This window comes from Homo sapiens, chromosome X (assembly GCF_000001405.40).
Source record: "Homo sapiens chromosome X, GRCh38.p14 Primary Assembly".
Lineage (NCBI taxonomy): Eukaryota > Metazoa > Chordata > Mammalia > Primates > Hominidae > Homo > Homo sapiens.
Window position 1 is genome coordinate 45,470,543 of NC_000023.11, and position 72,089 is coordinate 45,542,631.

The window sequence follows — 72,089 nt, forward strand, 5'->3', positions numbered from 1 at the left end:
CTGGGAATCTCACCCACATCTCCCTCAGCAGCCACAACAGGGCCTGCCCAAGGAGAGTCTGAGCTCAGACATGCCTAGCCCCATACCCACCTGATGGTCCTTCCCTAGCCACCCTGGTAGTGGAAGACAAAGGGCATATAATAAATTAGGTAAATCAGGGATTTATTCTTGGTTTGGATCCATTGCTGGTGAACTAGTGTGATTTTTTTGTGAGTGTTGAAGAGCCTTGTTTTGTCATATTACCAGGGTTGGTTTTCTGGTTCCTTCTTGTTTGGGAAGTTGGTTTTCTGTTTTTTTCTCATTCTCTCTGTCAGAGGGAAGGTCTAGGGTTGAAAGCTATTGTTCAGATTCTTTTGTCCCATGGAGTGTTCCAATGATGTAGCACTCTCCCCTTTTCCTGTGAGCTGAACTCTAGTGATTGTTGTCTCTCTTCTGGGTTTAGCCACCCAGTGAATCTAGTCAGCTCTGGGCTTGTACTGGGAGTTGTCTGCACAGAGTCCTGTGATGTGAATTGTCTGTGGGTCTCTCAGCTGTGGATACCAGTGCCTATTCCAGTGGAGGGGTGGTGGTGGGGGTGGGGGAGTGTGCAATGGACTTCGTGAGGGTTCTTAGCTTTGGTGGTTTAATGCTCTATTTTTGTGCTGGTTGGCCTGCCAGGAGGTGGTGCTTTCCAGAGAGCATCAGCTGTGGTAGTATGAGAGGAACCAGCAGTGGCTGGGGCCCTAGAACTCCCAAGATTATATGCCCTTTGTCTTCCACTTCCAGGGTGGGTAGGGAAGGACCATCAGGTGGGGGTGGGGGTAGGAATGTCTGAGCTCAGAATCTCCTTTGACAGGTCTTTCTGTGGCTGCTGTGGGGGATGTGGGTGAGATTCCCAGGTCACTGGATTTGTGTACCTAGGAGGATTATGGCTGCCTCTGCTGAGTCATGCAGGTTGTCAGGGAAGTGGGGGAAAGCTGGCAGTCACAGGCCTCAACCAGCTCCCATACAAACTGAAGGGCCAGTCTCACTCTCACCATGCCTCACCAACAGCCCCCAGTCCATTTCCAGGTGGAGAGTTACATGGACTTGAAAACCTGCCCCAGGCTACCTGCTTCCCAGCTGTGAAAGAGAAAGGCTTGGTTCTTCCCCTACTTGTACAGTCTGCACACCAGATTTGTGCCCTCCTGTGAGTTCTGGCCAGGAGGCTTCTCACCCCATTCAAATTATTACAAAGTTCAGCTAGAGATTTCCTTCTCCCGTGGAGTTTTACCCCCGACTCCTCTCCTGTTGGATCCCTGTGGTGCCAAGCAGGAATGGCCTGCTAGGGGACCCAACGAGTTCCCAGGGCCTTTCTACTGCTTCCTCTAGCCCTGTATTTCACTTGGCTCTCCAAACTGACTCAGCTTCAGGTAAAGTCAGAAGCTTCTCCCACAAACAGACCTACAACTTTTCCACTGGGGGTGAGTTTGGGAGAGGAGGGTCTCCCTTTTCCACTTCCGCAGTTGGGGCACTCACAGTTTTGTGGGGGTCTCCCAGGTCCTGCAGGAGCAGTCTGCTTCCTTCAGAGGGTCTGTGGGTCCTCTTGGGATTGCTGGTTTGTTTTTGCAGTCAATCTAGAGCTAAAACTCACAGTGTGAGCCCCTGCGTGCTTCTCTGTCCGGAGCTGCAATCTAGTTCTGCCTCCCATCTGCCATGACGATCCTGTTCCCTGGAATGGTGTATCTCTGCTCTGTTCCACTCTTATTAGTGTAAGAAAACCAAGCTCATAAGGTAGGAACTGTGGCAAAACAGGGACAAGCCAATATCTTGGTTAAGGAGAAGAGGCTACCCTTCAGAACTATTTCTTGATTAAATATTTGGTAGAATTCACCAGTGAAGCTATCTGGGCCGAGAGTCTCTTCTACGGGAAGGTTTATAAATACAAATTCAATTTTTAAAATAGATAAGACAATTACCATTATCTATATCTTCTTGAGTAAACTTTCATACTTTGTGTCTTTCAATAAATTTTTCAATTTCATTAAATGAAATTTTGAAAATTTTTATATTTTAATGTTTCAATTTCAAGTTGTTTAATAAATGGAATAAAATTATTTATAAATGTCCTTATTATCTTTTTAATATCTGTAGAACCACTAGTGATACCACTATTTTATTCCACATATTGGTAATTTGTGTCTCTGATCCCAGATCAGTATGGCTAGAGTTTTGTCAATTTTTTTGATCCACTCAAAGAACTAGGTTTGGCTTCATTGATTTTCCTGCATTATTTTTCTGTCTCATTGATTTCATCTCTGATATTTATTATTTACTTTATTCTGCTTAATTTAGGTTTAATTTACTCTTTCTTTTTAGTTGTTTAAGGTGAAAGCTAAGGCCATTGATTTAAAGAAGAAAGCCTTTCTTCTTTCCTAATATTGGTAGTAGTGCTATAAATTTCCACCTAATTATTGCCGCAAATTTTGATATGTTGTGGCAGTTCAAAATACTTTTTACTTTCTCTTTTGATTTCTTCTTTGACCCATGCCTTATCCAGATGTTTGTTATTCAGTTTCCAAAATTTTAGGGATTTTCCAGAGTTCTTTTTAGTATTGATTTTAAAGGAAATACCACTGTGGTCAGAAAACATACTTTTTATGACTCTCATCCTTTAAAATTTACTGAGGCTTGTTTTATGGCCCAGGATATGATCTCTCTTTGTAAATATTCCATGTGTTCATTTTGCTATTGTTTGGTGGAGTGTTCCATAAATGCCAATTATGTCAAGATGACTGAATGTGATGTTCAAATCTGTATCCTTGCTAATTTTCTGCCTACTTGTTCTAGCATTTATGGGTGGAGTATTTAAATCTCCAAATATGATTGTGAATTTGCCTCTTTTTTGCAATACTATTATGCAATGTTATAGTAAAATTTTGATAGTTTTCATTTCATGCATTTTAAAGCTCATTATTAGTGTATGAATGTTTAAGATGATCAAGTCCTCTTGATAAATTGACTTCTTAATCATTATTAAATGGCCTTCTTTATGTCTGGCAATATGTTTTGTTTAAAAATCTACTTTGTTTACTAGTAATATGGCTACTTCATCTTGCTTTTTAAAAAATTTGTATAGATTTAGGGGTTACAAGTGCCATTTGTTACATGGATATATTGCATAGTGGTGAAGTCTGAGCTCTTAGTGTAGCCATCACCCAAATAGTCTACATTGTATGCATTAATTTATTTCTAATCCCTCACCTCTCCCATCTTCTCACCCTTCTGAGTCTCCAGTGTCTATTAGTCCATGCCCTATGTCCATATGTACACATTATTTAGCTCCTTACTTACATGTGAGAACATACAGTATTTTAATTTCCGCTTATGAATTATTTCGCTTAAGATAATGACCTCTAGTTCCATCTATGTTGCTGCAAAAAGTATGACTTCATTTTTTTATGGCTGAGTAGTAGTCCCTGGTATAATATGCACATAGCACATTTTGTTTATCCAATCACCTGTTGATGGACGCAGGTTGATTCCATATTTGCTATTGTGAATAGTGCTGCAATAAACATACGGTTGCAGGTATCTTTTTGATATAATGATTTACTTTCTTTTGGGTATATACCCAGTAGTGGGATTGCTGAATCAAATAGTAGATCTATTATTAGTTGTTTGAAAAGTCTCCATACTGTTTTCCATAGAGGTCATACTAATTTACATTCCCACCAACAATGTATAAGCATTCATTTTTTTCCACATCTTCACCAACATCTGTAATTTTTTGACTTTTTAATAACAGCCATTATGACTCATGGAAGATGATATCTCATCGTTATTTTAATTTTCATTTTCCACTTCAGCTTTCTTTGTTTAGTGTTAGTATAGAATATCTTTTTTCATGGTTTTACTTTTAACCTACTTGCATCTTTATAGGAAGCATATAGTTGGATTTTTTTTTATTCAATCTGACAATCTCAGCCTTTTATTAGGGTATTCACATCTTTTATCTTTTACATGTCATCTAATTATTAATATGGTTAGATTTTAATCTACCATCTTACTATTTGTTTTCTATTTATCTCATCTGTGCTTTGTTTTTTATTTTCTTTTTAATTATTTGATTTTTAAAAAGTGATTCCATTTTATTTCCATTGTTGGCTTATTAACTATTAGTAGTTTCTTGGGTTTATAGTATATATCTTTAACTTATTACAGTCTGCCTTCAAGTGATATACCACTTCATATATATTATAAGGGTCTTACAATAATATACTTCCGTGTCTTTCCTCCTGACCATTGTGCTATTGTTTTCATACATTTTACCCATAAGCTCCATGACACTTTATTATTATTTTTGTTTAAATAGTCCATTATCTTTGATAGAAATTTAAATAGCATTATGTATGTACTCATGTAGTTACCATTTCATGTGCTCTTTATTCCATTTTGTAGATCCATATTTCCACCTAGTATTATTTTCATTTTCTTTTTGCCTTAAGGACTTCCTTCAACATTTCTTGTCAAGGAGGTCTCCTGGTGGATTATTTCAGCTTTTGTATGTCCAAAAATGTCTTTATTTCACATTTGTTTTTGAAAGATATTTTCAATAGTTATAGAAATCTAAGTTGGAAGTTTTGTTTTCTTTCAGTACTTTAACAATATTGCATTACTGTCTCCTTGCTTCTATTGCTTCCAAAAAGAAATTTGTTGTCATCTTTATCTTTGTTCCCTTGTATGTAATGCATCTTTTTTCTCTGGTAGCTTTAAAGATTTTCCTTTTATCACTGGTTTTGATAAAGCTTATTTTAATGTAACTCAGTATAGTTTTCCACACATTGATGATGTTGAGGTTCATTGAAATTCTTGGATTTGCAAGTTTGTAATTTTCATGAAATTTGTAAAAATTTTTGGCTATTGTTCCTTCAAACATTTTTTTTCTGCATCTCTTCCCCTTTGAAGGACTTCAACTGAAAATATATTAAGCTGCTTTAAGTTGCTTCACTTATCGTTGATTCTGAGTTCATTTTTCCCCTTGTTTGTCTGTTTTATTTGAATAGATTCTATTGCTATGTCAAGTTCAGCCTCACCAATCTTTTCTCCTGTGAGATATACTTTGCTATTATTTTCATTAAGTGTATTTTTTTTACCTCAGAAAATGTAGCTTTCATATCTAGAGGATTGTAGGTTTTCTATGTTTCTACTTTACTTTTTGAACATATGAAATATTGTTATAGCTTTTAAAATGTCCATGTGTAATTCTAACTTCTGTGTCAACTCTGGATTGGTTTCAGTTCATTGATTTTACCCTTTATTATAGGTCGTATTTTCCTTCTTCTTTGTCTGCTTTGTAAGATTTTTCACAGCTTTATTGAAATATAACTAACATACCACTGGATTTACTTGTATAAAGTGTGCACATTAACAATGCTTTTTTAGACTGCTAATTTTGATCAGATACCAGACATTGTGAATTTTACCTTGGATGTTGAATATATTTTATTCCTTTAAATATTACTGAGATTTTTTTTCTAGTATCAAGTTAAATTAATTGAAAATACTTTGATCTTTTGAGGTCTTGCTTTTAAGACTTTTTAGGCAGGACCAAAGTTGTATTCAGTCTAAGGCTGACTATTCCCCACTGTTGAGGCAAGTCACTTCTGTGCACTATTTTCAATGCCCTGTGAATTGTGAGGTTTTCCAGTCTGGCTGGTGGGAGCAGGAAAAATTCCCAACCCTTTAGAGAACCAAGTATTGTTCCTTTTTCTCTTCTTCTTATTTACTTTATTGTCAAATTAAAATTACATATTTTTATGGTGTACCACAGAAATTTTTGAAATATGTATACATTCTGGAATGACTTCATCAAGCTAATTAACATATGCATTACTTCACACATTTATCATTTATTTGTGGTGAGACCTGTGATCCTTTTAGATAATTCTTTTCCCAGCCTTAGGTGGTTTCCTTACATGTGTACAGTGATCAATGCATACCTAGCTGAATACTTGAATGGGCCCTTTTGCAAATCTCCAGGTTCTCTTTGTGTGTAGCACTCTTCTCTCTGGTACTCTGTCCTGTGAACCGTGAGTGTTTTGATCTCCCAGGAGACAGATTCTGACCTCTGTCTCCTTAAGTCTGCCAGGCTGTACTTGGGTTCCTGTTCCTGTGGCCTGGAATAGCTTAAGGCACTAAGCTGGACCCAATCAAGGGACTCACCTTGATTGTTTTCCTTCTTTTAGGGATCACTGTCTGTTATGGTTAATTTTATGTGTCAACTTGACTGGGCTAAGGAATGCCCAGATAGTTGGTAAAACATTATTTCTGGGTGTGTCTCTGAAGGTGTTTCTGGAAGAAATTAGCATTCAAATCAGTAGACTGAGTAAAGAAGATCACACTCACTAATGTAGGCAAGCATTGTCCAATCCCTTGAGGGTATGGGTAGAACAAAAGGTAGAGGAAGGGCAAATTTGATCTGCCTTGTTTGAGCTGGAACATCTGTCTTCTCCTGTTCTCAGACATCAGTGCTCTGTGTTCTCAAGCCTTCAGACTCCATCTGTGACTTACACCATCCCCACCCTCCCACTCTCCCCCACTGGCCACAATGCCAGTCCTCAGGCCTTTGGACTTAGACTGAGTTTCACCTCCAACTCTTTCTTGTTTCTTCAGCTCATAGACAGCCTATTATGGAACTTCTTGACCTCCACAATCATGTAAGCCAATTCTCATTTTTTTATATATCCCTGTTGGTGCTGTTTATTTGGAGAACCCTAATTAATATGCAATCTTTCATTCCCTGATGCTCATTGTATTGAAAATAATAGATTCATACATTTTGTCCACTATTTGCTTATTTTAGGTGAGAAATTAAGCCAGACCTTTTACTACATTTTGGCTGGAAGCAGAAGTGTTAAATACTTAAAATAAATAAATAAATAAATAAAAACTTTTTTTCTGTAATTCCAAGGAAGTTTACATATATCTTTTAAAAGAAATTATGATCTTAGAAAACAAGTTGAGTTTGTGTCCACCCCTAAACCTCTAAACCCTGATTAAGTGTAGCACTGGGTGGAAAAATAAACTCAGGAAACCTGAAAATACAACTTTATCTTTTATTTAATGAGCCAATCTACAATGGTATTTTAGGGTCCAAATGATTTCTTCCAGTCTTCTCATCAGGAACTGCTTTTTTCTTGCATTTTTGATTATACTATAGCCAGGGTCATTGGATCAGCCTCATTGGGTTTTGCTTTTATCCTTGTAATGGAAATATATAAAACCTGATGGAATGAGGTAAGGTTTGGTATCCATTGTATTCTTAAAGTTGCCTTCTGGATCTCTTGCCTGGATGCTGGTACCCATTATTCAGATCCTTTCTCCAGTCTGGACCTATTTTAATCTCTGATCATTCTTCCTGGCACATTTCTACCTAGCTTTAGATTTACTTGGAATCTATCAGTAATCTGAACATTTTTCTATCTTTAGTTTCTGGTCTTGTTTCAGCTCTCCTGAGGTCACCTCTCCTGATCCATTCTTACATCCTCTCACCTTAGGCCCTAATGGGATAGGGATAGTTACAATGCTTAGTCTTATAGCAAATTTGTGGCTCTTCAAAGGAAGTGCTTCAAAAATTTTGTTGCATCAATAATGGGGAGAGAAGAGACAAATAGTTATTGCAGTCCAACCAAGTGATAGTATCAAGTCTCTGTGCTTTATGTAAAGACTGGGTATCATTTATTTGCCTTTTGCGTTGTTAATGTGGGGATTTTCTTCCTGTGAGTGCATCCCTTGATTTAAAACTTTGACACTTTTTCTCCTTTAGATTCATAGTGCAGTGGGGATCTTAAGATGCCTTCAAAATGGTATTTCCTATTCTTAAGCTTCATTGGTAATTCCTTGGTGAATTATGAATCTCTGTTAATGAGTTCTGCTGTTTTCTCTTTTAATTCAGTGCTCGCCATGGGGGATAGGAGGACTTTACCTCAATTGTGATATGAAGTGTTCTCTACAAATACATTAAATTTAGTTTGTGTCAGTTGGAATCCTGGCAAGTAGCAGGATTCAACAAGATTAATCAAATACAATACATTAATGAAAGGACTAATTACAGGGGTGTGGGCTTGATTAAGAAAACCAACAAAGGATGTTGAGGCACTCAGAGACTGGTCTCAGTGGAAAACCATCATCACTCCCAATAGGAGAAAACCTGGAGCTGTGGAGGAAGGCAGAGGAGCTGTAGTCATACAGGAACACAGCCATGCCAGAAATGTGGCACTGATGTATAGAGAAAGCAGGTAAAGAAATACCCCAACCTCTCTTCCACCACTCTTTAATCCCCCATGAATATCTCTATAAGCATAGCACAACCAGAAGTCAAATGGAAAAGGAGCCTTGGGTAATGCAGTCCACAGGGCCCCCTGGAACACAACAGAGCAAAGAGGGACATGAAATATACATAATTGGGGTGCAAATGGAGAAAAAATACAGTAAAAAGTCTTTGCATCTTTCTGGATTCTAGCTGGTATATTAGATAATTACTTAAGTATTATAAGTTACCAACTACAGTAAGAATAATAATTGAGCTAAGCTATCATTATACTAATTTTTTTTATTATTTACAGATTTTTAAAATGTAAGCACCTACTAAATTATTTGGGATAATGTTTTAAAAACTATGTTAGAATTTTCAAAATTTTAATGGGCTCTAGCATTAAAGATTTTTCCAATGCAGGATATTTTAAAAGGGCTAATGAGCTAGTGTGGTATGAGTCTACACTCAGCAACCACTGCATTTTTAACTTTTTTTTAATGCTCAAAAATAAACAACAAGATCCCTGAGTGCTTTTGTTGGCTGGGCTGTGTATTTTAAAACACTTACTCAGAACACCGCAGTTATTTGAAGGATGTGTCATACAGTCTGCTGCTGGCTTAAGAAACTATGAGATGGGGGACGTTCAGTTGCCTTTTTAAACTTATTTATTTAATTTTAGAAATAAATGTGTAGCAAAAGGAGTTTTGATTCTATAAGCTGAGAGTCTGTGTACAAATTGCAAACTTTTGAGCTTTAAGTCTCCTCTGTGACTCTAGACTGAGTGGTTGTCTAGGCTGACCCCAACCAAGGCAAGCAACCTCAGCAGTATGTTTAATACTTCAACCCACTTGGTCCTCAGCTCCAAATGCAAGAGTTTCTGAGCAAGTTAATCTTTTCCTTGTACTACTGCTGTTCAGGTGCATTCAACATGAATTTATTAAACAACTATAATGTGCCAGGCGTTGTGTTCGATGTTGGGAGACTAAAGATAAGATGTAGAACCAACATAAGAGAAATGGACACATAAACACACTCTCTGATATCATGTGGTATATGTGGTTACAGACGTAGGTATGGGCATTTAGCCTACCTGAGTCATAGGAAAGCTTCCTGGTGACTAATAGATTTTTGAAGGTTTCTAAATTTCACCTCTAGCGTGGAAATGAAGGTGGGGAAATGAAGGTAGTCTAGGCAGGGAAAACATTACAACTAAAAGTAAAGAGGCATGAATCAGCATGATGAGTGCTAGAAACTATACCAAGCATGAATAGCAAAGAAGGGAGTGGTAAGGGATTAGGCTGGGGGAAATCAACAGAACAGTTGACGTCAAGGGGAGTAGACTTGTTCAAAAGCTTAGACAGTATCTATATGTTATGAGAATTTTTCAAAGAGACTGTCAGCAAATATAGGGGGAGAGGTTAAGCCTAGGGAAGGGGCAACACTGGAGCTCAGTAGTGTAGGGAGAATGAGTAATAGGCCAGCTATGTGTTGTTTCAGACTTCCAGGCATCCATAAGGATCAGGGATCAGACATCAGGAACAACTCACCCATGTGATCCATGTAGCTGTCAGAAAATTCATGAGGAGCTCTCGCCCAGAAATCTGATTGGCAGTGGGAAAAATCCAAAGTGATACATAAATTAAAAGTTGATTCTCTTTGTCTTTGCAATACTGAAATGAGAAAAAGACAAAACAATTGGCTTACATCTCTACAACCCAAGGAGATCAGAGCACTTTGTACCCAAAGGATTGTCAGTACCTTTCTCCTCAGAGGGTCATTTGCACAGCAAATACTCATTTGTCTAGGGGTAGACATAATTGTCTTCAGTTTTGGGGAGATTTAGGGGTATAACCATCAACAGAAGTTCGTTCATAACTATTCAGGTAGTTCATGGCATTGAGTGTGGTAATAATTACAATTTCAAGATTACTTCTCTGTTCTCCTTCCAGATGGGAGGGCTCATTAACAGTTCTAGGTAACAGAGGCTTTCTGCTGGAGTTTAGCCATAACACCTTGGTTTCAGGTTAAAATATACCATAAGAAATAATTTTGAATCCCAAGCCCAGAGTTTTATTCTCCTCTCCAATCCAGCATAATTACATTTTCATTTTGGTAGGCAAAAGATATTCTTATCAATAAATGGTGTTGGGTCAATTGGAAAATCACGTGGAAAGAAAGATGTATCTTAACCTCTACTTTATACCATAACCAAAAATTAATTCCAGATAAATTGTGGACCTCAATGTAAAAGAGAAAACAATAAAACTTCTGGAAGATAGTGGAGGAGAAGAGCTTCATTACCTTGGAAAAGATTTCTAAATAGGACACAAAAAGTGCCAACCATAAAGGAGAAGATCAATAAATTGGACCATATTGATCAATAAATTGGGCTATTTTAAGAATTTATATTCTTAAAGAACACCAATAAGAGAGTGAATGGGCAAGCCACAAAACTCAGATCTAGAATATTATAAGGAAAATTCAGATACCGCAATGGAAAAATGAGCAAAATATTTGAATAGGAATCCCACAAAAGAGTATAATCAAATGGCCATTAATTATCTAAAATGGTATTAACCTTATTTTTCATTGAGGAAATGGCAAGATGACAGTAAGAATGGCCAAATTTTAAAAGACTGACAATACTAAGTGCTGGTGAGAATATGAAGCAACTGGAACTCTCATACTCTGCTGGTGGAAGTGTAAATTTGTACAACCACATTGGAAAACTACATGGAAGTATCTACTAACACCAAACATGCACATACCCTATGACCCAGCAATTCCACTCCAATGTATATACTCAACAGAGATGCATACTTATGAATCCCAAAATACTTGTACAAGTATGTTCATAACAGCCTCAACCCAGAAGTGGGTTGAGCAGTCTATCAACTACAGAATGGATAAATTATATTAAATAAAAAAGTGAAATACAACAACAAAAATTAAGGATCATCTCCTACACACAGTAACTGGATGAATCTCCCATACATACTATCAAATGGAAAAATCCAGATACAAAAGCGTACTTTTTCTATGACTCCCTTTGCATACACTTCAGAACTAGGTTGAAACCAATATATAATGGTAGAAAGGATATTGAGAGGAGAGGTAGTACTAAATGAAAAGGAACGTAAAGTGGGGGAGCTCCTGGGATGTTGGTAATGTTTTATTTCCTAATCTGGATGGCGTTTTCATGGGCATATTCACTTTGTGGTAATTCACAAAACTAGATGCTAAGAATGTGTACACTTTTATTTATGTAAGTTTTGCTTTAATAAAAATGCTTATTAATTCTTTTTTCATTTTGAAAGGATTACTCTGGCTGTTAGGTGAAGAATGAATAGGGGAACAGGTAGGAGCAGATGCAGGATGACTAGTTAATTGACTATTGGATATTTCAGGCAAGAAATAATGGTGAATTGGGCTTGGATGGTGGTAGAAAAACAAAGGCCTGAACAGCCATATGTAGGAGAAGAGATTGGTAGGAATTGGTGGTAGACTAAAAAGGGAGTAGGAACAAAATCTGTCGAAGAAGGTTACTGGCTTATATAAATGGATGAAACATTTTGGCATTCACTAAAATAAGGAATATGGGAATATCGGCATAGATTTTTTAATAGCATCTTTATTAAGATATAATTTGCATACTATAAAATTTACCCTTTAAAGTGTACAGTTCAATATTTCACTTGTCATAGCATATTTGTAGACATAGAAAACCATTACCACTATCTTATTTGATAACATTTTCATCACCTGAAAAAGAAACCCCATATCCATTAGCAGTCCCTCACCATTGTGCTTTCCTCCTCAGCCTCTGACAAAAACTAATCTACTTTCTGTCTAATGATTTGCCTATTCTGGCATTTCATATGAATGGAATCATACAATATGTCAGTGGTCCCCAATGTTTTTGGCACCAGGGACCAGCTTCATGAAAGACAATTTTTCCATGGACCATGAGGGAGGTATGGTTTCAGGATGATTCAAGTGCATTACATTTATTGTGCACTTTATTTCTACTATTATTACATTGTAATATATAATGAAATAATTATACAACTCACTATAATGTGAATCAGTGGGCCCTAGCTTGTTTTCCTGCAACTAAACGGTTCCATCTGAGGGTGATGGAAGGCCATGACAGATCGTCAGGCATTACATTCTCATAAAGAGTGTGCAGCCTTGTTTGCATGCACAGTTCACAGTAGGGTTCATGCTCCTATGAAAATCTAATGCCACTGCTGATCTGACAGGAAGTGGAGCTCAGGTGGTTATGTAAGTGATGGGGAGCAGCTGTAAATACAGATGAAGCTTTGCTTGCTTGCCCGCCACTCACCTCCTGCTGTGCGGCCCGGTTCCTAACAGGCCACAAACTGGTACTGGTCTGTGGCCCAGGGGTTAGGGACTCCTGCAATATGTGATCTTTTGTGACTGGCTTCTTTTACTTATCATAATTTTTTCAATATCCACCCATGCTATACCATGTATCAATACTCTATTCTTTTTTTATAGCTGAATAATATTCCACAGAATGACTATACCATGTTTTGTTTGCCCATCAGCTGATGGACATTTGAGTTATTTCAACGTTTTGGCCATTATGAATAATCCTGCTGGGAACATGCGTGTGCAAATTTTTGTGTGGAAACATGTTTTCTTTTCTCTTGGGTATATACCTAAGAGTGGAATTACTGAGTTAGGTGGTAACTCTGTGTTTAACATTTTGAGAAGCTATATAACTGTTTTCCAAATTGGCTGTACCATTTTACAGTCCCATCAGCAATGAATGAGTGTTCCAGTTTCTCTACATCCTTTCCCACACTTGTGTTGCCTGACTTTTTTATTACAACCATTATTGTGGGTGCGAAGTGGTATCTCATTGTAGTTTTAATTTGCATTTCCCTAATGACCATTGATACTGAGCATCTTTTCATGAGTTTATTAGACATTTATATATCTTCTTTGGAGAAATGTCTATTCAAATACTTTGCTCATTATTTAAAATTGGGTTATTTGTCTTTTTATTGTTTGGTTATAGAAGTTCTTCATTGTAGATACAAGTCACTTAACAAATTTACGTATCTGTGAATGGTCCTTTTACTTTGTTGATAGTTTCCTTTGAAGAACAACTGTTTTTAATTTTTATGAAGTCCAATTTACCTATTTTTTTCCATGACTGCTTTTGCTTTTAATGTTGTAGCTAAGACTCCATTGCCAAATCCAAGGTCTAAGAGTTTTATAGTGTTAAGTCTTATGTTTAGGTCTATGATGTATTTTGAGTTAATGTTTGTGTATAGTATGAGAAAGAGGTCCAAACTTGTGATTTTACATGTGGATATCCAGTTGTTCCAGCACCAATCTTGCACCCCTGAAATCAATCTCACTTGGTTGTGATATATAAACTTTTAAATATATTGTCAGTTTCAACTTGCTAGTAATTTGTCAGGGATGTTTGCATCCATGATCGTAAAAGATATTGGTCTGTAGCTTTATGTTCTTATTTTTTTTTTGTTTGGTTTTGCTATTAGATTAATACTGGCCTTATATAATGAGTTTGAAAATGTTCTCTCCTCTTCTGTTTTTTGAAACAGTTTGTGTACAATTTATATTAATTCTTTTTTAAATGTTTGGTAGAATCCAGCAGTGAAGCCATCTGGGCCTAAGCTTTGCTTTGCAAGAATTTTTAGAATTATCAGTTTAATCTTTTTTCCTTTTATAAGTCCATTAAGATTGTACATTTCTTCTTGAGTCAGGATCAGTGGTTTGTGTATTTCTAGGAATGCGTCCATTTCATCTGTGCTATCTAATTTGTTTACAAACAGTTTTTCATAGTATTAACTTTTCTTTTTTTTCATTTGTATAAGGTTGGTGTAATATTCCCTTTATTTCCTGATTTTAGTAATTTGAGTCTTTTCTAGCTAGAAGTTTGTCAATTTTGTTGACTTTTAAAAGAACCAACTTTAGCTTTATTGATATTCTTACTGTTTTTCTACTCTCTATTTCATTTATTTCTGGTCTAATCTTTATCATTTCCTTTATTCTTCTTGCTTTGGGTTTAGTTAACTCTTTTTCTAGTTTAATACAGTGGAAGTTTAGGTTACTCACTTGAGGTCTTTCTTCTTTTTCTTCTTCTTTTTTTTTTTTTTTTGAGACAGAGTCTTGCTCTGTCACCCAGGATGGAGTGCAGTGGCGTGATCTTGGCTCACTGCAACCTCTGTCTCCCAGGTTCAAGCAATGCTTGTGTCTCAGCCTCCTGAGTAGCTGGGATTACAGGCGCATGCCACCATGCCCTTCTAATTTTTGTATTTTTAGGAGAGACGGGGTTTTGCCATGCTGGCCAGGCTGGTCTCGAACTCCTGGCCTCAAGTGATCCACCCACCTCGGCCTCCCAAAGCGCTGGGATTACGGGCATGAGCCACCACACCCAGCCTCTTTCTTCTTTTTTAATATAGATGTTTACAACCATAAATTTATTTCTAAAGCATGGCTTAACAACATAACAAAACTGTTATATATTGTATTTTTGTTTTTCATTCATTTCAAAGTATTTTTCAGTTTTCCTCATAATTTCTTTTTTGACCCACTTGTTATTTGGAAGTGTGTTGTTTAATTTTGACATATTTGTGAATTTCCCAAATTTCCTTCTGTTATTCATTTTAAATTTCATAACATTGAGGCTGAAGAACATACTTCGAATCATTTTAATCTTTCTAAATTTATTGAGGCTTGTGTGATGGTTTAACGGTGGTCTCTCCTGGAGAATGTTCCATTGAATTTGAAAAAAAAAATACATATTCTTCTGTTGTCAGGCAGTGCTATATGGTCTGAAGCTTTGTGTCCCCTCAAAATGTATATGTTGAAACTTAATACCCAATGCGATAGTATTAAGAGGTAGGGCCTTTGGGAGGTAATTATGTCATGAGAGCAGAGCCCTCATGAATGGGATTAGTGGCCTTATAAAATATACTTGAGAGAGCCTATTTGTCTCTTGCTCCATGTGAGGACAAGGCTAGAAAGTGCCATCTGTGAGTAATGAGCCCTTAACGGATACCATATCTGCCAGCACCTTGACCTTGGACTTCCAAGCCTCCAGAACTGTGAGTAATAAATTTTTATTGTTTCTAAATTACCCAATCTAAGGTATTTTGTTTTAGCAACCTTAATGGACTAAGACAGAAATTGATACTGAGATAGAGTGCTGCTGTGACAAATATCTAAAAATGTGGTAGTAGCTTTGAAACTAGGTAATGAGTAGAGGCTGGAAAAGTTTGGTGGTACATGCTGAAAAAAAAAGCTTCTATTGCCATGAATGGACCATAAAGGGTTATTCTGGTGGGGGCTCAAAAGAAATAGAGAGCTGTAGAGAAAGCCTCAATCCTCTTAGGGATTACCTAAGAGGTCATGAACAGAATGTTAGTAGAAATATGAGCAGTAAAAGCTATCCTGCTGAAGGCTTAGACAGAAATGAGGAACATGTTACTGAAACTGAAGGAAAGGCAACTATTGTTATAAAGTAGCAAATAACTTGGCTGAATTATGTCTGTGTCCTAGTGTTTTGTGTAAGGAAGAACTTCTGAGTTGATGAAATAGGATATTTGGTGGAAGAAATATCTAAGCAAAGTGCTGAGGATGCAGCGTGGTTTCTCTTGACTACTTATAGTAAAATATGAGAAGAGAGATTAAAGACAGAACTTATAATCAAAAAGGAAGCAGAACTTAAAGATTTGGAAAATTCTCAGCCTGGCCAAGTTGTAAGGAATAAAAAAGCATGTTCAGAAGAGACCACCAAGAGTGTGGCCAAGCAACCATTTGATAGGGAGATTAGTATGGATAGAAAAAAGCCATATGCTATTCATCAATACAATGGAAGAATGCTTCTGAAGGTATCTCAGAGAACTTCAGGGCTGCTCTACCCACCACAGACCCAGAATGCTAGGGTCTCGGGGGCCGAATGATTTCCAGGCTCTGCTCCCCCAATTCTGGTGTAGTACTCCTGGGCCACCCCTGCTGTGGTGCAAGTGAGACCAGGTGCAGCTCAAGTCACTCCTCTGGAAGGCACAGGCAGAAAATCATGGTAGCACCTACACAGTGCCATCTCCATGGATGCACAGAGTATATGAGCTACGGAGGCATGACTACCTCCATCTAGATTTCAAAGGATGCCCCAGAGAGCCTCAGGGCCCAGGCAGAAAACTGCCACAGAAGCAGGGCCACACAGGGCATCTTTGCTAGGGCAATGCCCAGCAGAACTGTGGAGTTAGAGTCACCACAAAGAGCCCCCATTAGGGCAATGTCCACAGGACTCATGCAGGAGGGGCTGCCCCTGAGACTCCAGAACTATAAAGCTACCAGTGTGCAACTCCAGCCTGGGAGAGCTGCAGGCAACCAACTTCAATCTATAAGAGTTTCTGTGTGGGCTGTGCCCAGCAAAGTGATGGGGGTGGGGCCGACTGGACCCTTGGAGGCCCAACCCTCACCTCACTATGTCTGGAAAGCAGGACATGGAGTCAAAGAAAATTATTCTCAAGCCTTAAGATTTAATGCATTTTTCCTGTTGTGTTTTAGACTTATTTGGGATCTATTACTCTTTTCTTTTTTCCTATGTCTCTCTTTTAGAATAGGAATATCTACCCCATGCCTGTCCCATCACTATATTTTGGAAACACTTAACTTGTTTGATTTCACAGGCTCAAAGTTGGAAGGGAATTTGCCTCAGGATATGTCCCACCTTAAGTCTCATTCATTTCAGATTTAGATCATATTTAGATGAGACTTTGGACTTCAGGCTTTTGAGTTGATGCTGGAAATATGTCATCTCATCCTAGTTAGAATGACAATTATCAAAAAAAACAAAAAATAAGAAATGCTGGTGAAGATGTGGACTTTGAGGCTAATAGAATGAATGTATTTTGCATGTGAGAAGTACAAAAATTGCGGGGTGCCAGGAGCAGAATGCTATGGTCTAAAGCTTTGTGTTCCCCCAAAATTCATATGTTAAAACCTAATACCCAATGTGATAGTATTAAGATGTGGGGCCTTTGGGATGTGATTAGGTCATGAAGGCAGAGCTCTTATGAATGGGATTAGTGCCCTTATAAAAGAAGCTTGAGGTAGCCCCTTTACCCCTACAGCTATGTGAGGATGCATCTAGAAGGCACCATCTAGGGGTAACAGGCCCTCACCTAACACCAAATCTGCCAGCACCTTGATCTTTGACTTTTAAGCTTCCAAATTTGTGAGCAATAAATTTTTACTGTTTCTAAAATACCCATTCTAAAGTATTAAAGTATTTTCTTATAGTAGCCCAAACAAGCTAAGACAAGAAGGACATTCTATAAATGTCTGTCAGGTCTGGTTGGTTTATAGTGTTATTCAAGTTTTCTATTTCCTTGTTGATCTTCTGTCTAGTTATTCTATCCATTATTGAAAGTGTGGTATTGGAGTCTCAACTATTACTTTTAAATTGTCTATTTCTGGCCAGGCACAGTGGCTTATGCCTGTAATCCCAGAACTTTGGGAGGCCAAGGCAGGTGGATCGCTTGAATTCAGGAGTTAGAGACCAGCCTGATTAACATGGTGAAACCCTGTCTCTACTAAACTTGGGAGGCAAAGGTTTCAGTGAGTCAAGATTGCACCACTGCACTCCAGCCTGAGTGATGGAGTGAGACTCTATCTCAACAACAACAACAACAAATTATCTATTTCTCCCTCCAATTATGTTAATTTTTGCTTAGTGTATTTTGAGCTCTATTGTTAGTTGCATGCATGTTTATGATTGTTATGTCTTCCTGATATAGTCACACTTTTATCTTTATAAAATGTCCTTCTTTATACAAATGGCCAACAGGTATATGAAAAAATGCTCAACACCACTAATCATCAGGGAAATACAAATTAAAACCTCAATGAGGCATCATCTCATCCCAGTTAGAATGGCTATTATAAAAAAGGCAAAAAGTAACTAATGCTGGTGAAGATGTGGAGAAGGGGGAACTCTTATACACTGTTAATGAGAATGAAAATTAGTGCAGTAATATAGAAATCAGTATGGAAATCCCTAAAGAAACTGAAAATAAAACTACCTTATGATGCAGCAATGCCACTTCTGGTTGTATATCCAAAGGAAAGGAAATTAGTATGTCAAAAAGATATCTACACTCCCATGTTTATTGTAACACTATTCACAATAGCCAAGATATGAAACAACCTAAGTGTCCATCAACTGATAAATGGATAAAGAAAAATGTGGTGTATATACACAAAAAAATATTTAGCCATATAACAGAACAAAATTCTGCAATTTGTGGCAACATGCGTGAGCTTACAGGACATTATGTTAAGTAAAATAAGCCTGGCACAGAAAGATAAATACCACATGTTCTCACTCACATGTGGAAGCTAAAAATGTTGATTTCATAGAAGTAGAGAGTACTATAGTGGTTACTAGAGGCAGGAAAATGTGGCGGGTCAGGGAGGGGATAGCCAAAGGTTGGTTAATCGATACAGAATTTCATCTAGTTAAGAGGAATAAGTTCTAGGGTTCTATAGCAATATAGAGTGACTATAATGAACAATTTATTGTATATTTTCAAACAGCTAGAAGAGTGGATTTGAAATGTTCCCAACACAAAGAAATAATAGGTGTTTGAGGTGATGGATATGCTAATTACTCTGATTTGATCATTTCATATTATATACATGTATTAAAATATCATACTTTACCCCATAAATATGTATAATTATTATGTGTTAATTAACAATAGTTCTAAAAGCAAAAATAGATTTGTTTATAAAGATGTCCTACATTTGCAATGAATCACAGAAATAATAACTAAATTTGTCTTCTATTTTATTGATTTTTTTGAGTGGCCAATGCTGATATTATTTGAAGTCATTTTAAACTTGTATATTTTCTCTGAACAATACTAAATCAAATAAAGTTACTGAGAGTGTTCCAAAAATTGTCCTCCTTTGTTGGTAGAAAAACTTTTGTCTTCAAGTCTATTTTGTTGGATATTAATACGACCACTTCAGGTCTCTTTTAGCTACCATTTTCACAGTGTATCTTTTTCCATCCTCTTACTTTCCTCTATTGGTGGCTTTTAATCTAGTGTGTCCTTTATGGACAGCATGTGGTTGGATCATGATTCTTTACTATACTTCCAGTTTGTGCCTTTGGCTTGGAATGTTTAAACTGTATACATTTTATATAATTACTGATAAAATAGGAAGTACTTTTTTGCTTTTTAAAAAAAATAAAATAATAATGGAAGCAATTTAGTATATATATACTTTAGAATTTCTGTTTGGTTCTTTTGTTATAATTTCTATCCCTTTTATTCGTATTCTCTATTTCATTAAATATCATTCTCACGCATTCCTGCTTTTTTGTATGTCTCATAATTTTTTGTTGAAAACTGGACATTTTAAATAATATAATGTTGAATCTCTGGCAATCAGATCCTTCCCTCCTCAAAGTGTGTTGTTGTTTTCACTGTTGGTTTAATGACTCTCCTGGATCAATTCTATAAAGTCTGTATTCTTTGTTGTGTACTGTGACTAAAGTTTCTGCTCATTTAGCTTAGCAGTCAGCTAATGTTTGAATGGAGATTTCCTTAAATACTTTGAATCACAAATCTTCCACACTTTGCCAAAGGGCTCTGAGTGAGTGTTGAGGAACACTTTCAATGCCTCAGCAGTTTGAAACTTTACCTGATCCTTAATTTCCTGCTTTCAGAGAGCATTAGTTTTAGCCAGAGGTGACAAATTAGGGCCTTGAAGTATTTCCTGGGCTTGCCCCTTCCAGTTGCTGCTAGATTGCTGGTTTTCACAGCTACTGTGATTTTGAGGGTGCTGGTTTTCAAAGACTGCTGCAGAACTGGAGCAGTGGGGATGAAAATAAGGCAAGTTACAATACCACAGAGCTTACCATTCTTACTGGGACTCAGCCAATTTTCTTTTTAAAAATTTTTTTAATTTTTAATTTTTGACGATACATACTAGGTATATCTACTTATGGGGCACATGAGATGTTTTGATACAGGCATGCAATGTGAAATAATCACAACATGAAGAATGGGGTATCCTTCCCCTCAAGCATTTATCCTTTGTGTTACAAACAATCCAATTAAACTCTTTTAGTTATTTTAAAATGTACAATTAAGTTATTATTGACTGTAGTCACCCTGTTGTGCTATCAAATACTAGGTCTTATTCATTCTTTCTATTTTTGTTGTAGCCATTAACCATCACACCTTCCCCCCACCAGCTCCACTGTCCTTCCCAGCCTGTGGTAACCATCCTTCTATTCTCTATGTCCGTAAGTTCAATTGCTTTGATTTTTAGATCCCAGAAATAGGTGAAAATGTGTGATGTTTGTCATTCTGTGCCTGGCTTATTTCACTTAACATAGTGATCTCCAGTTCCATCCATGTTGTTGCAAATGACAGGATCTCATTCTTTTTTTTTTTTTTTTTTTTTTTTTTGAGACAGAGTCTTGCTCTGTCACCCAGGCTGGAGTGCAGTGGCGCAATCTCGGCTCACTGCAACCTCCACCTCCCGAATTCAAGCGATTCTCCTGCCTCAGCCTCCTGAGTAGCAGGGATTACAGGTGCCCACCACCACACCCAGCTAATTTTTGTGTTTTTAGTAGAGATGGGGTTTCACCATATTTGCCAGGCTGGTCTGGAACTCCTGACCTCAGGTGATCCACCCACCTCAGCCTCCCGAAATGCTGGGATTACAAGCATGAGCCAACACGCCTGGCCAGATCTCATTCTTTTTTATGGCTGAATAGTACTCCTTTGTGTATATGTATCACATTTTTTCTATCCATTCATCTGTTGATGGACACTTAGGTTGCTTCCAAATCTTGGGATGGTGAACAGTGCTGCAATAAACATGAGAGTGCAGATGTTTCTTCAATATACAGATTTCCTTTATTTTGGGTATATTCCCAGCAGCGGGATATCTGGATCATATATGTTAGCTCTATTTCTAGTTTCTGAGGAACTTCAAACTGTTCTCCATACTGGTTGTACTAATTTACATTCCCACCAACAGTGTACTAGGGTTCCCTTTTCTCCACATTCTCACCAGCATTTATTATTGCCTGACTTTTGAATATAAGCCATTTTAACTGGTGTATTATATTAGTCCGTTCTGATCCTGCTAGTAAAGACATACTCAAGACTGAGTAATTTATAAAGGAAAGAGGTTTAATTGACTTACAGTTCAGCATGGCTGGGGAGGCCTCACAATCATGGCAGAAGGCAAAGGAGGAGCAAAGGTACATCTTACATGGTGGCAGGCAAGAGAGCATGTGCAGGGGAACTGCCCTTTATAAAACCATCAGATCTCATGAGACTTATTTACTATCACAAGAACAACATGGGAGAAACCTGCCCCATGATTCAATTACCTCCCACTGGGTCCTTCCCATGACACAGGTATCTTTACAGCAGCACTTCACTCTTGGTAACAATGTGCTATATTAGTCTGTTCTCATGCTGCTAATAAAGACTTACCCAAGACTAGGTAACTTATAAAGGAAAGAGATTTAATTGATTCACGGTTCAGCATGGCTGGGGAGGCCTCACAATCATGGCAGAAGACAAAGGAGGAGCAAAGGCACATCTTACATGGCAACAGGCCAGAGAGCATGTGCAGGGGGAACTGCCCTTCATAAAAAACCATCAGATCTTGTGAGACTTATTCACTATCATGATAACGGCACAGGAAAACCTGCCTCCATGATTCAGTTACCTCCCATCAGGTCTCTCCCACAACACATGTGGATTATGGGAGCTACAATTCAAGATGAGATTTGGGTGGGGGCACAGCCAAACCATATCAACTAAGGTGAGATGATATCTCACTGTAGTTTTTATTTGCATTTCTCTGATTATCAATGATGTTGAGCACTTTTATATATGCCTGTTTGCCATTTGTATGTCTTCTTTCAATAAATGTCTATAAAAATCTTTTGCCCATTTTTTGATCAGATTGTTTGACTTTTTTTTTTCCTGAAGAGTTGTTTGAGCTCCTTATATATTCTGGTTATTAATCCCTAGTCAGATGGGTAGTTTGCAAATATTTTCTCCCATTCTTCACTTTGTTGATTGTGTCCTTTGCTGTGGAGAGCTTTTAAATTTGATGCAATCCCATTTGTCCATTTTGCTTTGCTTGCCTGTACTTGTGGGGTATTGCTTAAGTAATCTTAGCCCAGATCAATGTCCTGGAGATTTTCCCAATATTTTCTTGTAGGAGTTTCAGTTTGAGGTCTTAGATTTAAGTCTTTAATCCATTTTGATTTGATTTTTATATATGGTGAGAGATAGGGGTCTAGTTACATTCTTCTGCATATGGATATCCAGGTTTCTCAGCACCATTTATTGAAAAGACTGCCTTTTCCCCAGTGTATGCTCTTGGCATCTTTGTCAAAAATGAGTTTACTGTAAGCGTGCGGATCTGTTTCTGGGTTCTCTATTCTGCTCCATAGGTCCATGTGTCTTTTTTTATGCCAGTATCATGCTGTTTTGATTACTATGGCTCTGTAGTATAATTTGAAGTCAGGTAATGCAATTCCTCCAGTTTTGTTCTTTTTGCTTAGAGCTATTCTGGATATTTTGTGGTACCATATACATTTTAGGATTCTGTTTTATATTTCTGTGAAGAATGTTATTGGTATTTTGATAGGGATTGCATTGAATCTACAGGTTGCTTTGGGTAATATGGACATTTTAACAATATTGATTCTTCCAATTCATGAACATGGATTATCTTTTTATTTTTTGGTGTCCTCTTCAATTTCTTTCATCAATGTTTCATAGTTTTCATTATAGAGATCTTTCATTTCTTTGGTTAATTCCTAGGTGTTTAATTTTATTTGTGGCTATTGTCAATGGGATTACTTTTTAATTTCTTTTTCAGATTACTTGCTGTTGGTATGTGAAAATGGCAGCTTGTGGGTCTGTCATATATGGCTTTTATTATGTTGAGGTATGCTCCTTCTATATGCAGTTTTTTGATGGTTTTTATCATGAAGGGGTGTTGAATTTTATCAAATTATTTTTCAGTATCAGTTGAAATGATCATATGGTTTTTGCCCTTCATTCTATTACAATGTATCATGCTGATTGATTTGCATATATTGAACCATCCTTGCATCCCAGGGATAAATTTCACTTGGTCATGATGGATGATCTTTCTAATGTATTGTTGAATTCTGTTTGCTAGTATTTTGTTGAGAATTTTTGCATAAATATTCATGAGAGATAGTGGCTTGTAGTTTTTTTTTTTTTTTTAATGTGCCTTTGTCCAGTTTTGGCATCAGAATAATGTTAGCCTCATAGAATAAGTTTGGAAGTATTCCCTCCTCCTCTATTTTTCAGTAGGGTTGATATTACTTCTTCTGTAAATGTTTGGTAGAATTGAGCAGTAAAGCCATTGGGGTCCTGGGCTTTTCTTTACCGGGAGGCTTTTTGTTATGGCTTTGATCTCATTACTTGTTATTGGTCTGTTAAGGTGTTGGATTTCTTCATGGTTCAATCTTGGTAGATTGTATGTATACAGGAATTTGTCTATTTCTCTAGATTTTCCAATTTATTGGCATATCATGGCTCATAGTAGCCATTAGTGATCTTTTGAATTTCTGCAGTATCAGATGTAATGTCTCTTTTTCATTTTATATATTTAGATCTTCTACCTTTTTCCCTAGTCTGGCTAAAGGTTTGTCTTTTTTGAAAAGTTAAACATAACTTTTTGACCTTTTGTTTCGTTGATCTTTTTTATTATTTTCTTCATTTCAAATTCACTTATTTCTTCTCTGATCTTTATTATTTCTTTTCTTCTACTAACTTTGTGTGAGTAGTTTGCTCTTGCTTTTTTACTTCTTTAAGATGCATAATTAGATTGTTTATTTGAAGTTTTTCCTCTTTTTTGATGTAGACACTTAGAGCTAGACGCCTCCCTCATAGTACTGCTTTTGCTGCATCCCATAGGTTTGGTATGTTGTGTTTCCATTATCATTCCCTTCAAGAATTTTTTAAATTTCCTTCTTAGTTTCTTCATTGACCACTGATCATTCAGGAACAGATTGTTTAATTTCCATGTCTTTGTATAGTTTCAAAAATTCCTCTTATTATTGATTTCTAGTTTTATTCTTTTGTGGTCAGAGAAGACACTTGATATTATTTCTATTTTATTGAGTGTTTTAAGACTTGTTTTGTGAGCTAATGTATAGTCCATCTTTGATAATGATACATGTGCTGAGGAAAAAAATGTGTATTCTGTGACCACTGGATGAAATGTTCTCTAAATATCTATTGGATCCATTTGATCTGTAGTGCATATTAAGTCTGTTTCTTTGTTGATTTTCTGTCTAAAAAATCTGTCCAATGCTGAAAGTGGGGTGTTGAAGTCTCCAGCTGTTATTGTATTGGGGCCTATCTCTCTCTTTAGTTCTAATGATATTTTCTTTATATATCTGTGGTGCTCATGTGTTGGGTGCATATATATTTATAGTCATTATCTCCTATTGTTGAATTGACCCCTTTATTATATAGTGACCTTCTTTGTCTCTTCTTATAGTTTTTATCTTGAAATCTATTTTGTCTGATATAAGTATAGCTACTTCTGCTCTTGTTTGGTTTCCATTTGTATGGCATATCTTTTTCCTCCCTTTATTTTAAGTCTATATGAGTCTTTATAGGTGAAGTCTGTTTCTTGTGGGCAACAGATCAATGGATCTTGTTTTTTCATCCATTCAGCCATTCTATGTCTTTGGATTGTAGAGTTTAGTTCATTTACATTCAATATTATTATTGGTAAGTAAGGACTTACTCTTGCCCTTTTGTTATTTGTTTTCTGATTGTTTTGCAGTCTTCTTTCTTTCTTTCCTTCCTGTCTTTTTTTAGTTAAGATGATTTTCTCTGGTGATATGATTTATTTTCTTGCTTTTTATTTTTTGTGTATCCATTGTATGTTTTTTGGTTTGAGGTTACCAGAAGGCTTGCAAATACTATCTTATAATCCATTACTTAACCTGACAAAAACTTAACACTGTTTGCTTAAACAAAGAAGCGAAAAGAAAATAATAAAAACTGTATGCCTTAACTTCATCTCCCTGCTTTTTAACTTTTTCGTTTTTCTATTTATGTCTTATTGTACAGTCTATGTCTTGAAAAGTTATTATAGTTATCTTTTTTGATTGGTTCATTGCTTAGTCTTTCTACTTAGGCTAAGAGTAGTTTATAACAACAGTTACTATGTTATAATAATCTGTGTTCTGTGTATTTACTACTACCAGTGAGTTTTGTACCTTCAGGTGATTACTTATTGCTAATTAACATCCTTTTCTTTCTGACTGAAGTACTCCCTTTGCATTTCTTGTAGGAGTGGTCTGGAGTTTAGGAAATCCCTTAGCTTTTCTTTGTCTGGGAAAGTCTTTATTTCTTCTTCATGTTTGAAAGATATTTTCACCAGATATACTGTTTTAGGGTAGAAGGTTTTTTCCTTCAGCACTTTAAATATGTCATGCCACTCTCTCCTGGTTCGTAAGGTTTCCACTGAAAAGTCTCCTGCCAAACGTATTACAGAGCTCCATTGTATGTTATTTGTTTATTTTATCTTGCTGCTTTTAGGGTCTTTTCTTTATTCTTGACCTTTGGGATTGATTATTTAATGCCATGAGGTGGTTTTCTTTGAGTTAAATCTGCTTGATGTTTTATAACTTTCTTGTATTTGGTTATTGATATCTTTCTCTAGGTTTGGGAAATTCTCCGTTACTATCCCTTTGAATTAACTTTCTACCCCTATCTCTTTCTCTACCTCCTCTTTAAGGCCAATAACTCTTAGATTTGCCCTTTTGAGGCTATTTTCTAGGTCTTGTAGGCATGCTTCATTTTTTTTTATTCCTTTTCTTTTGTCTCCTCTGTGTATTTTCAAATAACCTGTCTTCAGGCTTACTAATTCTTCCTTTTGCTCCATCAATTCTGCTATTAAAAGACCCTGGCACATTCTTCAGTATTCCAGTCAAATTTTTCAGCTCCAGAATTTCTGCTTGATTATTTTTTAATATTTCAATCTCTTTGTTAAATTTATCTGATAGAATTCTGAACTTCTTCTCTGTATCATCTTGATATTTTTTGAGTTTCCTCAACACAGCTATTTTGAATTCTCTATCTAAAAGGTCACATATTTCTGTTTCTCCAGGGTTGGTCCCTGGTAGCTTATTTAGTTTATTTGGTGAGGTCATGTTTTCCTGGATGGTGTTGATGCTAGTCAACAATCTTCAGTGCCTGTGTATTGGTGAGTTAGGTATTTATTGTAGTCTTCACTATCTGAGGTTGTTTGCACCCTTCCTTGTTGGGAAGGCTTTCTAGATACTTGAAAGGACTTAAGTGTTATTATCTAAGCCATATCTGCTTTAGGGGTCTCCCCCAGCCCCATAAGGCTATGGTTCTTGCAGACTCGTAGAGGTACCACCTTGGTGGTCTTGGACAGGATCTGGGAGAATTCTCTGGATTACCAGGCAGAAGTTCTTGCTCTCTTTCATTACTTTCTCCCTCCAAAATGGAGTCTCTCTGTTCTGACTCACCTAGAGCTGGAGGTGTTGTGACACAAGCACCTCTGTGGCCACCACCATTATGACTGTGCTGTAGAGCACTGGATCTCACCCAAGGCTTGCTGTAACCACTCCCTGGCTACTTCTTATGCTTTCTTAGGGCTGAGCTGGCACTCAAAACATAAGACAGTCCTTGCCACACTTCTTTCCCCTTTCTAAAGGCAGAGTAGCCTCACCCTGTAGCCACGGCCACTGTAGACCATGGGGAGTTCTGCAAGACTATTGCCGATTTTCCCTTAAGACCCAAGGGCTCTCAAGTCAGATTGTGGTAAATGCTGCCTGGCCTGGAACTCACCATTCAGGGCAGTGGGCACTCTTCTGGCCCATGGCAGAGCCAGAGATGCCATCTAAGCATCAAATCCTGGAATCAAAGACTCCAAGAGCTCACTTGGTGCTCTGCCCAACTGTGGCCAAGCTGGTACCTAACCTGAAAGACAAAGTCCCCTTTGCTTAGTTCTTAGAGAGTACTAAGTGCTCTCTGTACCACACTGCTGCTGCTAGGGAGAAACGGGGGGTGGTGAGGGAGGGGTGACACTGGCGATTCATATAGTTAAAACCAGGTACTATGAAGGCTCACCTGATCTTATGAGGGTGTTTTCTTTGTGTAGTTTTTTTTTTTTCTTTTTTGCTAACAATGTTTTTGCTTTTTGCTTGTTTTTAATTGAACTAATTGTTCACATTTATGGAACACTGTGTGATATTTTTAACTTTTATTTTAAGTTCAGGGGTACACGTGCAGGTTTGTTACATAGGTAAATGTGTGTCATGGGGGTTTGTTGTCCAGATTATTTCATCACCCAGGTATTAAACCTAGTATCCATTAGTTATTTTTCCTGATCCTCTCCCTCCTCCCACTCTCCACCTTCCAATCAACTCCAGTGTGTGTTGTTCCTCTCTTCGTTCCCATGTGTTCTCATCATTTAGCTCCCACTTAAAAGTGAGAACATGTAGTATTTGGTTTTCTGATCCCGTGTTAGTTTGCTAAGGATGATTGCTTCCAGCTCTATCCATGTCCCTGGAAAGGACATCATCTCATTCTTTTATATGGCTGATAGTATTCCATGGTGTATATCTACCGCATTTTCTTTATCCAGTCTATCATCGATGGCCATTTGGGTTGATTCCATGTCTTTGTTTTTGTGAATAGTGCTGCAATGAACATATGTGTGCATGTGTCTTTATAACAGATTGATTTATATTCCTTTGGGTATATACCCAGTAATGGGATTGCTGGGTTGATTGGTATTTCTATCTTTAGGTCTTTGAGGAATTGCCACACTGTCTTCCACAATGGTTGAACTAATTTACATTCCCACCAACAGTGTGTAAGCATTCCTTTTTCTCTGCAACCTCACCGGCATCTGTTATTTTTTGACTTTTTTATAGTACCCATTCTGACTGGTGTTAGATGGTATCTTATTGTGGTTTTGATTTGCATTTCTCTAATGATCAGTGATGTTGAGCTTTTTTTCATGTGACTATTGGCCACATGTATGTCTTCTTTTGAAAAGTCTCTGTTCATGTCATTTGCCCACTTTTTAATGGGGTTGTTTTTTTTTCTTGTAAATTTGTTTAAGTCCCATATAGATGCTAGATATTAGACCTTAGTTCAGATGCAGAGTTTGCAAAAAGTCTCTCCCATTCTGTAGGTTGTCTGTTTACTCTGTTGGTAGTTTCTTTTGCTGTGCAGAAGCTCTTTAGTTTAATTAGATACCATTTGTCAATTTTAGCTTTTGTTGCAATTGCTGTTGGTGTCTTCATCATGAAATCTTTGCCTGTGCCTACGTCCTGAATGGTATTGCCTAGGTTATCTTCCAGAGTTTTAATAGTTTTGGGTTTTACATTAAGTGTTTAATCCATCTTGAGTTAATTTTTGTATATTATATTAAAAAGGGGTCCAGTTTCAATCTTGTGCATATGGCTAGCCAGTTATCCCAGCACCATTTATTAAATAGAGAATCCTTTCCCCATTGCTTGTTTTTGTCAGGATTGTCAAAGATCATATAGTTGTAGGGTTGCAGTCTAATTTCTGGGTTCTCTGTTTCATTCCATTGATCTATGTGTCTGTTCTTGTACCAGTACCATGCAGTTTTGGTAACTGTAGCCCTGTAGTATAGTTTGAAGTTGGGTAGTGTGATGCCTCCAGCTTTTTGTTTTGTTTTGTTTTTGTAGACAATTGTTAAATTGATGTCGTTGCAGGGGCGATGATCAGTGGAACCTTCTACTCCACCACCTTGTTCCCAGCCACTTTTCTTAAATCAACAATTCTCAAATTGTTGAAAGCCTTCGGTTAATTTCCAGAGTTCTGAAAGAAATGGTTTTGACATTTTTTGCCAGTTTTCTCATTGCTTTTATGGAGGAGCAGGTTTTTAAAGTCTTTACTTTACCATTCCAGAAGTGCTTCTTTAGGTACAGACTTGAGGGGAAATACCTTGGGTCAATTTTGGACTAATTAAATAAAACTTGTCTTTGAGACACCCAAGAGGAGATATCCAGTACACATTTAAATATGTGTCATATAACAGATGCAATGGTTAACATTTCTTTTAGGACTTCAGAGGAAGAGATGAGTTAACATATTTCTCAGCTCATTGAATGTTAATGTCATTGGTTTACACAAAGCCCCTCTCTGGTAGTTATTCTTGTATGTATGTATGTATGTATAATTACTCATATGACATTTCCATTCTTCCCTTTCATATGCAATCATTCCAATATGTTTAATATATATCTTTTGGCTCATTAAGTGTTCTCCCAAAATTTGTGTTATTGTTTTGTGTTCAAGTTTTCTGTGTGGTCAAGAAAATATTGTATCATATGTGTTTACACACATACACACCCACAACACACACACATCTGAGGGGTTCTCAAACATCGCTGCACATTGGAATCACCTGTATAGCTTTAATCTAATGTCTCACTTGCAGCTCATACCAAAAAATCAGACTCTATGATGGGACCCAGGCATTATAGTTCTTAAATTACTCCAGATGATCTCAATGCACAGCCAAGTTTGAGAACCGGTGATATATATATCATTCTATTTTTTTACTTTTTTAAAAACTCAGCACTGTTTTAAAGATCTGTCCATGTTTCTCCTTGTGTATCTAGTCCAGAGATCAGCAAACATTTTTTTTTGTAAGGGATATCACATAGTAATCATTTTTGGCTTTGCAGGTCATGTGGTCTCTGTTGCAACCCAGCTCTGCTGTTGTAGTGTGAAAACAGCCATAGATAATACCTAAAGAAACAGACATAGCCATTTTCTACTAGAACTTTATTTATAAATTATTTATAAACAAAAAGACAGAACCAAGAGGTGGGTCACAGTTTGCTGACCTCTGATGTAGTCATTTGTTTCCAATTACTGGGGCATCTCCATGGGGTGCATCTACTACATTCACCTATCCTCTCTTCTAGTTAGAGGTTAGTTTGCTTCAAATTCTTCACTACCACAAGTTATTTGCAATGAATATGAATCTGATCATCTACTCGTATCCTTATGGCCCCATATAATAAGTTATTTGGGAATTTCTGGACTATAGGGCATCAGTAACAGTAACTTTGACTATATAATTCTAGGTTTCTCCAGAATAGCTGTACCAGTTTACACTCCCACCAGCAGAACATAAGAATTCCTGGATCCTCACATCCATACCAACACTTGGCATTATCTAGCTGTCTAAATTTTGCCAGTTTAATAGTTTAATTTGCATTTCTGATTATAATATTTTGCTTCTTTGTGTGATTATCTGGTTAATAACTGTCTCCCATAAAATTCTATACATACTCCATGAGGGCGAACATCTTATCTGGTTTTGCTCACTCTTATTTCCAGTGCCTAGCGTAAGCCTTGCACGTAGTAAGTGTCCCATAAATATTAGTAGGACAAATAGGCAGATATGTGAGCACCTCTGTGTTAGTCATACAAAAACATTCATTTTTTATTGATAGGTTTGAACTGGTGACTTGAGAAAAGGGAACCTGTTTTGAGTAGCAGGATTCCTAACCTCAGGAGGACTTATACTTTGGGAAAGAGGGCAAAAGTATTCATGTATTCCACTTATTCAAAAAATATTTCAGCATTTATGCTATGTTCCAGGCATTATGCACAATGGTGAGCAAGACAGCTACAGTCCTACCCTCAGGGAGCCCACAGTGTGATAGAGATGTCAACTAGTTGGGCAAAATATTGTCATACAGTGAGAGGAATGGTTTGATTGGGTAAGTATCAGATACTCTGGAGGCTCTTAGTAGGTGTCCCCTAACATAATCTATTGGGAGTTAGGGAAGACAAGCACAGTGAAAATACAAGATGAATCCTTATGTATGCCCAGCAAATTTCCCTGGCAGTAGGATGTTAAAAAAAAAACTCAGGGACTCATAGAAGAGAACAGTAATATTCTAGCAGTGTTATACAAACAAGCTTAGATGTGTCTTCAAGATGTTCTGCAAATAGTGGAGTGATTTAAAGGAATTTAAGATAATTATACTTAAATCCCCTTTCTCCAATTGTTCTATTTTTGACTCCTAGAGAGGAATTGCTGGAGTGGTTCTCTTTCACTTTATTAGCTGTAAAATAAACATCTCCAGATGCTCAGAAATGTAAAGGCTACCATGCTTCTTTGGCCAATGGTTGATATGATTAGTAATGAATACAAAATCTTCAGTAAACCATAACTGATCTTTTGCCATTTTGAAAGTTTAACTGTTTGGGGAAAGTTTTGGATTCCTGCGAAAAGCAGATTTGAAATTTAATGGCTTGAATTTGCTTATTGAGCACTCCCTCATCCTCACCACTTATATACACACGCTGAAGAGTTTCACTAAGTATTATCATGGATTTAAAAATCTACGTAAAGTCCATAAAAATCTACAGTTTCTAAACAACAACAATTACTTCAGCTATCCTTGCTTATTCTTCCTACTCTTTCTGCATCATTTATTTTCATCTCTCCCTTCCTATTTTTTTCCTTTTTCCCCCACTAACAATGTTAGGAGCAAAGACTGATATTTATTTATTTATGTTTCATTTTATGATTGGAAGAAAGCCGCAGGCATCTGGTCCACACCCCACATTGTTAGAGACAGAACTTGGGTCCAGAAGGTTAACCAACCTGTTTACAGTCTCACTGCCTGTGTTTATTCTCAGTGGTGGTGGGGAGGTGACGGGGAGAATCAGGATAAATAGCAAAGAACAGTTCTAGATAAGGTAACAAGTGTTAGGAAAACTACTAGCACAGAAAATTAAAAGCAACAACAAAGAGCACATAGATGGCAGTGTTCCATCAACCCTCTATATTGTCTTGCTTATCTTTGAGGACTGCCATAGAATAAATAGTTCTTGAGCCCTACTACACTCAGGACACTGTTGTGGGCATGGCTAAGTGCTGATGTCTTCCCTGGTCTGAGGGTTATTCTCTGTTACCACTCCTCCGTTCCTGTCCCATACCATTCTTTGCCCTTCTCTGTCCTGCTCTGTGATCTTGGAGGAGGATCCCCATGGACTGCATCACCAGACTTCCTTACCACCACACCTTTAGTTGAGCTCAATCAACAGAGGCACAGGCATGAGATAGGACAAAAGGAAAACAGGTAGAAGTATTTCTTTCCACCCCTTCCTTCTCAGACAGCAGCTGAGATCTTCTATGACTATAGCACCATTGTGCACCCCCTTCCCTCCTCTATGTGACAGCTTACAAGGGGCTCTGTTTTTTCCTGTGTTCTCCTCAGGCTTTCAGATGGTAAAGGCTTCCTGCTGTGCTAGTCTCTGTGTGCCTCAACCCTCTTATTTGTTCTTTTTTTTTTTTAATTTTTTTAGTATTTATTGATCATTCTTGGGTGTTTCTCGGAGAGGGGGATTTGGCAGGGACATAGGACAATAGTGGAGAGAAGGTCAGTAGATAAACATGTGAACAAAGGTCTCTGGTTTTCCTAGGCAGAGGACCCTGCGGCCTTCCGCAGTGTTTGTGACCCTGGGTACTTGAGATTAGGGAGTGGTGATGACTCTTAAGGAGCATGCTGCCTTCAAGCATCTGTTTAACAAAGCACATCTTGCACCGCCCTTAAGCCATTTAACCCTGAGTGGACACAGCACATGTTTCAGAGAGCACGGGGTTGGGGGTAAGGTTATAGATTAACAGCATCCCAAGGCAGAAGAATTTTTCTTAGTACAGAACAAAATGGTGTCTCCTATGTCAACTTCTTTCTACACAGACACAGTAACAATCTGATCTCTCTTTCTTTTCCCCACATTTCCCCCTTTTCTTTTCGACAAAACCGCCATCGTCATCATGGTCCGTTCTCAATGAGCTGTTGGGTACACCTCCCAGATGGGGTGGCGGCCGGGCAGAGGGGCCCCTCACTTCCCAGACGTGGCAGCCTGGCAGAGGGGCCCCCCACCTCCCAGAAGGGGTGGCCGGGGGGGCGCCCCCCACCTCCCAGACCAGGTGGCTGCTGGGCAGGGGCACTCCCCACCTCCCAGACCGGGCGGCCGGGCGGAGACGCTCCTCACTTCCCAGACTGGGCGGCTGCTGGGTGGAGGGGCTCCTCACTTCTCAGACGAGGTGGCTGGGCAGAGGCGCTCCTCACTTCCCAGACTGGGTGGCGGCCGGGCAGAGGTGCTCCTCACCTCCCAGACGGGGTGGCGGCCGGGTAGAGGTGCTCCTCACCTCCCAGAGGGGGCGGCCGGGCAGAGGCTCTCCTCACATCCCAGACGGGGCGGCCGGGCAGAGGCACTCCCCACATCCCAGATGATGGGTGGCCAGGCAGAGACGCTCCTCACTTCCTAGACAGGATGACGGCCGGGAAGATGCGCTCCTCACTTCCCAGACTGGGCCGCCGGGCAGAGGGGCTCCTCACATCCCAGATGGGCGGCCAGGCAGAGACGCTCCTCACTTCCTAGATGGGGTGGCGGCTGGGAAGAGGCGCTCCTCACTTCCCAGACTGGGTGGCCAGGCAGAGGGGCACCTCACATCCCAGACGATGGGCCGCCAGGCAGAGACACTCCTCACTTCCTAGACGGGGTGGCGGCCGGTCAGAGGCTTCAATCTCAGCACTTTGGGAGGCCAAGGCAGGCGGCTGGGAGGTGGAGGTTGTAGCAGCCGAGATCACGCCACTGCACTCCAGCCTGGGCAACATTGAGCACTGAGTGAGCGAGACTCCGTCTGCAATCCCGGCACCTGGGGAGGCCGAGGGGGGCAGATCACTCGAGGTCAGGAGCTGGAGACCAGCCCGGCCAACACGGGGAAACCCCGTCTCCACCAAAAAATACAAAAACCAGTCAGGCGTGGTGGCGCGTGCCTGCAATCCCAGGCACTCGGCAGGCTGAGGCAGGAGAATCAGGCAGGGAGGTTGCAGTGAGCCGAGATCGCGGCAGCACAGTCTAGCCTCGGGAACAGAGGGAGACCGTGGAAAGCGGGAGATGGAGAGGAGGGAGAGGGGAAGACCGTGGAAAGCGGGAGATGGAGACAAGGGAGAGGGAGAGGGAGAGGGAGCCTCTTATTTGTTCTTATAACCCAGTTGTGGTCTCTTTAAGTTTCTTCATTTGAACTTTCTGAGTTGAATTCTGTTTTCTATTGGGATCCAAACTGATAGGATGATTCCTCTATCTTACAGTACTTTCATTGATAGTACTAGATGTAGAACAGTACTATAGAAATTTAGAGAATGAAGAACAAAAATCTTGATCTTACAACCTCATTGCAGAAATGGGAAAGACATAAATACACACACAGGGATGTTAAGTCCCCAAACCCAATAAACAAGAGAAGAATCAACCCCATATGTACAGAGACAGGTGCAAGATGCACACAAGTAGGAAAGTGGGGAAGATAAACATGTTTCTCTGAGCCTCTGTTCCGACCACAGTGTGATTCACAAGTGCCTGCTTGTGCTGTGAGCTCTCCCATAGGGCAAGATCATCATAACACAATGTCACCCCAGGGAGTGCCCACATTTTAGCTTGCTTGTTGCTGGGGAAAAGACTTGCTGCTTTGTGTTTCATTTGATGAAGGTAATGCTTCCTTATCAGAAATTCATTCCATTCTAAGGTACTTTATGTTTTCCTGTTTCTCCAAAGTCTGTCATTTCCTACATGGTGTATATCTGTTTCCCTTTGTCATGGTTTAGAGGAAATACCACATTTCATGAAGATTTCATTTATGAGAAGGAAAAATAGCAGTTTTAATACTGTAAGTATTTTGTTGTTGTTGTTTTCTGAAGCAACGTAGTGAATCTCATGCATGATGGGCCAATGCTCCTCTCTCTGTGACTTCCTGGGGCATGTGCCCATGAACTGGGTGATGAGCCTCTTTGCAGACAGATATTGTTCTTTCATTTTGTTTTTATACAGTGGGGTGTATATCTTCAGCCACTCGTAGCTTAGTGCATTTTCAGTCTTGTTTTAGCCACTGGGCTAAACTGAAGCACAAAGGGCTCTTCATAATATCTTCCCATTATGGATTTGGGGCAGGGGGGCCTTACAAACACTTTTCTGTGGCTGTGTTTTGGATGGGCCCAGAAAAGCTCATTTCAGTGGTGTCCAGGGATACGTTGTTAGCAATCACTCAAGAAAGCCCACAGGGCAAAAGCTCTTGTAAAGCATTAGGATTTTACTTCTCTTAAATTCTTCAGGTAATATAAATGAGGAGAAAACTCTGGGAAGCCCCAAAGGAGGGCCTCTTGTGTTACTGTAATATACACAAATTTAATTTAACTGCACTTCAGAATTCATTTATTCATTCACTTAACAAAAATATATTAGGCACTTACTATGTGCCTGACACTAAGCAGGGTATGAACAACATTTAAAGTCAAAAAGGAATGGCCTTGGCCTTGGTCCTCAAGAAGTTTATAGCCCTGTGTCTTATCTGTTCACTACCATTTAAAGGCAACCCCAGAAGACAAATAACCTTCTTGGACTTATTTCTTAAGTTGTTCCACTTGTTTTATCACAGGCTATAAAAAGTGGTATTGTACATTGCAATTTTATCTTCTTTATTTTATTTAAACATTACAACTACTCTGTGAAGTCAATCCAGTTAGTATAACATCCTCCATTTTAAAAGTTAGGACTGAGATACTATGTAAGCCCAAAGATTTACCCTGCAGTCACAGTTGAGAGAAGTCAGGCCCTGAACCTCACTTGAGAAAAGCCTTTGCTTTCTCCACTTTACCACTGTCTTGTACCTGGCCTCTGTTACTATTTTCTCGATGTGTTAATCTTGTTCGTCACCTAGAAGACCTTAAGCTGCTAAAGGCTCAGTGTCATATATTCTTTGAACTACTCAAAACATTTAACACAATGTTGAGCATATTGTTAATCCATATGGATTGGGTGTATTGATTTAGCAAAATTTAAGTTAAACTTTGAGATATGATTGAGAGAACTGACAAGGTAGTTCAAGCTCACCTCTCCAGGACCTACATATTTGAAACAGCATTGGCATTGACTTCTTCCTTTCCAAATGACATTCTTCTGGATGGGTTTAATTTACTGTGGGTTAGGATAATTGGGAGAGGATGAGACCACTACCTGGGAGAGTTAATGGCTGAAGATATTACTCATATTCTTCATTGGAAGTTAATGCATGAGTAATTCTCGAGTGGCTTAACCAGGCCCTAGATTTCACTGGGGAGATTATGATTTTAATTTAACATATCCTGCCATACAGTGTGTGAAATATGCAGCCAGCAGCGATCGCTATGAGATGAAAGCCCAGTTGTGTTTATTTTAAGAGACTTGTGGTTCTTTGCCAAAGCCAACATTCCTGGGCAGTGAATAGACTGAGTGAATCATTCAAAGTAGGTGAGAGGTCACAAGCCTGAAAAAAAAAGAAGAAGAAAGCTGAAAGCTTTTCCTGTCAAATAGCAACCTTTGAAAAGGCATTTATAAAGCAAAATCTATTATGGAAATAGGTCTTTTCAAGATGAATCTTCTGCCTGTAAATCCTAAAGAATTCTTCTTTAGCTCCAGATAATTAGCCCTGTTGTTGTTCACCTTTCCTGGAAATCAGGGCAGAGAAATACTCTAGTTCCTATCTCTGGCTCTGGACAATATGCCCTCATTAGAGAATAGAACAGTATCCATGTTCTTTTTTTTTTTTTTTTTTTTTTGAGATGGAGTCTCGCTCTGTCGCCCAGGCTGGAGTGCAGTGGCACGATCTCGGCTCACTGCAAGCTCCGCCTCCCAGGTTCACGCCATTCTCCTGCCTCAGCCTCCCGAGTAGCTGGGACTACAGGAGCCCGCCACCACGCCCGGCTAATTTTTTTTTTTTTTTGTATTTTTAGTAGAGACGGGGTTTCACTGTGTTAGCCAGGATGGTCTTGATCTCCTGACCTCATGATCCGCCTGCCTCGGCCTCCCAAAGTGCTGAGATTACAGGCGTGAGCCACTGTGCCCGGCCAGTATTCATGTTCTTGAGGGCAGTATAGACACTTTATTTGTGAGAAGCAGGCTGGCATACTGCCCATGACTTTAATGAGTGTCAGACAAATCTTCATCACCAACACTGGATTCCTTATGTATCAAGCATTATGGAATATCAACAAGGGCCAGGCATGACATTAAAGGCTCAGGATATGACAACTATTTATTAAGCACCTACTGTGTAGCAGGCATCTATTTAATCCTCTCCCATCGAATAAGATGGGTATTCTAAATTTCCACTTAGCAGATGAGGAAACTGAAGTTTGTGGAAGTGAAGTCACGTAGTTGGTTAGTGATCAAGATAAGATTCAATACTGAGAAGGAAGAAAAGAACCCTTTCTACTACCACCAACAAAAATAGTGGAATAAAAAAGAGTATGCAGTTCATTCTCTGACTATATGAAATGCAACTTCTATCTTTATATGAACGACAAACAACGAACAAAGCAAATCCTGCCATTCACTATACCGTAGAACATCAGGATGGAAGATGCCTTCTGTGAGCCCAGCCTTAAGAGAAATCAAAAGGAAACAAATCACAAAAGATACACAAAGTTGGGCCTGTGAGTGAACAGGGCCGGAAACTTGAACTCCAGTGACATGACATGCATAGCAGAAATCCATCCCAGTTATCCCTTGAGATATTCCTTGAGATGAAATGCTGGAGCTTCCAGAGGCTCCATTGAAAATACAGGGCCTCTGGAAGGGGAACTCAATAGGCTGTATCAGATTTTCCCTAAATTGTTTCATTTGGTAATTAGTCATCATCTTATGGAGCAGGAAGAACCTGGCTGAGGGCCCAGTGGGATGAATCCCAGTGGGATAGACTGGCGCACCTCACTGAAACTGGGTATGATGGAAAGTTCTGGGGCAGGAACAATTTAGGGAAAGCAGTTCCAGGTGGAGGGCAGTCCTTGGGAAGCAGGAAGGCTCCTTCTCAGTGGTGGGGTACAAAGCTCTAGAAGGGAGTCTCAAGTAGAAAGATGGAAGTTAAATTCACCAGAGCTCATCTGTGGGGGCAACAGTGAGGGTGAGCAGTTGGGGAGCATCTTTTAAAGGTTCACATCTGGGCTGTCAATTGAGTTTTGGTGGTGATAGGGTGTGGATTGTGTGTTCACGCACATGCAGGTAAAATTTTCTTTTAATGAATATTTTGTCAGAGCCTTCACTTTCCCTTTTATTACCCTTCAGTGGATACGTTGGGGAACATATACTGGAAGAGGCTTTTGAGAGCTGTGCTTTGTGGGAATATTCTTGGCAAGCCCTGAGTGTAGACACGGCCTCAGCTGATGATTCTCCAGGGAAACCTGGGTGTTCCCTTCATTTTCAGGTGGGGGATTTGGAGACAACACAGACCTCTACATGAAGGACTGATGCATGTGTATGTTCAGGAGGGGGTTGGGGAAACATTTGGGGGTGATTTTCCTCTGGTCCCTTATGGCTTTGGTGGTACCTCCTGTCTTCCTTTGTTTCTCCCCATCTCCCTGACCACTGTCTCCCTAGCCCCCATGCCAGATTGATGGAGGTAGCATCTTTTGTGATTTATTTTCTTTTACCCTTTCCTAAAACCTAGCTGATTGAAGACACTGCCCCAGTCATTTCCAACATACTCTGCTGCCTCTTCAGCCTGTCATGGGCTCTCCTGATTCAGAGCAGAGGTGGATACTGGCAAGGGACAGGCAGCCCCTAGATGAAGGTTGAGCTGATGGTGGCTGCTTTTACATAGTTTGGAGAACAGGTGAGAGAGAGGAGGGCAGCAGTCTCTGGTACAGAGCCCTGGAGGGGACAAAGGAGCAGCAGCCACAGCACAGCCTGTGGGGAGGGAAAAGGAGAGGGGATTGTGAAGCTGAGCATCTAGCTTCTAGCCAACCTATGAACTACAGAGCTGGCTGTAATCAGCTCCATACACACTGCTTCTTCTTAGAGAACATACAAAGCAAAGCATGAATGTAAGTTGATCATATATATAATTATCAATTATGTATTTAGCATTTGTTTATGTATTTAATGAACACACATAGGATTGACTGTATCCTAGGCGTTATCCTAAGGGCTTTATAAATAATAACTCACCGAATTCATCACAACTATATGAAGTAGTACTAACATTATCTTCATTTTACAGATTAGTAAGTGGCAGAGCCAGATACAAACCCCCAAGAATAATGTACTTTGCTACATTACGTCTTTTGCTAGCATGTCAATGAGAAAATGAAGGAAGTGCCTAGCACTAAATATACCATGTAAAAATAATAATTGTCATTATTATTATTATTAGCTAGTGCTCCACTCCTATAATACTTGCAGATGGCTTAAGCACCTGTGAAGAAACAGTTTAGCACAGTTCCAGCTCTGGAAGCCTCGGTTCAGATATTGATTCTACTACTCATTAGCTGTGAGATATTAGACAAGTTACTTAATCTCTCTATGCCTCAGTTTCTTAATATGTAACATGGAAATGATAATAGTCTTTGCCTTGTCGGTTTGTTGTGCATATTAAATAAGGTAATGTTTGTACAGCACTTAGAAAAATGCCTGATACACAGTAAGTGCTCAGTAAATACTTGTTCATGTTACTACTGTTTCAACTGAATTAAATTAATTTTCATTTTTCAGAGCTTCTTTTCATTTAGTCAGTCACTTATTTCCAGAGATTTCCTGGTGATGTTGCCTCACATTTATTTGTGGAAATGCCAGTATGTTTTAAGCTTGCAGGTGAGTTACTCCATTTAATTTTGAAGTTGCTGGGGCAGGTATTGTCCCCTTGTAAAGAATGTGGAAACTGAGGCCAGAGAGATGAAATGACTAGATCAAGCCTATATAGCCAGTCATGGTAGGTTTTTGACTAATATTCCAGAGCTCTTTCCAACATATGCACACCCATACCTATCCCCCTACCCACACACAGACACACCCTTGGTCTCCCTAATCTGGTGTCGCCTGACCTAAATTCTTAAATCTCTTGCTGTCCACATTAGTAGAGACCTATTTTCTCCATGTGCTTCTTTGGAAGATGATGAAGAAGTAACCCTCTATAGACTCTGCTCCCTCCTTCTCCCCTTTTCCCTCCATTTCACATTTACAGCTTTAGGGACTCACTAAAGCCTGCTTTCAGGGCTAAGAGCCAGACCATTTCCTATGTGGGATTTTCAGGGAATGATAAAGGTAACAGGACTAGAGACTGCTTTATCATGAATGTTGTTTTTTATGTCAATGCTGAGCCCAAATCATGGACCTCACATTTAATTTTTTAGGCAGTAAGTTTGGACTAAATCCAGAGCTTGGCCTTTTACTTTCAGCACTAAGTAGAAGAGATATGAGGGCTGATGGATTGGAGAGGCCTAGTTGGAGAGTGACTGGAGGGGCTGGACTTGGCCTTGTGCTGCACGGAGATCTGCCTTGAGATCCAACCAAGGACTCTGGGAGGAAAGAGAGGTTTGGGTTTTGGGGATATGCCTGTTGCTTCTAGGAGGGCAACTGGGGTTCCCTTGCATATGGTTCCAGATCAAGTTTCATCTCTTTGGCCACAGGACATTTTCTTAAGCTCCATGGCTGGGTAGTTGCTGCCTGGAGAGGAGGTGTTTGCTATAAGGGCCTCAGCACATGGAAAGTCTGCTGCATTGGTGTCACCCTGTGCTCTCCAACTAGCCCTTGGCCCCTTATGCTGCCCCCATCCCCTGCTTTCTGACCAGAGTCCTCCTCAAAATACAAATCTTCTTATATCCTCACTTGATATAAGAATAACTACTGTTGAATAACTACTGTTATTGAATAACAACAGTATAACTTGAATAACTACTGTTCTCTGGATCTAGCTTTGTGTTTTCTAACCTGGTAAGCAAATTCTCACAGGGCTTTGTGGTCGTCAATGATCATGGATTTTAATGTCACCTTCCTCATGTTAGTCAGAGTTTTCTGGAAGCAAAACCTTACCTGAAAAATTGAAGCTAATGATGGAATTTCAGGCACTGGTATAGACCCCAATGCCTTTCAAATGATTCTACCCAGAATGCTTACTCTTCTGCCCACCCATAGAACCAACTCTGAATTCCTATGTAATCAAAGACATAAGCTTTTTTGATGAAAACCCTAGAAAGGTAGTACAATGTGGTGGTTGGATGTTCTCACTCATAAGTGGGAGTTGAACAATGAGAACACATGGACACAGGGAGGGGAACTTCACACACTGGGGCCTGTCGGAGGGTGGGGGCTAAGGGGAGGGAGAGCATTAGGACAAATACCTAATGCATGCGGGGCTTAAAACCTAGATGACGGGTTGATAGGTGCAGCAAACCACCATGGCACATGTATACCTATGTAACAAACCTGCACGTTCTGCACATGTATCCCAGAACTTAAAGTAAAAAAAAAAAAAAAAAAAAAAACCAAAAACCAAAACAAAACCAAAAAACACAGGTACTCACTAGGAAAAAAAAAGATTAATTATTCTTATGTAAGCTGTCTTTACGTAATAAAGCTAAATAAGTGAAGTGAATCCAGGTACTACTTAAATTTTAAGGAAACACTTTCAGAAAAAAAAATGTGGTGGTTAAGATTAAGGATCAGGGAAGTGAAATGCATCCCACCTTCATTTACGTTTTTCAACCCATTCTGTCTAGTGTGCGCCACTCCATTCTCCCTGGTCTCCCTGATTATACATTGTTTCTTTCCAGTTTCTTCAGGCTTGACCCCATGGTCAGTGACGGGGACTTGGCACAGGTAGGGAACAATCTCTCTGTGTAGCTTACTAGCAGGCTTCATTGCCTGTGAAGGTGCTCAGTCATAGCCCATGCAGCAACTCTGCATGGTTAGTCTGCTGCTGAAAGGATGCCTGCTTCTGCATCACGATAGAATTTAGTTGTGGTTAAAGATCCCCCCAGTCTTGAGATTCTGTGAACCTTCCTGCCTCCCACCTCTCACCTTCACCAATGACTGGCCCTCCTGAGTGAGGCTGACAATGGAATGTGAGAGGCAGATGCTGAAGTTCCCTCACCCTTCTCTTAAGCACTGTCTGTGGAGATGAGAGGAAGTTCATGATGGAAAGTCACCTCAGCAGTGAGTGGTTTGGGAGTAGTAAGTAGTATTCGTTTCAAATGCCAAACTTAATTTGAAAAGGTAGCCTCATAATGAATGTCACTGTGCATGGGAGTGTTCTCAGGGATGACTCCATTTTTCTGGGATGACAGGTGGGAAGAGCCACCCAGGACTTAACAATGACGCTTCTGTGTGACAGACTGGACAGAAATCAAGCATTCTCCTGAGGCCATGACTTTTATGTTTGTCTCATGAAGTCTGAGAGAGGCAGTAGATTGGAAGAGGGGGAGTTACATGCCACAAGCAACAGGGGGCAATCTGTTCAGCGATCAGGGAGAATGGAGTGGCAATAAATCCTTGCCTGAATGCTGCGGACAGGAAAACCATGCCCCAGATGGCAGCATAAACATTCCATTATGCATCAGATGCTTGGCAGAGGACATTTGGGTCCTTGCTTTCTTCCCCAGGCATCAGAACCTTCCCTCTGAGGGCCCACAGACAGAAGATAAGGCCAGATGCCAGGCCCCAAAGGACAGGCAATGAAGCATAGTAAAAAATGGGGGCACTAGGTGAGGATTTTAGGTCTAGTCCACTGTTTACCAACTGTGTGACCTTGGGCTGGTCTTTCAATCTCTCTGAGCCTTTCTGTCTTCATCTGAAAGATTATGATATGATTTCTACTTTGTAGGGATACAGTGATGGCTAGATGAGCATCATAGGTTGTGTTCTGCAGAAGTAGAGCTTGCAGTAATAATTCTGTGCCAATGATTTATTAAGAACGTGCCCCCAGGGGAGATCAGTAAGGCAGTGGGGGAAGTAAGACAGGGGTGAGAAAGAAGCTAAGCAAGTCTCAGCTTCAGCTTGATCCTGCAGGAGAGCTCAACAGGGTACATTATACACTCAATTAACTCAACTTGGAGGGTGTTGGCTTTCCTATTCCAGTCAGTTACCAGCCAAAAGCCTGAAGGTAAGGGGTGGTGGTGAATGTAAACTCCCAGGCATTTCCAGTTCTCCGTATCTGAGGGATGGCTCCAGGTTTGGTGTGGGCTGTTAGAAGCCAAAGGACGCTGAAGCTGGGAGAGGAGTTCATAGAAAAAAAATATAAGGAATAAAAGGATCTGGACCAGAAACTAAAAATTACAGTGTCTAAGGGAAAAGCCATTTCTTTCTTCCACTAAGCACACTGTACTCTGTCCTGGAATGAGACAGAGAATAGACATACTGAATGGTCCATATTAATCCCTTTCAGAATCGCCTTCACTGTGTGGTGCTTCATACTATGAAAGACCAGCAAGGAAAGACATCTAGAAACACATCGTATTAAGAAACATTAGGTTTGTTGAGCTAGTTGCCACAAAAGAGAGAATACAGAGGAATCCTAAGGCCCTTGGAAAGAGGGAGCAGGCAGGGGCCCCTCATTGGGATTAGGCTTACTCCAAAAGATTCTCAGGAGGAATTAGGAAGCAGGGACCAATTATGGATTGGACGCTCTCAAGAAGCAGGGGCAATTTTGTGTTTGGGCATCTCAATAGTTTTTATACAGAACAAATAAGGCTGGAGCTGTCACAGGTAAGGGAACAGCAGTCACTCATGTTATTCAGAGAAGGAGAACGTTTAGTTATTTTTGTGATTACTGGGTGGCTTTATCTTTATCTTGTTCCAAATATGATCATGGAATGGTCTTGTCCCAGCACTGTTTATGTTAGTTGAGAACATCATGGTCTGGCTGCCAGCAGGACCATTTCTCACTCTCTCTGGTTGTCGGCAGGGATGTATTTTATTTCCTTCCTCAATGGCATATACTTTTTTCTCATCAAAGTTAAAAGAAACAGCCCTGCTAGTTCTACAGCAGCAGTACAAATTCTAAGGAGCATGCTAGCCCTTGTGCCACCTGGAATATGGCACAAAATATCCCATAGGAATTTCATTCAAAATTTAATACCAAGAAAAAATATCTACTTAAGGAATGATAGTCTTTCTTCTTCATGATAGCAAGGTCTAGGCAACACATCCTACTTTTTTCTTCTTCGTCTGCCTTTTAGGATGCCCAGAGCCATATTTGAAGCTCCTTTGACCTTTTTGGTTTGCACATATGCAGTCAATTTTCTCCCTGATATTAATTTTCTATTTCTATTTGGCTATTTTTTTGTTGTTGGCTTCTTCAGATCAAATTGGTGAAGGAATGAATAAATTCTGCATTAAGCCATGTTGCACAGCTTGAAGCGAACACAAAATTAGATCGTGCATTAGTTCCCAGTTATTTTATGAATGTAACGTGCCTCTCGTAATTTAAGAGGAGAGCATCTATCTTTTCTTTCTTCAATTTCCTTCCTTCCCATAACATAGCACAAAGAAATGTTAAATAGATATTATTTGGAAACTTTGTTTTTGATGGAAGATAGTTTGGGGATTCTTGCAGGCAGACAGTAGAGGTCACCATGGAGCTGTGCATGATGGAGCGGCCTCTCATGGACCTGGTAATTTAGCTGGATCGGTCTGAAATTGCATGAGGTTTAATCATTCAATTCAGATGAGTATACTTTTTGCTCTGGTCATTCAACAGACAGCACTTTGTGATGGTTGCCTTCATGTCACTTTGCTAATACAGTTGTTTGGAGGAGAGAAAGCAGCTTTTATATATTGTTTATTGAAAAAAAAAAATCCATCTTAAGCACTAAGGAACTCTGGGAAAAATGGTTACAAAATGTGTTTACTTAAATATTGTGAAACGAGGATGGAAATTCGCAGTGCAGGGTATTTGTCATCTGCTCATGACTAGCAGATGGCCGCCTCCTCCTCATCCTCCTTTGCGAGCCGAGTGACTCACATCTTACAGGGTGTGCAAAATGAAATTTCGAAACTCTCCAGAGTAGAGGTGGCAGTGCCATAACTCCATGCAGGAGGAGTGTGCCAGCCAGATTACTTTGCCAGCCAGCATGCTGCCAAAACTTCACAAAATGTCTCTCATTGGAAAAAAAAAAATGCGTTTGGATGTCTCTCCACACATGTTCAATCCACCATCTCTGAAAGGATACAGGGTATATTTCAGGCTGTGGGGAAGCCTGTGTGGGTGAAAGGGAGCAGGTGGTCTGCCGGCCCGGAGCTGGGTAGTAATCATTTCTACCAAGGTGAATCACAGAAGATGGGCTCACCTGTTTTGGCTTGTCAGCCCCAGAATGTTTGCAGGTCTGCCTCCAGCCATCAACAGAGCTGTCATATGCTCTAATAAATAAGAGATTAAATACAGTTTAAAGAGATACAAGTCATTTACGTTCAAAGTTTTTCTTTTTCTCTTTTGTTTAATTAAAAGAAACTCCAGATCTGCTACACCAAAAAATAAAGGCTGTATTACAGGCAATTGTACTTGTTTTAAAAATAGAGCCCTGCCAGTCAGGTGGACTAACAGATAACTTGATTTTTAGCTGCAGATTCTACTTTCCTTCATCTGATAGCTAGTCACCGAAGATTTCTCCCTCATCTCCACCCCCCACCAATGAACTGCACCTCCCAATATTTACCCCTTTGTGTAGTATCCTCCTTTTGAAGTCAAAAGAAGTCTTTGAGCTTTCACCTGGGTCTCTTGGAACACGTGCTCTGGAGGAAACCCACTGCCATGTAGGAAGTCTGACTACCCTGAGACCTCTATGTTTTGAGGGAGCCACATGTCACATGAAGAGACTGCATGGAGAGAGAAATTCCTGGCAAGCCCCTAGGTGTTTCAGGCTGTTGAACAAGATGTGACTAAAGAAGCCATCTTCAACATCCAGCCTAGTTGAGTCTTCTGATGACTCCAGCCGCCATCTACTGCAACCACCTGAGAGAACCCAAGAACTACCTAGCTGAGCCCAGTCAACCCATACAACCATGACAGATAATAATACAGACGGTCCCTGACTTATGGTGGTTTGACTCATGATTTTTCAACTTTAAGATGGGACACAATCATTCACATTCAGTATGCTCTTTGACTTATCTTGGGGCTAAGTCTGAATAAACCCATCATAAGTTTAAAATATTACAAGTCAAAAGTACATTTTCAACTTATAATGGGTTTATCCAGATGTAGCCCCATGGTAAGTCAAGAAGCATCTGTAAATTATTTTAAGCCACTATGACGTTTTCCCCAAAACATAGATAACCTAAACACTGTGACACTTTACACACACACACACACACACACACACACACACACACGAGAGAGAGAGAGACAGTGAGAGAGAGATCAAGTGGCTAAACAGTAACTGATTAGCAGATTATGTTAAAACTTAGTAGTTGGAAGCACTTTTGTTGTGGCTTGAACCTCAAATATTTTCTAGGAGACCTTAGACTCTAGTGGTATGATGAACAGAAACTCGTGAGTATATATAACACAGTGAATTTAAAAAATGCTCTTTGGTGCTGCATGAGATGGGGGCATACTCTATGAAGCTAAGGAGTAGCAGAGAACCTGGAAGTAATTAAATACAGCAGTACACTTGTCAGCCGTGGGGCCTCCATTCTTTGTTTATGTTGAGTACCTAGCCATCTGAAACATGTAGGTAACTGGAAGATGAAAAAAAAAGGTCCTGACAAGTTATTTAGAGTAATGAAGAGAGAATGTTATCAAAAAAGATTAAAGGTTCTGTATTAGGAGAGCCTAGCTGAACAATGGTTAAGGAATGGCAGCATGCAAGAATGTTAGTGCCAAAGAGAAAGACACATATTAGTCATTTGTAGGATCGGGTTACAGCCAATGAGAGAGGGAGAAGAAGGGGCACAGAGAGCAAGGGAGTCAAGAGGAACAGACCTAGGATGTATAAATGGTAGCATTTTTAGGTTAAAATCTTTCCAGTCAACCACAACCGTTACATTGAAACAAGCAAAGTTTGGTGTAGCAGAAAGGGTACCAAAACACAAATTGGAAGGTCTTTGTTCAGCTACTAACAGGTAGTATAAACCTGGCAAGTCACTTATCCTCTCCAGGTCTCAAGAAGACATATCATAAATTATAAAGGATTTTACAAAGGCAAAATATTATTGTGAATTATAAGAAAATTAGGAGTTGTACTTTATGAAATCTAAACTTCCTTTCAGCTGTAAAATCTTGTGATCCTAAACTATGAAAACAGAAGACAGTTTTAAATTTTAAAAATTAGATAACTAGGCTTGTAAACTGAAGTATGTATAAAATCTGTTATTGAAATTAGGTAATACATATAGAAAAAAATTTAGGAAAGGGCAAGGATCTTTATTTTATTTCCTGATATATCCCAAGCATTTTGAACAATGCCAACACGTGGCAGGCACTAATAAAAATACTTGTAGACTACATTAATAAGCAATTCCTGAAAAACCTAGGGAAAAAGTGACCTAAAAAGTAGTCATATCCACTATGTCTGTCCTTATCTTTTGTTTTTACAAGTTTTTCTCAGTTCTATTGCTTTGGCAGACACTGATAGCCAAATTTCTAAACAATACTTAGTCTTGCTTCTCTTTCTCATTTTAAAAGATAAATAAGGAAGCATATATTTTTCCCGATTAATGTTAATTCCTTAACTTATGATTTTTTATTTAAACGTTTTTAAAGAAAAAATTCAAACACATAAAGTAAATAGAATATCCCTTACCCAGATTCCGTAATTATCCACATTCTACAACTTTAGTTTCATTTATACTTCCACTACTTCTTACTCCCACTGGACTATATGTGATTGTGTTTTAAAGTAGATTTCCCCCCATCTAATAAAACAGAAGCTATTAACTGTTTAGTATTCTGCTTATCTTATCCTAGTGTACTCATTCGTGGTGTTTCAATTTCCCAATTTTTCAGTACATTACAAAGTTGCAAAGAACATCCCCAGGGTGCTATTTTTTCTGACTCTGGATTAAGTAACATTGCAATAATTTTAGAAAGGCTCTCTCTTAATGATTCCTTTGTATCTAGGGTTTCATAGCTCTTCTCTTTAGAAAGGGATTCACATCAGTCAGGGTTCTTGGTTGCAAACATCAGAACTTACTATGGTTGGTTAGGCAGAAAATATGTCTAACATATATTATTAGATGTCTCAATAGAACCTCTTGGAGGAACAGACCAGCCTCAAAGATATATGGGAAGGCACAACACCAAAATGATGCTGCAGGATGGGTCCAGAAAGGATGCCACCATTGTGACCACTGGGCACAGACACCACAAATTGTCCCATTGATCCTGGACATGGATGCTGAACTGCTGCCATCACTGCCCCTGAAAGTCATTGCTTCTGCCATCATTTTCTTTAGAGACTGGTGAGACTCCACAGAGTTTAGAGACTCCACAGTGTCTGTTTCCTCATATTTGTCTCTTTTAAACTCATGTGAGTGCACCTCATTGGCTGAGTCTAATACAAATATTTACACCTTAGCTTCAAGAAAGGCTGGGAAAGTGAGTTTGGGACTCCTGTGTTGGGAAAGCAAAGCTCATAAGGTGAGCCATTCCTCAAACTCAGGTGTTCCAAAGGTCTGGATGGCTGCAAATTATGACATGTGTTTATTAACATATCTTTAAATCTAAAATGATCTTTGAAGGAATTCTTAGACTGTATGAAAGGGAAAACACAGCTGACATTTTTACCTCCATACTATGAACAATTTGTTCATTTCTTCTAAGGTTAAAAAAATTGCAATTCTTTTTTTTTTTTTTAAGATGGAGTTTCACTCTCGTCGCCCAGGCTGGAGTACAATGGCGCGATCTTGGCTCACTGCAACCTCCACCTCCCCAGTTCAAGTGATTCTCCTACCTCAGCCTCCCAAGTAGCTGGGATTACAGGTGCACGCCACCCCACCCAGCTAATTTTTGTATTTTTAGTAGAGACCAGGTTTCACCATGTTGGCCAAGATGTTCTCGATCTCCTGACCTTGTGATCTGCCCGCCTCAGCCTCCCAAAGTGCTGGAATTACAGGCATGAGCCACCATGCTTGGCCAAAAATTGCAATTCTTTTAGTTTTTTTGTTGTTCACCTATACTATTTTACCTTGCTTTAATATCTTTTATCTTCTAGATCCTCTCTAAAACCTTCAAACCTCTCAATCATCTTAGAAGTCTTCCCCATGTAATAGCATTCCCTCTTCTTCTCAGCCTCCCCTGGTCTACCACCTTGTAGTTTTTCCTTTTCTTTTTTCTTTTTTGTATTTTACTTTAAGTTCTGGGATACATGTGCAGAACATGCAGGTTTGTTACATAGGTATGCATGTGCCATGGTGGTTTGCTGCGCCTATCAACCCGTCATCTAGGTTTTAAGCCCCGCATGCATTAGATATTTGTCCTAATGCTCTCCCTCCCCTTGCCCTGCCCCCCCAGCCCCCGACAGGCCCCAGCATGTGATGTTCCCCTACCTGTGTCCATGTGTTCTCATTGTTCAACTCCCACTTATGAGTGAGAACATGCATACTACCTTAAAGTTTTTCTAAAACAGTTTTATTCTAAGCCATTCTTTGATGCAATATTTTCTTTGCTGTACAATTTTCTCTCATTTAAAGTATATTTTTCTAAGGCATATATGCTTCCCTTGATAAAGAAGGATGCATCTCAGATGCTACAAAAAGATGATGTTAACTGATATATGCTAACTCACTCTACAGTAGTTTTACAATTGTGGGCATGTTGAGATATTTTTACTAAGTTAGCATAGTGAACCATCTACTTTCTATTAAAAAAGAAGGAAAAAAAACAGACTAAGGAGATAAGACATTCGCTCTTGTAGACTTATGAAAATATTGCAGAACATTTGTAATTTATATCAAACCTCTTTAGTTTGCCCTACACTATGCCTTATGTCCCTTTATGCTGCTTACTGAATGAATACGCTCACTCTTTCAAATGAAATTTGGATAATAATTTTAATTTCAAATGATAGACAAAGATCACTTTACCATATGTGAAAAAATATCGAAATGTGTTTATTACACATTATCAGGAGCAATAAAATAAATATACCAAAAGGTCACTCTGGAAAATGATTTTGTGAATAAAATAACATGGCAGGCTTCCCCTGAGAGATATAAAGCATGAAACCACCATGAAAAGATTTATCTCTCAGTTGATTTTCTTCTCTGTATCACTAAAATACCAAACTCAGCTACTTACATAATAATCAGTGTAACAGTCATTTTTAAATGTTTGAATTATCCTCTACTTCCCTTAAGAAATATAATTTAATAGGCAATTCAGTGAAAATATACTATTGAAATGTTTGGACTAAAATCAGCCATGAGCTAAAGTCTGTTTTATACTGTTCAGATTTTTTGGGGGGAGGGGGTGGGGTCTTTGTTTTTCATCAGTGAATGCAAATGAAACATTTAGGAGACAGAGGTCAAACGGAATGTCAATGTGAAATATGAATAAGACCAATTTATTCTGACTAGTAAGCTTTTGAACTTTACTAAAACAGTTTCGTGATAGTAAAGGATTTGAATATTTCACATTTTTTATTGCTAGTTTGAGAAAAATTATTAAAATATAATTCCTTTCCATCAAAATGTTACACTGAAAAGGCTTATTCTGAAACAAACAAAAAATGAGATTTACAATCTCCAATAGACAGCGAGGGAGGTAAAAGAAAAAAAAAAAGCAAGAAGAATTTAAAATAAAGATACAGTTTGTATTAGTTTTGTATTGTTGTGGAACAAATTGCCACAAATTTAGCAGCTTAAAACAATACTTATTTATTATATTACAGCTTCCATAAGTCAGGATTCCAGTCACAGCTTAGCTGGATCCTCTCAGAAGGCTACGATCAAGGTGTCAGCCAGACTGAGTTCTCATCAGAGGCTCGACTAGGAGAGGATCTGCTTCCAAGTTCCCTCAGGTTGTTGGAAGGATTCATTTTCTTGTGGCTAAGCTCACAGGAGCTTTCTTCTTCAAGGGCATCAGGAGAGTGGAGAGCGAGTCTACTCAAAGACTTCTATACAAATCATAAGGTAATCACATGAGGGACATACCATCATCTTTGCCATATTCTGTTGGTTACAAACAAGTCACCAGTTCCACCTGCACTCAAGGGGAGGAGATTATACAGGGTGAACATGGGGGCCATCCTAGAATTCTGCCCACTTTACAGTTGAAACAGTATTTTTTAAAATGCCAATGAAATCCAAGATAGACAGTTTATCTTGGATAAACTTTTAGCACCTTTTGATTAACATACCTGTTGGACTTTACAACTGTAAGATTAGTAAGCACAAGATTCCCCAGTATTTCAAGGATTTAAAGGGAACATGGTAAAAAGGTACTCTTTGCTATGCAAAATCTAGCCATCTAGCATTGCTGTGGCCCTGGCCAGTTTGCAGCTCTGGCCAAAAGAGGGCTGCTGAGTCCAGCCCTGTCCACAGTGTATACGGGCACACCTGACTACATCATGCACAGCAATCCTGTTTGTGGCACCACTGATGAATTACCCCTATTCAAGTGAACAGGCATTGAGACCCTAAGGGGACCACAGGGTCTGGTTCATTCACCACAAACACAGTCTTCCTTGAATGTTAGCAATGAGTTTAGTCATCTCATTAGGAGACTTGAACAGAAGTGAAGGTAAACACTATTCATGTCAGAAAAAAATATAACGTGGTAGGTAGTAAGATATGTAAACAAAGGACTACAGTTCTCTGCCTTTTGAAAGCATACCTGTGCTACTTGTCTGAAGTAAAAAAAAAAAACAACTGTGCATTATTCTGTATGAAGCATCTTTTGCATGTGTTCATGTGTATAAACAGGATTATGGGTTATGATGTAGGAATTGAGGATAAACTACATTTTATATTTTTTCATATTGTGGAAAGAAGAAATAAACTATACTCCTGTGTTAGCTGGATTCTCTGAGAAGCAGATGCTGAAATTGAATTAGAAGGGCAAAAGGTATATTGGGAAGTAACACCTGAGAGGATGCAGGATTTGGCAAAGAATGTTGTGTCTGCACAACTCTACGTGACCCACAAAAGTCATACATCTGGCCTTTAATTTTTTAAAAGAATCAAGAAGCTCTATGGTTTTATAGTATCTGGCTCTTGTTTATAATGATTAGAACTATCTCACAGAACCTCAGGGACTTAGGCAAATTCTCAGAGGTTGTCTATGCCAACCCTTCATTGTTAGACAGGGATGCATCAAATCACCCTGAGTGTGGGGAACATTTCCACCTTTGCGATGGCCCAGGTAACTGGTTTTACAAAATCCTTTGTTCAGCTGTTTCACTAAGAGGTTGTAGACATTGGAGTCTTCCTAACTAAATCACGTCTACTCCAGATTAAGAGTAGGATAGTATTCTCTGGTGGCTACTTTCTTTTTGCCAGTCCCTCACATGTTGGGGTTCACTAATATCTTCTTCTCTTCTTTCTTATGAGTCTTCCCAAGAACTCATTCAGCCCATAATGTCAATAGTGCCAAGGTTGAGAAATCCTGCTGTATAGAGACAACTCCCATTTCACATCCTCTGCCCAGGTTTCACTCCCAGGCTCCACATGCCAAGATGAGGAATATTTAATCTATATTCTAAATAGAGTAAAAAGCAAGGTCATCAGATGAAAAGGTGTTGGGAGCAAGACTGGCTTATTCCATTAAGCATAGTAGTCTAAGTGCCTGCTTGGGACCCACAATATTTTCAAGGGCCCATGAAAAATGTTTTAATTTTAATTTCTTTTGAAATCAGGAGGAAAAAATGAATATTGTAACAATGAATACATAATAATAAATCACACTTGGATTGTGTTTGTCTTTATAACAACTTGATGATGAAACATAATTTTTAGTATTTTTTAATAGAGGAAGGGACCCATGAAGGCAGAAGTATCCAGGGCCCACAAAAATCATAATGCAGCCCTTTTAAGGAGGAAGAGGAGGAACAGGAAATTTGGAGTGGATAAAGTGTGAAATATCCTTGTGGGCAGTGGGAAAGTAGTTTGAGGAGAGAAATGTAAGATTTTCTGTAAGACTGCCAGGTAGTATCAAATGCCCATTTGGGGTTGATATGCATCAACTTATAAGCATACCAATTTGTCTGGTAGTGTAGTTCCCTAGCAAAGTTTAGCTGCATGGGTATGGCACAAAGTGGGCAAATGTTTGAAAATTTCCAGTGCTTACCATTTGGAGTAAGGGAGAGAGAAGCAAAGGAGATAACAGAATTTCCAAGAGAATGTATATGAATTTATATAGTAATGAACGGAGGGAGCTAAGCTGGACAAGAAGTGAAGTCAGAATCAATTGGATCAAAGTGGAAAAGTCAATAATCAATCAGGTTGAAAAATGGTAATCTATGTGTGAGATTTGGGGAAGGTAGCATGTGCTCAAATATGCATTCATCAAGAGCTAGAAAATGTGATAATATAGATGAGTTACTTTGGGAAGACCTTGTCGATTTGTCAGATTTCTTGTTAAAATACGTATTCTTGAAAAGGGAAAAAAAACTATGTTCTTTTCAGTTAGCACCTTAGCTTATAGCTAGCTGTAACTGAAATCTAATAAGCAGTAGGACCCTGAACATGAGCCTAGGAAGCAGGCCAATTCAAACAAAGATCCATTTGCCAAAAAATCTACTCAACTTGGAGAATGGCCAGCATGATAAATTGCCAATTGTAGTATTACTTAGTCACCAAACATTGTTTCTGTTTACCAGTATAAAATCTGTAGCAATTTATGTTGAATGAGACAGTTCACCAGCCACTGAAGCTTTTCAAATGTTTTATTTTAGTTAGTATAGATCAGCTTAGGTTTCATTTTTAATTTACTGCAGCCATTTTACCATAGCCCTTTTGCAATAGATTTGTCAGTTCAACTCAATTGAACCTTATTTTCTGTGTGATTCACATTTTAGACATCAAGTACTCTTCAACTGCCTATTGGGAGACAATTTCCACAGCTCTCTCATGTTTCTGCACAACTTGTAAGCAAGACAAGACTCTCTTATCTTCTGGACTCTATTTTCAAGAATACTCATATAGTGAACAGTGTCTTCTTCCTGAGCGAAGGGCATAAATGCTACTTTCCATTTTAAAAGATTCAAGTTCCCTAAGCTCGGAATTCTTCTGTAATGCAACCCATTGTGTGTGCAGGTATCACCTGGCATTCTTCCCATTACCCTGTGGGAATTGGAGCTCAGGGAACCTTCATAGAAATTCTGATAGTCTAGCTACTGCTATTTCTATGAGTAATAAATTGTTTCTGACCTAGAAGTCTTGTGTCTTCTGCTGGCACCCATGAAATTATGAGGCTAAATTGTTAGATTACAAGTGAGGTAAAATCTTGGACGCTTCCCAGTTCTTGACACTGACTAAAATACATGCATATTCGTTTTATCAAGTCAGTTTGAAAAAAAATCTATGAATTAAAATAATTACAAAATTCTAAGGACTGAATTTGTAATATATTGGATGAACAAAACCCTCTACCTTGGTTCTGAAATTCTTGATAGTTGAGATATGTGTAACATTTGTAATTTGAAATACACAAGTAATTCTCTATTTAAAAGGTCATATATCCAAAGTATTGAAAAATCTAGAATACATTAAACTTTAGCTATCCATGGTGAAAGGCAGTGGCAAAACAGCTGCAGAAAAGCTGAAACTAGATTCAATTAAATCTTTGTGCCAAAACCAAGTGCACAAAAATCTCCCAAAGCTGTTAAAACTATACAGCTTATTTGCTATAAATTTTATAAATGGTTAAATAAAACAAGTTTTGAAGTAATTTGGTAAATTGACAAATTTTTCACTCATTGATTTGTTGTAGCTAATGAGGGATGGTGGGGAGTGGAGAAGGGTTCAGAGAACTTGGGAAGGATATAAAAATGGAGGTATGTGGGGCAAATGCCCCCAACTACATGTTTTAATCAAGAACACCAGCCTATGATCAAGGGAATTTTCATATACAGATGAGAGCTAGTCTCACTTGATCTTTCTGCATTAAAACTGTTACAAAGCAACTTCTTTATCAAATGAATACAATCACATTTAGTAGAGGCTCTAGTTAAGACCTGAGGCTATACTGACCTGGGTTAGAGACCTGGCTTTTACATTTTTACCTAATCTCTCTAAGCCTTAATTTCTCAGTTTTAAAAGTGCAGGTAATCATAGCATGTGTTTCCCAAGGATGTTGTAAAGATTAGTGTCAGGATGGCTGAGTGGTGTAAGGCACCAGACCCAAGGATGTTGTAAGGATTAATTGAAATATCCACTTGAATTGCTTAGCATGATACCTGCTATGTAGAAAGTGCTTGATAGCCTTAACAATATATATCATTAAGAAATTTCCTTGGAATGGGAATTTCAAACCACTTTATCAAATATACTTACTTCCTCACTTACTTTTGTGGTTTGGTAGCTTTTTCTTTACACATTTAGGAGGTGGGGAAGCACAGAGATATAGCACTTTCTTTTTTTTTTCTTTGAGACAGAGTCTCGCCCTGTCACCCAGGCTGGAGTGCAGTGGCGCCATCTTGGCTCACTGCAACCTCCGCCTCCCAGGTTCAAGCTATTCTCCTGCTTCAGCTTCCTGAGTAGCTGGGACTACAGGTGCACGCCACCAAGCCCGGCTAATTTTTGTATTTTTAGTAGAGAAGGGGTTTCACCATGTTGGCCAGGATGGTCTCGATCTCCTGACCTCGTGATCCACCCGCCTTGGCCTCCCAAAGTGCTAGGATAACCGGTGTAAGCCACCGCACCTGGCCAGATATAGCACTTTCTAAAAGGTCTATAAATCTTTCTAAAGATTAATATTGAGTGGGATCAATGTGTTTTAGGGAATCCAGATACTGCACACCACTTTGCAAATGTTTAGATTTTAGCAGAACAACAAATGGACTTTGCAAAGACTGTCTTTTAATTATTAAACCTCTATTTATTAAAAAGAAATTAGGCCAGGCACAGTGGCTCACGCCTGTAATCCCAGAACTTTGGGAGGCCGAGGTGGGTGGATCACCTGAGGTCAGGAGTTCAAGACCAGCCTGGCCAACATGGTGAGACCACATCTCTACTACAAATACAAAAATTAGTCGGGCATGGTGGCAGGCACCTGCAATCTCAGCTACTTGGGAGGCTGAATGAATTTACAGGTAGGAAGGCACACATTATATAAGTTAAAATTCAGTTCAACTATGAGTGACAGAAAACCCTAATGAGTGGTAGCTTAAACATACAATGTTTACTCCCTCAAACAAAATGTCTGCCTGATATGTAGCTGATGTGAGGCTCCATGGTGTCAGGGTCCCAGGTTTCTTTTATCTATGGCTTTGCCATCTTTATCACATGAACCATAATGACTGCTTGAGTTTCTTATGGTCTAAAATGGTTTCTTGAGTTTCCTATCCCCATCCAGTCAGGAAGAAAAAAAAAAAAAAAAAAAAGGAATGACTGATGAAGCGCTTGCTTTTATTTTAAGAACACTTCCTGCAAGTTGCACATACCAATTCTGTTTGCATTCTTTTGGCCACAACTTACCTACTTGGCCATGCCTAGCTTCAAGAGAAGAGAAATGTAGTCATTATTTTGAGTAGTTATATGTCCAGATGGAAATCAGGGGAGCTATCACACACACACACACACACACACACACACACACACACACACACACACACACAAAGCACAAAACAGATACTGGGGACAACTCATCTTCTTTGCCTCATACACTGAAATTAAGCCAGATTGGTCTTGTTTTTGAAAGAAAGTAACACTGTTAGTAAGAGAGACTTTGGTATTGTCTAATCAAACTTCTCTCTTTTTGTGGATGAGACTCATGTTGTCTGAGTTCAAGTTCAGATATCATCCATTCCTTGAGCTTGTATGTGTGATACTACACACTACAACCTAGCACAGAGAGGATGAGAAGACAAGAAATGAGAACTTAGGTGTTACTTAGTATTTATTTATAATAGTAGTTTTAAAAATGCTGTCTTGACACAGTTTTGAGGCCCTGGAAATAACATTTTAAAGTAAAAACGTTAAAGTTTAAAGAAGAGCTTTGCCACTTAAACGGGGGAGTTTGTCTGGAAAATATATTGAGTTGAAACACTTCATCCTTGGAAGGATTATATACGATGAACAATTGCATATAAATGTGTGTTTTAGAGAGATGTGAACGGGCAGTTAGTCCAGTGCCCTCATTTAAGAGGCCAAAATCCTGACTCAGAGGAGGTGTCCTTTGCCCAGAGCTTCTTAGCTAATCTGACCAAATGTTGGGAAATATATCTTACCTAACCTACTATTCCTTAATTATGGATTTTGTGGAAAACAATAAAACATGTTAATGAGTAATTTATATTAGTTCAATTTATTACAATTTTTTAGCTTTAAATTACAGTTTTCTTATAATGATGAAATGTTTTAGAATCCTTTGAATCTAAGTATTTACTTATTTCCTAAATAAAACATTAGTACAACATTTGATGTTTTACTTATGAAATATCCTCCTCTCCCAAGATAATTAAAACTTTTTCTTTCTATTTAAAAGCTAAGAAATGATGTTTTAAAGGAAAAATGAAATTATTTTCTTTTAGCTTCTTTTAAGGTAAAACAGCTTTTTTACTCTGTTATTGTGGTAATGGACAGAAAATTGCATACCAAAATATTCTGGGAGAGCATTCTCCTAGTTGGTTTTAAATCATTGTGCTACCTGAAAGGTTTTTTGATTTTGTAGGAGCTATTTTGTCCACCAGCATTAATGTGACACTAGTTATGAAAATATATTGAAGGACAAGAAGTGGACACAAAGTGATTTTTGTAACCTGGGCAGTTAATGAATGTGCCAACGTTTTCGAGGAAGGGACAGCAAGAATATTCTGCCCTGTAGTTAAAATACTGGCTGGCTTTTAATGTCTTCATGCTTAATCGTGATCACTTTCTTGCACTGTGATGTTTTTACGTGAACATGTTAAAATGGAAGTCTACCATATTACTTTATAAAATGTTTTCTGTATGCCAGTAAACTGAAAATATGGATCAACAACAACAACAAAATGCGTCTTGACACAGTTTTGAGGCCCTATGTAGGGGTTAGTCAATTTTCACTGAGCAATCGGTTAAGCCCATATCCCCAACCACCTCCCTTATGAGACTCTCACCCTCCTGGCCACCATACACTTTTCCTAATTACTCTAAGGGCAGGTATCAGATAACCAGAGGCAGCTCCTATACCCTGGAGCCCACTGAAAGTGCTCAAATTAGTCAATCCTAAGCCTGCGTATCCTGCCTCATCCATTCCTTCCTGCAGAAACCACAATAAAGACACTTGTCTTCCCTCTTCCTTTGCCTCACGACCAACCTTGGTGCTTCCCCTGAGTGGCCCTGTGTGGCATATTGTGTTCTTCCCAGAGAACTGTCAGTATAAGAAACTGTAAAACTCTTTCTGGTTTCTGTCTGTTGATCTGCATCTGGCCTCACCAGGTAATATAACTAAAACAGTATTAAATTAATACTGAGTTGGAAGAATAACAATTTGTATTTAATATAAATGCTTTTCCAGCCATAATCTTTGAGGCACAAATGAAATAATGGATACAACTTTAAAGAATGACAATTCCTTGTAAATGTAGGGTATTATAGTTGACTCTTAAACAACATGAGTTTGAACTATATGGCTCAACTTGTACATGAATATTTCTCAGTAAATATATTTGAAAATGTTTTAGAGATTTATGACAATTTGAAAAAAACTTGAAGATGAACCTTGTAGCCTAGAAATATCTAATATTTTCTAAAAGTTAGGTATGTCATGAATGCATAAAATATATGTAGACACTAGTCCGTTTTATCATTTACTACCATAAAGTGTACATGAATCTGTTATTAAAGTTTGTTAAAATGTACACAAACACTTAAAGACTGCACATGAGAGAAATGTAAACAAATGTAAAGATGAAGTATTAAATCATAATTGCATAAAATTAACTGTAGTACATACTTTACTACTGTAATCATTTCATAGCCACCTATTGTTGCTACCGTGGTGAGCTCAAGTGTTGTGTATTCACTGAAAACACCATTTGGTGCTAATCATCTCCACAGGAGCAGTTCGTCTCTCTAGTAAATTGCATATGGCAGTAAAAAGTGATCTCTCACATTTCTTGTGTATTTTTCATCATGTTTAGTGCAATACTGTAAACTTTGAGTAACATCATGAGACCTATATGAAGTGCCACTAATGATGCTGGAAATGCTCCCAAGAAGCATAGAAAAGTCATGACATTATGAGAAAAAGTTGATTTGCTTGATATGTACCATAGACTAAGATCTGCAGCTGCAGTTGCCCACCATTTCAAATGAATCCACTGTAAGGACCATTATATAAAAAGAAAAGAAAATGTGTGAAGCTGTCACTGCAGCTATACCAGCAGGCACAAAAACCTTGCACTTTTTGCGAAATACCTTTTTATCTCATATTGAAAAATGCAGCTTTTATGTGTGTGCAGGATTGCTATAAGAAAGGCATACCTATAGACTTTGAGATTAAATTTAATTTAAGATTTGAGAAAAGCAAAGTCATTATATGACAGTTTAAAGCAAAATGAAGGTGAAAGATCTAAAACTGGAGAATTTAATGTCAGCAAAAGATGGTTTGATAATTTTAGAAAGAGGTTTGGCTTTAAAAATGTCAAGCTAATAGGAGAAGCAGCTTCTGCCAACCAAGAGGCAGCAGATAAGCTGCCAGACACCATTAAGAAAATTGTTAAAGAGAAAGGACATCTCCCTGAACAGGTTTTTAATGCAGACAAAAGAGCCATATTCTATTTTTTTAAAGTGCCACAAAGGACATTTATTTTGCAAATGCAGTTGCGTTTATGATCAGGACTTCCCTTGTCTATAAAGCTGCTAACCTTTGAGCCTTGAAAAGAAAGGTAAGCACCAGTTGCCAGTATTTCGGCTGTACAACAAGAAAGCCTGGACAATGAGAACACTTTTTCTGGACTGGTTCCATCTATGCTTCATCTTTGAAGTCAGCAAGTATCTTGCCATTAAGCGATTGCCTTTTAAAGTTCTTTTGATATTGGACAATGTTCCTGGCCACTCAAAACCACGTGAGTTCAACACCTAAGGTGTCGAAGTGGTCTGTTTGCCTGAAAACACAATGTTTCTAATTCAGCCTCTAGATCAGAGGTTATAAGGGTCTTTAAGTCTCATTACACATGGTTCTCTATGGAAGGGACTGTCAATGCTATGGAAGAGAACATCGACAGAGGTAGCATCTTGAAAAGCTGGAAGGATTACATCATTGAAGATAACATTGTTGCTATAGAAAAAGCTGTCGAAGCCATCAAGCCCAACTAAATTCCTGCTGAAGGAAACTGTTTCCAGATGTTGTGCATGACTTCACAGAATTTATAACAGAGTCAATCAAGGAAATCATAAAAGAAATTGTGAATATGACAAAAAGGGTGGTGGATGAAGAATTTCAAGATACAGATCTTGTAGAAATTCAAGAGCTAATAGACATCACACCAAAGGAATTAACAGAAGACAACTTGATGGAGATGAGTGCTTCTGAACCAGTGCCAGATGATGAAAAAGAAGATGTTGAAGAAGCTGTGCCAGAAAACAAATTGACATTGGACAATCTGATGGAAGCATCCCAATTTTTCAAGACTTATTTTGACTTATTTTACAACATGGGCCCTTCTATAATATGGGCACTGAAATGAAAGCAAACAGTGGGAGAAGGATTGGTATCATATAGAAACATTTTTATAGAAATGAAAAAGCAAAAAAGTCACATTGCAATGTATTTCCATAAAGCTACACCAATTGTGTCTGCCTTTCTTGCCTTCCCTTTCTCCTCCTCCACCTCTTCCACCTTTGCCACTCTGAAACAGCAAGACTAACCCCTCATCTTCCTCCTCTTCCTCAGCCTACTCAACATGAAGACAACAAAGATGAAGACCTTCCTAATGATCCACTTCCACTTAATGACCAGCAAATAGATTTGCCTATCTTATAATTTTCTTAATAACATTTTCTTTTCTCTAGCTTTCCTTATTGTAAATGTAGAGTATACAGTGCATATGATATAGAAAATATGTGTTAGTCAACTGTTTATGTTATCAGTAAGGCTTCCAGTCAATAGTAGGCTATTAGTAGTTATGTTTTGGGGGGAAGTAATAAGTTATACATGAATTTTTGACTGGGTAAGCTGTCAGTACCCCTAACTCCCACATTATTCTAGGGTTAACACTGCCACGATATTACCTTCCTAGATATATTGCTGATCTGTTTCAGACCTTCATCATATATTATTTAGACAACTAAAATACAATTAATTCAGTTATTGATTAGCTTTACGAATATCAGTTGAGTTCTCTACTATATGCCAAACTCTTTACTAGTTACTGAAGCACTTTATTAGAATAAGACATGTTTTTCTTGCCTTCAAGAATCTTACATTTGAATTAGAGTTACATATGCAAGTAATTAATTACAATGTAATGTTATAGATGGATAATAAAAAATAATCATGAAAGCAGAGGAAGGAGACTCCTTGGTTATCTGGGGGAAGAAGAACTTCACAGAAGCTGATATTTGAAGTGTTTTGAAGGACAAATTGGAGACAGAAAACAGACTGATAATCTTAAAATTCCAGATAAAATGTGGCAAACATCCCTTTAAATAGACATTTGAGACCATAAGAAAGCAAAGGAGTTACACAGAATTCAAAAAATAAAGAAGTTCTATTTCTGGAATGGCAACATAAGAGGTTCCATGGACACATTCAACAGTGAAACTGAGGAAAATTACTTTAAAATAACCATTTAAAGGCAGTGGAAATTGTCCTAAGTGTATATAGCAAATGAGGAAACATTTATTCGGGAAAACATACCAAAACTTGGTAAGAACAGCAGGGGTCTGTGGTATTTGATCTATAAGCCTACTTTCACCCTTCCTGCTTCTGCTCAGAGTGGCAGAAACTCTGGGCAGGTGTGGCTAGGAAAATGGGGTTCCCTCTCCCCTCAGCTTCCAATCCAGTGCTATGGTATATCTTTCCAAGAGGGATGAATGTCAGCATTTCTCATCTTGAACCCCAGCTACCTGTTGCACAGGCTAAGTTCTGGATGGGAGCAGCAGAGAGAAGTGTCTCCCTTCTTTTGCCCAGCCAACATTCTTTAAGGGGAATTAGACTTCATCAAAATAATTCAGCCAGTCACTAAACAAATAAACAAACAAGTGACAGTAACATGCCCAGAGAGGCCATGCAGTACCAAGAGAGAGCCTGTGCACTTGGGTGGGGAGAGTACAGCAATTGGAGGAATTTACATTGAACTCAGTGCTGCCCTGTCACAGTGGAGAACAAAGCCGTGCTGGGCTCAGCCAGTGCCTGCATGTTGGGGGAGCACTTGCACTAGACCTAGCCAGAGGGGAACTTGAGTTTCTTGGCCACAGGGGTGCTTGCATCACCACAACCCCAATTCTAGGTGGCTCAGCACATGGAGAGAGACTGTTTGTTTGAGAGTGAGAGAAAAGAACAAGAGTCTCCGCCTGGTAATCCAGAGAATTCTTCCGGATCTTATCCAAGACCACCAAGGCAGTAACTTGTATGAGTCTGTAAAAACTACAGCATTACTGGGCTTGGGGCCTAAGTCCCTTGGAATACCTGGAAAGCCTTCTGAATGATGACAGGAACAAACAAGCCCAAAATGTGAAGACTACAATAAAGACCTAATTCTTCAATGGCCAGACACAGATGAGCATCTACAAGCATCAAGACCATCCAGGAAAACAAAATTTCACCAAATGAACTAAATAAGGCACGAGGGACCAATGATTCGTGGAGAAACATAGATATGTGACCTTTCAGACAGAATTCAAAATAGCTGTTTTGAAGAAACTCAAAGAAATTCAAGATAATATAGAGAAGGAATTCAGAATTCTATCCTATACAATTAACAAAGAGGTAGAAATAATTAGAATCAAGCAGAAAATCTAGAGCTGAAAAATGCAATTGACATACTGAAGAATGCATCACAGTTGCCAAGTAGTAGAATTGATCAAGCAGAAGAAAGGATTAGTGAGCTTGAAGACAGGTTATTTGAAAATACACAGTCAGAAGAGACAAAAGAAAAGGAATAAAAAAGAATGAAGCATACCTACAGGATCTAGAAAATAGCCTCAAAAGGGCAAATCTAAGAGTTATTGGCCTTAGGAGGTAGAGAAAGAGATGGGGTAGAAAGTTTATTCAAAGCGATAATAACAGAGAACTTCCCAAATCTAGAGAAAGATATCAATATATAAGAAGAAGAAGCTTATAGAACACCAAGCAGATTTAACCCAAAGAAAACTACCTCAAGGCATTTAATAATCAAATTCCCAAAGGTCAGGGATAAAGAAAGGATCCTAAAAGCAGCAAGAGAAAAGAAATAAATAACATACAATGGCGCTGCAATGGCAGCAGACTTTTCAGTGAAAACCTTACAGGCCAAGAGAGAGTGGCATGGCACATTTAAAGTGCTGAAGGAAAAAAACTTTTAACCTAGAATAGCATATTCAGTAAAAATATTCTTTAAACATGAAGCAGAAATACTTTCCCAGACAAATAAAAGCTGAGGGATTTCATCAACACCAGACGTGTCATACAAGAAGTGCTAAAGGGAGTTCTTTAATTTGAAAATAAAGGATATTAATGTGCAAGAAAAAATCATCTGAAGGTAACAAAACTCACTGGGAACAGTAAGCACACAGGAAAACACAGAATATTATAACACTGTAATTGTAGTGTGTAAAATACTCTTACCTTAAGTAGAAAGACTAAGTGATTAACCAATCAAAAATAATAACTACAACAACTTTTCAAGACATAGACAATATAAGACATAAAGAGAAAGAACAAAAAGTTAAAAAGCAGGAGGGATGAAGTTAAGGTATAGCGTTTTCATTATTAGTTTTCTTTATCTTTTTTTTTTTTACTGCAATCAGTGTTAAGTTGCCATTAGTTTAAAATAATGAGTTATAAGATAGTATTTACAAGCCTCATAGTAACATCAAATCAAAAATCATACAATGGATACACAGAAAACAAAAAGCAAGAAATTAAACCATACCACCAGAGAAAATCACCCTAACTAAAAGGAAGACAGGAAGGAAGGAAAAAAAAGAAAGAGAAGATCACAGAACAATTAACAAATAAATAACAAAATGGCAGGAGTAATTCCCTACTTATCAATAACACTTAATGTAAATGGACTAAACTTTTCAATCAAAAGGCACATAGTTGGCCAGGCATGGTGGCTTATGCTTGTAATCCCAGGACTTTGGGAGGCTGAGGTGGGAGGATCACTTGAGATCAGGAGTTCAAGACTAGCCTGAGCAACAGAGTGAGACCTCCATCTCCACACAAAATAAAAAATTAGCCAGTCATGGTAGCACATGCCTTTAGTCACAGCTACTCATGAGGCTCAGATGGGAGGATCACTTGAGCCTGGGACATTGAGGCTGCAGTGAGTCATGATTGTGCCACTTCACCATAGCCCAAGAAACAGAGGAAGACTCTGTTTCAAAAAAACAAAAACAAAAACAAAACAACACAAAACAAACAAAAAACAAAGAGTAGCTGAATGGATGAAAAAATGACCCAGTGATCTTTTACCTACAGAAACACACTTCACCTATAAAGACACACATACACTAAAAATAAAGGGATGGAATGATATTCCATGGGAACGGGAACCAAAACAGAGCAGGAGTAGCTATACTTATATCAGGCAAAATAAATTTCAAGATTAGAAACCATAAGAAGAGACAAAGAAGACCATTATATAATGATAAAGGGGAAAATTCAGCAGGAGGATATAATCGTTGCAAATATATATGCACACAACACTGGAGCACCCAGATATGTAAAGCAAATATTATTAGAGCTAAAGAGAGAGATATCAATATGATAATAGCTGGAGATTTCAACACCCTACTTTCAGCATTGGACAGATCTCCCAGACAGAAAACCAACAAAGAAACATCAGACTTAATCTGCACTATAGAACAAATAGACCTAATATGTATTTAAAGAACCTTTTATCCAACAGTTGCAGAATACACAGTCTTCTCGTCAGCACATGGCTCATTTCTCAAGGATAGAGCATATGTTATACACAAAGTGAGTCTTAAAACATTCAAAAAATGGAAATAATAACAAGCATCTTCTCTAACCACAATGGAATAAAACTACAAATGAATAACTAGAGGAATTTTGGAAACTATTTAAACATGTGGAAATTAAACAATATGCTATGAAATGACCAGTAGGTCACTGAAGAAATTAAGAAGAAAATTGAAAAATGTATTGAGACAAATGATAATGAAAACACAACATACCAATACAACAACAACAACAACAAACCAGCAAAACCAGTACTAAGATGGAAGTTTATAGATATACATGCTTACATCAAGAAAGAAAAACTTCAAATCAATAATCTAATGGTGCATTCCAAAGAAACTGAAAAGCAAGAGCGCACCAATCCCAAAATTAGTAGAAGAAATAACGAATATCACAGCAGAAATAAATGAACTTGAAATGAATACAATACAAAAAGTCAACAAAACAAAAACTTGTTTTTTTGAAAAGATAAAATCAATGAATCTTTACACATACTAATGAAGAAAAAAGAGAGAAGACCCAAATAAATAAAATCAGAGCTGAAAAAGGAGACATTACAACTGGCACGACAGAAATTAAGAGGATCTTTAGTGGTTACTATGAGAAATTATATGCTAATAAATTGAAAAACCTAGAGGAAATGCATACATTCTTAGATACATAAAACTTACCAAGATTGAACCATGAAGAAATCCAAAACCTGAACAGACTAACAAGCAATGAGATTGAAGCTATAATAAAAAAGTCTCCCACTAAAGAAAAGCATGGAGCTTGATGGCTTCACTGCTGAATTCTACCAAACATTTAAAGACTAATACCAATCCTACTCAAACTATTCAAAAAAATAGTGGAGGAGGGAATAATTTCAAACTCATTCCATGAGGCCAGTATTACCCTGATACCAAAACCAGACAAAGACACACTAAAAAAAGAAAACTGCATGCCAATATCTCTGATAAATTTTTATGCAAAAATCCTCAGGAAAATACTGGAATACCAAATTCAACACCACAATAGAAAGATCATTTGATAAGACCCAGTAGGATTTATCCCAGGGATGCAAGGATAGTTCAACAAATGGAAATCAATCAATGTGATACATCATATCAACATAATAAAGGGCAAAATCCATATGATCATTTTTATTGATGCTGAAAAGGCATTTGATAAAATTCAACATCCCTTCATGATAAAAATTCTCAAAAAACTGGGTATAGAAGGAACATACCTCAACATAATAAAAGCCACATACAGGAGACTCAGAGCTAGTAGCATACTGAATGGGGGAAAACTGAAAACCTTTCCTCTAAGATATGGAACATGACAAGGATGCCTGCTTGGCATCCAAATTTGAAATGAAGCACTCAAATTATCCTTGTTTGCAGATGGCACAATCTTACATTTGGAAAAACCTAAAGACCCTACCAAAATAAACTATTAGAACTGATAAACAAATTCAGTAAAGTTGCAAGCTACAAAATCAGCATACAAAAATTAGTAGTATTTCTATATACCAATAGTGAACAATCTGAACAAGAAATCAAAAAAAAATTCCATTTACAATAGCCACAAATAAAATTAAATACCTAGGAATTAACCAAAGAAGTGAAAGTATCTATAATTAAACCTATAAAACACTGATGAAAGAAATTGAAGAAGACACAAGAAAATGGAAAGATTATTCCATGTTCATAGATTGGAAGAATCAATATTGTTAAAATGTCCATACTACCCAAAGCAATCTACAGATTCAATGCAATCCCTATCAAAATAACAATGTCATTCTTCACAGAAATAGAAAAAAAAATCCTAAAATGTATATGGAACTACAAAATACCCACAATAGCCAAAGCTATTTGAGCAAAAAGAACAAAACTGGAAGAATCACATTACCTGACTTCAAATTATACTACAGAGCTATAGCAAGCAAAACAACATGGTACTGACATAAAAACAGACACATAGACATATGGAACAGAACAGAGATCCCAGAAAAAAAATCCACACACCTACAGTGAACTCATTTTTTACAAAGATGCCAAGAACATAAATTGGGCGCCTCAAATTGTGAAACTCCTGCAAGAAAACACTATGGAAAATCTCCAGGATATTAGTCTGATAAAATATGTCTTGAGTAATACCAGACAAGCACAGACAACCAAAACAAAAATGGACAAATAGGATCACATCAAGTTTAAAAGCTTCTGCATAGCAAAGGAAACAATCAGCAAAATGAAGAGAAAACTGACACAATGGGAGAAAATATTTGCCAACTACTCATCTGACAAGGAATTAGTAACCAGAATAATATAAGGAGTCCAAACAGCTCTACAGGAAAAAGTCTAATAATTCAATTGAATAATGGGCAAAAGATTTGAATAGACATTTCTCAAAGGAAGACACACAAATGACAAACAGGCATATGAAAACGTGCTCAACATCACTGATCATCAGAGAAATGCAAATCAAAACTACAATGAGATATCATCTCGCCTCAGTTAAAATGGCTTATATTCAAAAGACAGGCAATAACAAATGCTGGTGAGAAAGAATGTGGAGAAAAGGGAACCCTCATACACTGTTGGTGGGAATATAAATTAGTACAACCAGTATGGAGAAGAGTTTGCAGGTTTCTCAAAAAGTAGAAATAGAGCTACCATATGATCCAGAAATCCCATTGCTGGGTATATACCCAAAAGAAAGGAAATCTGTATATTGAAGAGATATCTGCACTCCCATGTTTGTTGCAGCTCTGTTCACAATAGCCAAGATTTGGAAGCAACCTAAGTGTCCATCAACAGGTGAATGGATAAAGGAAATGTCATATCTATAATCAATGGAGTACTATCCAGCCATAAATAAAATGAGATCCTGTCATTTGCAACAACATGAATGGAACTGAGGGTTCATCATGCACGTGAAATAAGCCAGGCACAGAAACACAAACATCACATGTTCTCACTTATTTGTGGGATCTAAAAATCAAAACAATTGAACTCATGGAGATAGAGAATATAAGGATGGTTACCAGAGGCTGGGAAGAGTAGTTGGGTCAGGGTAAAGGGTAGGTGGGGATGGTTAATGGGTAAAAAAATAGTTAGAAAGGCATAGAGAATAAGGATATGGACATAGAGAGTAGAAGGATGGTTACTAGAGGTGGGGAAGGTAGTTGGGTGGGGGGAATGAGGGGGAAGTGGGGATAGTTCATGAGTACCAAAAAAAATAGAAAGAATGAGTAAGACCTACTATTTGATAGCACAACAGGGTCATTATAGTCAATTATAATTTAATTGTACATTTAAAATAGCTAAAAGTATAATTGGATTATTTGTAGCACAAAGGATAAATGCTTGAGGGGATGGATACCCCATTTCCATTGATATGATTATTATGCATTTCCTGCCTGTATCAAAATACCTCATGTACCCCATAAGTATATACAGTTAAATATATACACTGTGTACCCACGAAAATTAAAAATAACAAAAAGAATTGGAATAAAGAACAAAGGTGATTGACGAAGAAGTACATAAAATTACGATTTTATGAAAAGGTAAAAAATTCAGTTAAATATGTGTTTTCAATTCTGTGATGTTAGGTATGATGTGATTAACATTTTCTCAAAGAAGAACACAATTGCATGTTTGTTCTGGCATCATGTGGACCCAATGAATGTGAATCTGACTCAATCATGCAGTCCCCAGCATAATATTCTCCATACATCAAGACCTTTAAAAGACCTTCTTGACAGTGATAACACTCATCTTCTAAGAAAGAAAAATAAATTCAAGTGCCAGCTGCAGGTCTCATTCATGAGCTTTGAGTATGTTTTTTCTCTGAGCTGAACTTGATGAACTCTTGGCCTCTTAACCAACATCTGCAAGAAACTCAATAATGCCAAATGTATTCTAGGTTTTATGTATAATTTTATGGGCCACAGAGAAAAATCAGGTTGAAAAGCTGATTCTTTACAGCATTTCATGTGAATACTTCCAATAGAACCATCTCGCCTCTAAGTCTCTTCTTTGAGCTTCCAGCCACTGGCTCTCTCTCCTTACACAAACTGTGCTTCGAACAGTGCCCAGTTAGCTTCTTATCCTTGGTCCTCTTTTTTTATGGAGTAGATTCTTTCTCTGTTGAGGACTCTGGGCCTTGGAGACTCAGCCTTCCCTCTCTGTGTCCTTATCCAAGTATCTTCTCAACAAAGCTGGTTTCTGCCTACGAATAAATTTTTCTTCTAGACACTAACATCAATTTTTCTACTTTTAGGCATTTGCAAGGAAAGATCCCTTGCCTGTTGGAGGCTGGGATGTGGGAATCAGATTTCTTGGCTCTAAGTCTTGATTATGTATGTACAAATCCTTGGACACTTGTCTCCTGGAATTGTGCCCCTCTTTTCCCATAAAGCATTTGCAGCAGACTTTTCAGGCTACCTTCCAGGCACCAAGATCATTAAATGATACCAAAGTTGTGCTGGACCCAGGCCTCTAATTTCATCAGAAACCGATCTACTCAGAAGGCCAGCTTTCTTATTCCATACAAACTCTATTGGAAAAATCTACTTAATTAGAAGGAAAAAATTGGAAAGTGGTTAACATTGTGCAAGTACAATTTTCTCAGATGATTAGACACTTTTTCTTTTGAAATGAATAAATAAAAGGGAGAGAGGGGCAGAATAATAATGGTACAGGTTTTACTTTTTAAAGTTTGAATAAAATTAGCATAATTTCCCTTTATTAAGCTACAGTACATAGAAAGCACATTATAGACACTGTAGGTGGAAATGTGGGTGGATACATAGGAGGGGAAATGAGAGAGCATTGAAAATACAGCTGAAATAATGAGCATGTAAGATGAAGAATGGCAGAAAGGATCAGGCTGGAAGATGTAAGGATCCCTGCTTTGATCACAGACAAAAGGGATAGTGCACAGAAAATAAGAGGGAACCATTCAGCTAAGCTGGGAGACTGGGGCAGCCTGGGCTAATGGAGCTGGGCATAGATAGCAAGAGAACAGGGAATGCTTCACCATTGACTTGGGGTTAAAAATTATACCTTGTGCTTAAAGGGGAGAAAAACACAATAATATCATTCATAAAAATACCTAGTTTTATCCACACTAACCCTGATGGAAATAGAAGCTACACAACTCAGCTACGCAACTTTGTACTGCAGCAAGCTTGTTGGAATATGGATCATTGGGTTTGCTGTTTATTCTGTCCATCCTGCTCAAGTATGGACAATGCAGTCCTTCTACACACAACCTTCCTGTCCCATTCATTTTACACATAAGGAAATGCAAGCTCAATGAAGGTATGCAAACAGAGTCATTTTAAAAATCTTAGGTCCTTGGGAGGCAGGCAAGTAAATCTCCATATGTGATTTCTATGGAAAGTGCTCTGCTTCTTGATATATGGCAAAGAATGAATCAAGAAATTGACAGTATTGAAGCAATTGATTTAAATTTTCAAAGGATGTTTACAGATTAGTGGATAAATCCGAATTTGGGACTTCCTAGCCTGACCCATGCCAGGCATACTATTTAGATGGTACCATAGTTTCAGCTACAAATCTGGAAATCCCAGTGAATTATCAGTATATTTTCTCTCCCGAAAGACTAGGCAGTTAGATGGCAAATTCTCAGCCCCAAAATTAGTCCTGGGATATCATCTTTTCAGCTTGCACTCTCTGCACCTTCCAGGCAGTGGTTCCACTCAATAACCTCTCTCCTAACTCGGAATCTCCTTCTCACTCTTGCCCCAGATTTTCTCGTTTCCCACCCACACCTCCTTTACCTCACCCAAAACTCCCTACTATCTTCTTTTCATCTTTTCATCATGGATGCCCTTGATGGCTATTGAGAGGAGCTTTGATTCACCAGTAAATATGGAACCCAAATTTTCATCAGTGGAAATTGGATCTCCCTTACTCAAGGGCAAGGAGCATTCTTCTCCAGCAACGTAATTAATTGTTAGGTCTCCCCTAGAGACTTTTCTCCTAGAGAAGATAAACTTTCTGTATATATTAGGACCAATAGCTCTGTCTAATGCACTCAAGAAAAATAAAGAGAAATTTTTCCTTAAAATAGAGTGAATCCCTGCATCCTATTAAAAGGTTTACTTCCCATGATGAGTAACCTGTCCTTAGTATACATCTATCTTAGTCTGCTTGGGCTGCTATAACAAAATACTTTAAACCGGGGAATTTATAAGCAACAGAGATTCATGCTCACAGATCTAGAGACTGGGAAATCTAAGATCAAGGCATAATCTGATCCAGTGTCTGGCACTGGCCTGCTCCTCACAGATGGCACCCTGTATGTGTCCTCGCATGGCAGAAGGGCAGTCTCCTTTAGGCCTCTTTTATAAGAACACCAATCCTATTCACAAGGGATCTGCCCTTATGACCTAATCACCTCCCCAGCCCCCACCTTCTAATACTATTTATTAGGGATTAGGTATCAGCATATAAGCTTGGGGGGATCTAAACACTCAGACTATAGCAACAGCTTAGAACTTGCTATACCAAACAGCTGTATACAGATTGCCCCCTCATCAGCCTCTCTGGAGGAGTTCTGGCTATGCTTAAAATTATTTACCTAATACTGTGCTGCTCTCAACCATCTTATCTAATGAAGCACTCCA

The 72,089-nt window shown here is 38.5% G+C and overlaps 1 long non-coding RNA gene across 2 annotated transcripts, besides 2 other annotated features; it reads left to right on the forward strand.

Annotated features, from left to right (window-relative positions):
- Positions 9,524–10,723: an enhancer, noted in NCBI's record as "MED14-independent group 3 enhancer chrX:45339311-45340510 (GRCh37/hg19 assembly coordinates)". NCBI's record gives its function as "activates an origin of replication core promoter dependent on BRD2, BRD4, P300/CBP and CDK7 cofactors, and independent of MED14, by STARR-seq in HCT116 cells {active_cell/tissue: HCT116}" and the evidence as "EXISTENCE:reporter gene assay evidence [ECO:0000049][PMID:35650434]".
- Positions 34,846–56,697, forward strand: LINC01204 (long intergenic non-protein coding RNA 1204). Of its 2 annotated transcripts, NR_104644.1 has the most exons (4): positions 34,846–34,923; positions 39,955–40,053; positions 51,066–51,306; positions 54,192–56,697. It is a non-coding gene; the product is annotated as a long intergenic non-protein coding RNA 1204 (long non-coding RNA). The 2 variants fall into 2 exon arrangements; NR_104645.1 differs by lacking the exon at positions 54,192–56,697 and having other exon boundaries at positions 51,066–53,102.
- Positions 35,952–37,151: an enhancer, noted in NCBI's record as "P300/CBP strongly-dependent group 1 enhancer chrX:45365739-45366938 (GRCh37/hg19 assembly coordinates)". NCBI's record gives its function as "activates an origin of replication core promoter dependent on BRD2, BRD4, P300/CBP, MED14 and CDK7 cofactors, with strong dependence on P300/CBP, by STARR-seq in HCT116 cells {active_cell/tissue: HCT116}" and the evidence as "EXISTENCE:reporter gene assay evidence [ECO:0000049][PMID:35650434]".
- Positions 56,698–72,089: the final 15,392 nt, after the last annotated feature.